This window comes from Daucus carota, chromosome 9 (genome assembly GCF_001625215.2).
Source record: "Daucus carota subsp. sativus chromosome 9, DH1 v3.0, whole genome shotgun sequence".
Classification (NCBI taxonomy): Eukaryota; Viridiplantae; Streptophyta; class Magnoliopsida; order Apiales; family Apiaceae; genus Daucus; species Daucus carota.
The window spans coordinates 33,057,896-33,129,770 of NC_030389.2; the positions used below are offsets into that span (position 1 = coordinate 33,057,896).

Here is a 71,875-nt window from a genome sequence, read left to right on the forward strand (position 1 = left end):
ACCATCCACTAAGTAGTTCAACCCTATTAGTTCGCTTCTTGAGAACCACATTCCAGCTCTTTAGGCCATGGCGTATTTTTAGAGCTTCACCTTCAACCACATTTTTGGTTGCATTCTTGAACTTGACAGGTATAGTCTGTGTATTTAGATTAATGTTACAGTCTCAAAATCAGAAATAAAGACATGAATACGATAAATGCATAGTTTGTCCACTGCAAAAACTTACCACACCAAAATCATAATCTTGAAGATGAGATTGCTTGATTTCAACTTCAAAAAACAGACCAGCATCCTCTAAAAGCCATAAACTGATTTCAGATGAAAATAATCATATGAAAAAAAATAAAGGGAAGAAAACAGTCGGCAATTGTCACATCTTAAAAAAAGTAAATCTTACTGCATGAAGGTTTAGGCATACAATCCTTTCCAAAAGCATGGACAACAAACATATCACCTCCGGTGTATGTGAAGAGCAAAATATCACCGATTGATACATCATAAAACCTATAAACTTTCTGTAGTCCTCTTATCGTGCCATTGACAATATCAAAAGAACCAGAGATTAAACTACCATCACTGAGAAGGAACCTTATTCCAGAACGAAGTTTACTACCAAACTTCTCAATAAGATCTTCAGACAGTTTCTGAATAAATATATAAATAATTCAATACAAACTCAGAGGCAACGAATCAAACAGATGAGAATGATTTAGTAGCAGTTATAAAATTCATACCAAAGGACTCCATTTGCTAGATATTTTCCCAAAAATTCGGATAAACATGCATTCAAAGGAGTTATTTCTTCCTGGATATAAATAATGTTAGCGGTGGGTATTCAATTTGACAATTGAAAACAGGGTAAGAAATCATACCAGTCATACTATGGAGAACACAGCCAACATCTAATAGAAACACTTGAAAAACGGCTCCCCCTAGGTACTTAAATAAAAAAAATTGACATTCTTTGGCGAGCAACTTTGCCAAAAGACCATGCATGTCGGAAAAACATCCATCCTCTTTTGAATATTTCACTGCAAAGTTAAACCCTTCCATAGTCTTCACATTTACCATCTCAGGCAAAGAATCCCCAAATAGATCAACAAAACCACGTGGAAGACGCTGAGAAAAGAAAAATATTTACTTAAAATTGTAACACACAAGGGAATAAGTTGGATTTCAAAAACATCAGAAGAGTACCAGTTTGTCCGGAAGAGTTCCACGGGGAAAGAAAATTAGGGCTTTCAAGAACATAAAGGGAACCTTCAAATCAGAGTCCATACCTGAAGGAAGATAAACCAGTTTATAAAAAAATGGATGTATTACAAATTGCTTGATTAAGATACACATAAAAGGAAAAAGATCAACCCTATCAGAGCTTTGCTCATTTGCATTACCTTGACATATAAAGAAAAAGGAAGACTCGTGCGCATCAATAATGATTCAACAAAAGCGTTATGAATCATTTATGGACAGCAGGCAAAAAAGTATATTTATGTCTCCATGTTGCTCTTTCCAAGAATTAGAGTAGATACTAAAAGTCAACAACAAATCTTAACAAGCACCCATCGATTTTTTCCTTTTTTCACCATCATTTCAATCTTTTATTTTGTACATACTTTTATTTAAAAACTAATTCGAACTACAAAATATTCAAAATCATATGAGAAATCTTTTTTTTATGTATTTACTTATAATTTCATCTAAAAAGGATGAATATGGCTAGAAATTTCACCTTCCAACTCCATTTCACTGTTACAATCAATGGTTTTTAATTACCCGTCACAAAAAAATTAATCTATTTCATTGACAACGTCCTAACAAAATTGAAAGTATTCAACTAAACTACACAGAGGCATTGATTGGAATAAAATTAATATATTTTCCTCAATGAACAAAAAACAAAAAAAAAAAATTTAGAACCGAAATAAAAACAAATCTCTGTTCAACATTTAAGCTCGCGGCAGCGGGCACCATCCTAGTTCAAATAATTACTACATATATTCATTTAATGATTTATATTCCAAGGCATTCTTGATCGTTGACTTGTTCACAAGTAGAAGAAAAAACCCGCAAATGTATTAACCCAACAGGACCACAAATCTATCTCGTTACTAATCAATCAAGTTGGCAAGTTGCAAACCTTCAACATCAGAAAAGATTACCAATACTGCACTTTGAATGCGAAAGAAATAATATTTAATAAGCTTCTATGTTTCTAATTTATCGAAAATTAAACATTGTAAACAGGTAAATATTCTCACCTTTATATGTAAGCGCCTGTCATATTCATACTACACCGAGTTTTCCATACACTGCAGAAGAGTCCATAAGTGATGTAGACTATTAAATCAAAACATTCCTTGCCTCTTCCCCCACCATATTAATATAATCCCTCCGTCCCAATCATTTGTATACAAATGGTTGGGACACGGAGACCAAGAAAAATGGTAAGAAATGAGTAAAGTTAGATGAAAAGTAGGTAAAGTGGTGGGACCCATTTATTTTTAATAATAGATTTGGGATAGTGGAGGAAAGTAGTGGGTGTAATAGTGTTTTTATTATTATAAAATGAAGATAGTGGAAGAAAGTAGTGGGTGTAATAGTATTTTATATTATAAAAATTTACTATTTATGGTATGTATACAATTGATGAGACGTCCCAAAAAGGAAACTGTATACAATTCATTGGGACGGAGGGAGTACTCAACACACCTAACTCTGTTCATCTTATTATTATAAACAGAGTCAAGCAAAGGCAGGGACGGAAGCAAAAATCAAAAGTCGGGATTAATCTATACAGGTGTTGAGTAAGGATTAATCGGATGATCGGAGATTAATCGGACTAAAAATCGGATATATTATAATATTATAATAATATTTATATATTAGTTTAATTTATTTATCATTTAAGAAAATTTTATAGTGATTGATTAGATTTTAAAAATCGAATCGGAGAGGCACGTTTTGCGGTGATTAATCGACCGAATCGGGAATTTTTAGAGTCATGGAGGAAGCTGTTTCTTGAAAAGGTTTCAAATTTGTTTTCAAAAATTAAAGTCGTCCTTATATTCAAAATACAGACCAAAGATTATCAACTAAGCATTCGAGAACCATTTCGGGATCTTTAACCCTCCTATTAAAAATATATTTAAATTAATATATAATATATCAAGAATGCGATTCCACAGCTATAAAAACTAGTTCAATAGTTCATTTCTATCGATCAAGGATACTCTTCTCAAACCACCTGACTGGAACTATGGGAAACCAATCCTCCTTCTGCAGTACACGGATTTCGGCTGCATCCAAAGCCTCGAAGGTGATCTTCCCCGGCGGCGAAGTGCGGCAGTTTCGCCATCCAGTTAAGGCTGCCGAGCTCATGCTCGAGTCCCCTAACTCTTTTCTAGCGAACACAAAGTCCCTGAATGTTGGTAGAAGATTCGCAGCTCTCTCAGCTGACGAAGATTTGGAGTTCGGGAATATTTACATTATCTTTCCGATGAAGAGGCTCAAGTCAGTGGTCACTTCGGATGATACGGATGTGCTCTTCATGGTTGCTAACCCTACAGCCAGAGCCAGTGCCAACAAAGTCAAGGTTTTGCCGGAATCTGCAGCCACTGCATTGCCAGAGAGCGAGGCTGGAGGATCGAAAACAGGCTTTGAAGAAGTCGAGGGGCTCGACACGAGTGAGTTCAAGTACAGGCTATCAGTATCGAGGTCCCGAAAGCCTGTGCTGGATACTATCACAGAAGAGCAGAGCCGGCATTCCAAATGTTTTCCGAGAGGGGTTAAGCAATCCTGCGTTAATATAGGTCCATCTTCCACTACATGACTACAACCATGGGGACTTCAGCACTTCACAATACAAAGCTCGAATTCTGGGGGACTGCGAGTCTTAAAGACAACTAAAGGCGACGCTCACAGCTTCCATACTTTTCCATGTATGTTGTATAAAGAGAATTTGGCAATGTTATAGAATATAGAATGTCCAGACTTTACAAACATGTATGATTTAAGCCATCCATACCCTGTATAACAAGGTGCAACATTCTTACAAGATAGTACTATTACATGTAAAAAATCAAAGTAACACTTATTTTAATATAGGAGTATGCAAATATTCCATAAAGGGGCGATATTATTGGAAGATGACAACACTGTAGCAGAAAATACATTAAACAAAACCACCAACTTGTAATTTATTAATGTGGAACACCCTTATAAGATACACCGCATCTTAAGATCCAGATTTCTACGCGAATAGCTACAGGCAAATATCTTAAGCTCCTGATTTCTAGACCAAATGAGCCCACACTACAACTTTCCTAGAAGATTCATTCACCTGAAGAGGTCTCCTCAACCCCAGTGATAATAGAACAGAAGTTCTATATCATCATAATACAGTAACAATTAAAGTAGATAAATACTCCCCATACTCGTATATACCTTTGAATTGACAAAGTTATAATTAGTTAGTTAAAGGTCAAAACCCAAAAGAGCATACATTATCAGCAGAAGTCCTGTGCTTTGGAATAATAAAGAACCAACACACACTGTTTGAGTCTCTAATTTACAGAACCACATACATAATCATAACCACAAACTACTTCAAAGGCATCCTTCAGATACAAAAGATTCACGATTACAATTAGGCATGACAGATAAACAAAGTTGTACGGATACACTTGATGTGCCATGTTCGTTGTGATTTCATGTAACTCATCCAAAACCTCCAAAAAAGAGTAATACGTGAATATTTGTTTGTCAGATCCAGAATTACTCAACCCAAACACTCATTTAACAGTCAGAATTACTTCAACTATGTCCACAAGTATCAAAATAATACTAACCTGTTGGGGAACTACAGGGTAAAAAGTAAACAAAGACATTGGATTTTTCAAGAAAGGTTCTAGGAAATATACAACAAGAATACTAAACAACCCTGATGAGATTACAGAAGCATATAATGGTCCCACAGTTGTCAATGGTCGAAATTCCCTATTGAAAGCATTAACATGTACAAGTTCCAACTTATCGAAGCAACAAGTGTTTGCAACACAGCTGTTCCAGTTCATAGATTGGTGGCACAAATAAATCTACAGGGTTCTCTAGAGTATTAACATTAGTCAGTATTTGACCTTTCACATGTCCATGTCATCAAATATTTCCCCATCTTCCTCAAAGTCACATACATCATCCAACAGAGAACCCTCAGCTACCAAGTTGCTGTCAAAATCGAAGGGCACACTGATTAATATGATATTAGATGGTGAATATTTCAATTAGTACAGAAAAGGTAAGAGATACCTTATACAGCTAAATCGAAAGCTAACAACACGCTTAAGCTTTCTATTATAGAAGAAGAATGTGAATGCCCATCTGAAAAAAATTACACATACCAGTTACAATGGTAGTAAATTAATGCTAATTAAGTGATAGTGATACAAGTGTCATACATGGCTCCACTTTCTAGGAATGGATCGGCTTCAGAATCTGGATTGAAGCTGTAGATTTCACATTCTTCTAGTTTCACCACCTGTATGAATACATGACAAATTGCCAATCAACAGATGCCATGTTGCTAAGTAATAGCTTTCGCTTTCCATTCAAGTAACCTCACCTCATCTAAAGCCTTGTGTAAGGTAGACAGCAAAGAACTGCCCTCATTTTCCTCTGCCCAGTCCTGTAACCACCAACGGAAAGAAGAAGCATAAACAAAACTCCAATTATATTTAGCAGTCTGGATAGTTAATCTGATAAATTTTGCCTTCTCTGCAGTGCATTATGTTCACAAAAACTAAGACTGTGTTCACTTGGATGAATGGAAAGAAGTGAGAATGGAATGAAATTTATATTCTTGTTCAGGGAAATTGGGGGAAATGTTTATAAGTTCTATTCCTTCTTTCATTCCATTCCAAGCTATTTGAACTATAATTCTAACCCACATGTTTGAAAGAAATTCTCCATCTCATCTCTTCATCATTTTTCCACAATCCTCATCATAGAAACTTCATACTCCTTCATGTTCATTCACTAATACATATTTTCTTCATAAAATTTGTTATAATTTTTCATTCCATCACACCAAGTGAACACAACCTATGTATTATAACAGTCTAAGAGATTATTACAGTCACAGACTACTAGTTCATAATGAGAAATAGTGTTGCACCAAACTTGTGTGAAATGAGTAAATATATATATACATATGAAGAAAACTGGGAAAATGAAAAAGCAATTATAATCATGCTCCTCCAGAATTGTAATCTCAGATATATGGGGACATGAACTGTACTAGAGAAGAGGGAGGGAGGTGTACATAGAATGAGAGGGGGAGAAAACAGTACCTTGGCAGCATCAAACATGTAGACTTCAAAAACCTGCTTAAAATTGTCCCAAGTTTCCTCTGTGAAGAACTGGTGAGCTTTTACAGCACTGACAAACCGCAAAATATGTACACAACGTTGTGAAAAGAGCAAATAAAGTTATGACCCATTCCTTTATTAGTAGCAGACCATCTGGTGGTATTAAATATAAGTAACAGACAACCAACTTTGGATAGCTGAGGGAAATGGAGAGACTTGAACTCTCAGCTCTTATAAGAGCGACAGTTCAATAGACTGTCTGTCAAACCATTTGACAACACTCCCGACATAATTAGGGGTGGACTATATAGCAGGTTGCCATGTCGCCCGGAAGCTGACAGTGGCATTACCCATAATCCCCCCATAACATTTGTAAAGTACAGTTACCTGAAGTCATAATCCGGATACATGTGATAGAGTGTAAGAACAAGATAAATCAACATCTTCCGGCTGGACAAAATATAAGAGAGAGTTACACAAAGAAAAATGAATGCTCTTCAGAGACCCAATAGTATGGTTATCACCTGGATCTACAGGTCAAATATTCAACTGGAGAGGAAGAGTCGCTATCAGCAGATTTTCCAAGATAATCTAGAATCTAGCACAGAAAAAAAATATTATACGATTCTGAGGGCAGAATGTGATGAAAATAGTTTTTTTATAACCAGCATTTTAGAGTGCTGGTCCCTGAAGGAAGAACTGTTTCGTTACGTGAAAAATACAATTTTAATAAAATGAAATATGGAAAAGTTTTTAAACAGAAAAAAATCATGCATAATGAGTTCTACCTCATTCTCCAAACTGAAAGATAACTTCTTATCTGATCCAGTATGTTTGCCTATGAAAAGAAAAGAACACCACTTATATCTCCTTCAATCTAGATTAATAGCATAAATACTTGACACAAAAAGCATGTCCCACTCACAAGAGTAGGCTTCAAGGCATCCTCTTATGGTTCGCTCTCCAAGGTTTACTCGACTTAAGAAGTCATTGATTCTAGAAGAAATAAACCATATTAATCCCCAAACACGTTCACGGAATTTGTGAGTAAACAAACGACCGCAATTTTTATAAAAGAATGTGCATAGTTTCAGGGGTCTATTATACAATTTTTGTCAGATAGCATAAAATGCTAAAATTACCGATCAAGAGCAGTGTATTCCAGGTACTTCATTATAGAAAACAACCAAAAAATACTTCAATATATTTGACACCCGACTCCACAAATTATAAGTTCCTGCAGAAAAAGAAAACATCTATCATAATTTGAATTCAAATATAACATGGCATAAGACTGGCACTACATCTACCATAGTAAACATGTAGCATACAGAAGATAGCCAACTCTTGGGCTTGTTATAAACTTCAAAATTATGAGACATGACTTATACAAATAAAATATGCAATGAGTTCTTGAAATTTCGAACATCACATGTCAAACAGGAATAGAAGATCTTATACCTAATAACATGATATTATTAGGTATTAATAGTTTACTTAAGTTGTTAATACCTAAATTACATTCAAGTACCAACGCTAATCATGTTAAAAAAAACACTTACAGTGACTATATATAATGGCTCTGTTTGGGAATTAGCGGTTAATGGTTACGTGTTAGCAGATTGAATTAGATGTTTTAACTAACTCATTAAAATAGATGTCTTGACTAGCGGATTGATTTAGCGTTTTTTTTGTAAAATTGTTTAGTAAATAGCTGTTTGATTAGCTTTTTATGACACATACCAAAACCTCCAACCAAAAAGCTACTCAAAGTAGCTTTTTTAAAATTAGCTTTTTGAGCCCAAACCTCTATTTCAATCCGCTAACTATCAAACACTAACATTAGCGGATTGAAATGGTCAAACCTCTAGAACAACCCAAACCTATAATTTTACCACAAACCCTCTAACTTCCAAACACAACCAATGAATCTACATAACACAGATAAATTTACTTCAACAGAAGGTCTGGTGCGGTAGAAAAACTTTCAACAAACAAACCAATTTTATGTTAACACTATATACACATCACACAGAAACCTCTTAATTGATAACTATGAAATTCTACAAACAGAATTCCATACTTCATAAAACATTAAAGAAAAACATCAGAACTTAGCATCTATTTTCTACCATAATTTTTACGCATTCTAATCCTCGATGTACAAATATACTCCCTCCGTCTCAATTTACATGTCCTTTTTGAAAAAAATATTTGTCTGAAAATACTTGTCCCTCTCTCTTTCAAAGCAATGTTTTAAATGGTTTTTCTATGGTGTGCCCATGGGCACACTATAAGCACTAACTCCTATGGATTTGGTGCATTTTTATTTGTCATCTAATCATAAATAAGGATGACCCCCTGCATTTACATCAAGGATAGTCAAGGAAATTAAATACCCAACTAACATTTTCTTAAGATGCGTAATTTTTTCAAAAGGAACATGTAAATTGGAACGGAGGGAGTAATACACAAGCACACACACACCAAATTTACCAAGTTATTGTAATTTCAAGTTTCAACTTCACGAAATCCTCTATAAACTAACTTCCATTACACGATTAATAGTCCTTTCATTTGATCAAGTTGCTACTACTACAAGAGTAATATCTAACATGGAGAAATATTAACTGCACGTCATTTAATCAAATACACAACAAATAGACATTAATTGCACATAACTAACAACAGTTACAAGATCTCAATCACAAGACAACTAACTACAAACACACACGCAATTAAATTAAAAAAAAAAAATCATCTCGCGTCTACATTACACACATACATACAACATATACATAGAACATATTACATATCCACACATAACAACACAACTGCCCATGAAAACCATGTTTACATGCATCCTTTCCCCATCTCATCTCAAATTACGTAACAAAATATACAATTCACCACCAATATTCCAAATCCAGAACAACACTCTCTGCTATCAAATTAAGACTTAAACCAGGCTGAGAAGTTCCCCCTTCTCCAGAGTAACAAACAGAACTCAGCCTCTCCCCATCATAAACTCCACAAATGCGAATATTGACTTTCAAACAAAACCCGACAATAGTTCTGTTTTACGCACCTAAAAAACACGAGAGCTCTAATCCTCAACACAGAAGCATCACACACGCGCACGCACCGACAGCATATTAACATAGTTCTTGTAAATTCAAGTTTCAAGATCACGAAATCCCGTACAAACTAACTTCCATTACTCGATTAATACTCCTTTCGTTTAATTAACTTTCTACAACTACAGACTACAGTACTAATCTCTAAAATGAATTAATATTAATATTAATTCCACATCATATAACCAATTTAACATCATTTAATCAATTCAACATCAAATCAGCATTAATTACGCATAATTAACAACAACACTCACAAGATCTCGCTCACAAGATAACTAAAAACAACACAACAGCTATATCACACAATAAAATCAACAAATAAAACACATATCATCTCAGATCTACACTACACGCACGCAACATATACATACAACTATACACACAGAACTGTTCAACAAAATTACCTGGAGAGGTTACAAGTGACAATTGTGTTGATGATGATGTATAGATACAGAATTTTGTGTGTAGAGTTTGTAATTGTGCTTAGCAGATGATGAGTCTTTTTAGTTTATCTGTAGTTTTATTTATTTATTTGTTTCTGATTTGAAATAAAGATAATGTGAGGACAGCTGTTGAGGTGTGCTTGTTCTTATCCGATTTCACGGAGTTTGAGACAAGACCACGTTTCTATAGGCGAGTGTTTTGGCAGTTTTGCTACTCTTATTCGAAAAAATTTGTAATAAATGTGAAAACAATACTTGAGATTATATAAGTAATTTTTTCATATATTTCCTGTTTATAAGTTTAATATTATTATGAATTAAATTTGAATTGCTGATTAATACAGAATTATTTTGAATTAAATAAAGGATTAAATATCACTTTGGTCACTGGAGTGAGTTTCATGTATCAATTGTTTCATCAGTTTGAACGAGGTCTCATCTGTCTCACTTTAGTAATGAGTATCCCATTAAACTGACTTTTTAACCTAACGGAAAAGATGACGGTGATGACTTGGCGCTGAGCTGTAGTGTAGGTGGCAATCCAGGTGTTCACATACAAATTTAATATAAAAATAAACTAATTAAAAACTAAAAACAACGTAAACAAAAATATTCATTTTCTCTTTAAGAGCAACTCTAATGCAATGCTATACTTGATTCTATTGCTATATTATAACATCAAATGTAAAAAAACTCAACTTCAAAGGGGTGCTATATTCGGATGCATTCATGCATAGATGCATTCTTGGTTCTATATTTGAAACCAAGGATGGATCCATCCATGTTGCCACATCATCAATAACTAGAAATTGGAAAGTCTTTGTTGAGATATTTAATAAAATTTATAGAAGTTAGGTAAAAGTTAATGAGTTGGTTAAATTTGAAACTAGTTATAGAACTTAGCATTGGAGTGCAAGTTTTATTTTAGCACAAAAAAACACTTTTTGGTGCTATATTAGAGCAAGTCCAATGCTAAACTCAAAATGGATGTAGCTATTGCTAAAATTTGAAATCAAAAAGTAGATTCTGATGCTAAAATTATTTTCATGCTCCAATGCATGGTTTTAAAATAGCACCAAGGAGAAGTAAAATTGACTAACTTCTTAACCACCTCACTTTATTTTATAAATATATTTGACACCTACCTATTTGTCTCCTGCCTTCCCCATCAGAGTGTATTAACTATCATTCTAGCATTCTTGGTCATTTCGAATCCAAAGTATTAAGATGAGTAGTTTAAAAAAAAGAATAATGAGAGGAGATTTTGATGAGAATTCTTCTGATGAAGAGGAGAATATCCTCTTGCAGATGGTAACTATGAGTTCTAATCAACAAAATCAACAAGAACATGGTCATGTTGGTTCTGTAGTTGGACGAGCTTTTATCTGTCGTGACAGGGCCGCCGCCGATGAACGTATCTACACAGATTACTTCTCAACATATCCTCTATTTGGCGAAAAATTATTTCGTAGAAGATTTCGCGTGCCAAAGCCCTTGTTTGAGAGGATCTTAGTACAACTTCAAGACCACGACAATTATTTCAAATTAAAGTATGATGCAGTTGGGGCTACTGGTTTATCAGACATCCAGAAGATGACGGCATCGTTGAGGATGCTTGCTTATGGAACACCGGCGGATAGTGTTGATGAGTATGTTAAAATTGGAAAGAGCACAACTATAGAATCGCTTAAGAAATTCTGCAGAGGAGTTGTAAGTATCTTTAAATCAGAGTACTTAAGATCTCCAAATGAAGCTGATATCACAAGACTTCTACATGTGGCTGAAGCTCGTGGATTTCCTGGAATGCTCGGTAGTTTGGACTGTATGCACTGTCAGTGGGATAAATGCCCAACTGCTTACCATGGAATGTACACTGGACATGTCCATAAACCCTCCATCATACTTGAAGTTGTTGCTTCATATGATTTGTGGACTTGGCATGCCTTCTTCGGAATGCCTGGGTCTTTTAACGATATCAATGTACTTGACCAGTCCAATTTATTTGATGAACTTCACTCCGATTGCGCTCCTCCTGCCAAGTTTATAATCAATGATCGTCACTATGACATGGGTTACTACCTTGTAGATGGTATATATCCCAAGTGGGCAACTATAGTCCAAACTATTAGAGAGCCGAGTGACCGAAAAAAGCTCATTTTGCAAAGATGCAGGAGGCATATCGTAAAGATGTTGAGAGAGCATTTGGCGTTTTACAAGCCCGCTTTGCTATTGTAAAAGGACCAGCTCGTTTCTGGGACCAGGAAGATTTATATTGCATTATGCAAACATGTGTCATTCTGCATAACATGATAATCGAACATCAACATGACGAAGAAGATGATGAAGCAACTGAATTACTTCATGAGAGACCACTAAATATTTGACGAGAGCGGACATCCACTTTTTCTCAATTCCTTGCTCGTAACAAAACGATACGATCTACTAATATGTATCATCAACTTCGCAATGATCTTGTTGAACATTTATGGGCCCGTCAAGGAGAAGAGCAATAATAGTTGCATGCTCAGAGTCTGGCTGTTGTTAAATTAGTGGAATGCACAATAAAGCATAGAAAGCTTTCTTGAGGCAACGTCTGCTATAAAATTTCTAGTTAGATTATGGTGATTGACGTTTATAAAAGCGTTTCTTTTCTTTAAATCTGATTTTATAATATTGAAGCATTCCACGTCTGGAATACTTGAACATCTTTATTTTGTTTATTTTACTCCACAATACTATATGTAGAATGAAGATGCGTTTGTAATTTCTAGTCGAGTTCATAATACAGAGATAAGCCTGTGCATACAAGACTATATTGCATTGCATAAAAACTCATTTAATTCAACAAACTGATAACTTAAACATTAGTACTCGCTAAAAAAATTTGTGGAACTCTGACTACTCCATTTTGCTAAGATTGATGCACGTCTATGTATGTAATAAGCCTTCGTTTCCGGATCTTGTATGGCCTCCATATTCATTCCCATAATTCTTTCCTCCATCTCTAAATCTTTTCTCTCAATCTTTTTCTCTTCGCATGATGTTTGTCTTTCCAGAGAGACAACCATCCTTTCTTCTAATTCCATCTTCCTAGCTTGGTTGTCAACCATATTCTTATTGAGAGTCTCCAACAGATCCATGTGCCTTGCATTATGAACTTCTTCAACTTTGCTTTTTGCCTTGTTTCGTTTTGCAAGCTTTTTTCCAGAAGGCCTTTTTCTTGGCGAAGATACACTTCCGCTACCACCACTCAAAGGAGTGGTTTCAGGTTCTGGAGATTCGCATGTGTTTGGAATCACTGGCTCTGCATGATTTTTTGATTTATTCTCAGTAGTATTAATATCCTGCCACTTAATAGAATTTTCCAAGATAGCCCAACAGCCATCCATTCCACTAAAGTATTTGCCAGTATCATCAAAGTAAGTTTGTTTTGCCATATCATACTACAAAATATATAAAAAAAAACTCAGAACTTGATCATAAAAAAAATACAATTCAGATATAAATGAGGAACTAGTTTCTTACTATGTTTTGATGTGTCACTCCGCTTTGATGTAAGGCTTCAATGGATCTTAAACACCCACGAAACTTGTTGCAGGACTTTTGTATGATTTGCCAACGGGACTTCATACTTGCTTCAGATATCTGGTTATCATTTGTTTTAATTTTATACGCTAACACCCAACTCCAAAATTGGCTCCTTCGTTGAGAATTACTAAGTATTGGATCTTCGGTAATGCTCAAGTAAGCTCTACAAATTGCTTCATCTTGTTCGGAAGTAAAAGACTTCCCTCTTGCTGTTGACGCTAACATTGTTCATGCAGGAAGGTGTAGTTTGGTGGCTTAGTTTATAGAGGCTGCTGAGCAATAAAATTAAAGAGTGTGGTTGGATATTAAATAATTTGGTTTAGGTATTGAAGACATGCAGTTGAGAATTCAATTTCTACACTGGTCTTGTTTGGTGGTTGGAACACTGTACGTGCAAAATAATAATAAAAAAACAATGAAACTTATGCAATACATATGCACAGTATTAATGCAATAGAATGAATGAATTACACAAGTACAAAAATTAAATCTAAATTGTTTTATATTCATTTCTCTCCAAATTCCCACTTGCATTGCACATGTGGCAATTATAGCTACATCTATACTTGGTTCTATATTTAGAACCAAGTATAGCATTTTTCTATTTTAGCATCACATATAGGATTGCATTGGAGTGTTAAGTTTTATAAATGATGCTATAGTATAGAAATAGCACCTTGTTTAACATTGCATTGGACTTGCTCTTATAGCAATAGCAATAGATATATAGCATCTAGCAATGGACTTGCTCTAAGGAAAACAACCCATTGTTTCTATTACTATCTTCCAAATTCATCGACCTGAAAACCCCCTCATCGACTCCCCTATTTTTTGTCCTCTGTCTTGAACTCCACGATCAAATTTCAGGCAGAATCTCTAGCGAGGGTGTACCAGATTGTGGACTTAAAGAAGAAGAACCACAATTAATGCAGTAACTATATGCTGGTTGTAAGTTAAAGATCATTTGTAGCTACTTTATGGGTGGACGTTCTGGCGTGATCTTAAACTGGCAATAAACTAGCTCGCAATTCATTTTTCTTTCCAGTCCAAAGCTTGAGAGAGGTGGTTACCGTACCATATGTTTGCTGCAAGTGATTCCGTAGCATACTAGTTCGAAAAGCTGAACTAAACATGAGTTGCATGAACCGCTTTTTCTCAGGAACATCACGCAATGAAATGCGACAAATGGGACATGTTGAATGCTGTTGAGCCATATGTCGATACAGTTTGCATGAAACTAGTGCTGGCATACTATGATTATGCCAATCTTCATGACATCTAAACTCGATATGTTGTATACTGCTTATATATATACTTTCATGATATGTTGGGTTCTTAAATATATAGTATATAACAAAACTCTGAGCACAAGTTAATATATTCTGTTTGATATTGCTAATGTTCTATAGGAAGCTCCCTGACACCTATAGAGTGACAATAACTCTACTAAGTTTCCAAATGTTTAAACATAATCTCTAATAAGAGAAAACTGTCATATTTTCTTAAAATTATATGTTTAAACAATTTTGCACAAAATCACTGCAGGTTGGTTTCAATTTCAAACTGTCATCTCTACCTACATAGAATACAACGAAAGTACACTTAGGTCTGTAATAAAAGAAGTTACATGTATTGAGTATATTACCTGTCTTGGAAGATTCCAAAAAGAGACGTTCTATCAGATGATAATATTTGCTAACTGACTCCAATGTTTGACTCAATTCGACATGACTGACATGGAAGAACATTCATTCAAGTTACAACAAATTAGCATTTGCTAGTTTACGCAACAAATCTGACCAAGTTAACATAGTTTCAAAATGTCCGTCCATCAGAAGAAGACATCTCTTTTCAGTCTGTGGCGGTCTCCAGTGGCAGCTACTAGCTCCCCAAAGGCCATTTCATCATCGTCGTCACCTAATCACTCTAGCAGTTGTTGCAAAGGGTTAAATAATTGTGAGATATTGAATGCTGTTGTTGTTTCACAATCTCATCAACTTTCGCTGAAGCATAATCAGGTATACTAATACATTGTTGTGCAAAATCTATGGCACAGTGAATTCAAAGGTGCAACAGATTGTGTATGTATGTATTTTGTGTTTAGTTTGTGTTTATATAGTCAATTAGTTGTTGGAGTCCAGCTCAGCAATCAAATGAACATTACATAACACTGTGGCCAAGTCAGCTTTTCCGTTAGTTCAACAAGTCAGTTTTAACGGAAGTATCATTACTCATTACTAAAGTGGTACAGATGATACCTATGAAACAATTGATACATGGAGCTCACTACAGTGACCAGGGTGATATTTAACCCATTAAATAAATATCACTTTTCTGTACGATAAAGTATCTTGTGACAAAAAAATATTACTTTTAACACTAAGAAAATACATTAAAATTTTAATTTTAATCGAACAATTGAAACTTAACTTAGTTTAGTTAATTGGTTGGTCAAATAAAATATTTTCATTTCAAAATATATTTAATGGAATAAAATTATTTTTAATAAAATATATTTAAATATTGTAAATATTGAAATTAATTTTGATATATTTAATTATTAAAATTTGTTTAATATACTTATTGAGAATACATATTTTTTTAAAAATATATATAACAGAATTACTATGTTATATCTCAAACACATTTGAATAATTTGGACACATTTCTCAAACTTACATGTATGTAAATATATTTTAACAAATTTATTTATTGGAAACTTAACTTTAAAAAATTACTATAATTATATATCAACTTAAATCTTAAATTTTACAAATGAGGTCTTAATCTTTTCAAAAAATAAGTATAGAATAATCAATTATACAAATATTATTGATGAATGGATGAAGTATATTATATGCCTATATATATATATGTTAGACCGTAATATTTTGATTAAACTCGGTGAAAACGGAGAAGGGTTAAAAGTCAAATCAATCGAAGCAGCACATGTTAATAATGAAGGGCGCAATCGCATATTCTTCTCTCCTTATATTCGTGAACAAAGACACACTTCGTGGTAGGCAGGGATGAGCAAAATGAAACTATAAAAAAATGTATGATATTATTTAGGCTTAAATTTATAGAAGACATCCAAGTTTACCTCTTTGAACACAGTAACCATCAAAGAAAAAAAAATTGATAAATCAACCCTCACAGTTATGCAAATGTACAACTTGACATAATAACAGGAAAGTGCATGACACACTCCCTCGTCGAGGGTGATAGACATACAGAGATACTCTAGTCTTTTTTTCCTTCTCGGTGTGTTCCTTGAAGCTGCTGTTCATAACGTTACTGCAACATCAATATTCATTTTAAAATCAAATAAGTGCACTCAAATATGGTCATAAACAACTTTTTTAAACAATATTAACTCATAATACTCCATACCATCTAATTTATAATATTTGTTATTTTATAGTGATAATTTTAATATAAATTATATATATTAGAAAAAAGTTATTCTAGAATAATATGTATTTTTTAATTAAAAGATTTAAAATAAAAACTAAACGTGTTTGGATTAAATTAAATATACTGAATATGTTAAATTATAAATTTATTAAATCCTTGTCATGATACAGATATTTTCTAAAATTATAAGTTTAATTTTAATAATATATATGATGTATAAATAATTTTATTATTATATTAGATATATTATAATTATGATATATTCTGAAGTTTTAATATAATATATATTTTTGAATTTATGTAATTTGAAATAATATATATATCTGAATTTTTTTTACAAGCTTTTAAGATAAAAGATGGGCGATGCCCTATAAAATTACTTAATTGTATTAGATTAAGGAAGATACTGGTGCTGAGAAACATCCTAATTAACAACTAAAGCATGACCAAAACATATACTAATTAAGGTATTCACAAACCGTAGCTTCCTTTCACTCCCCTTGCTTCCTCCTGATTCCTTATGTGTAATCAACGATTATATATATTCCTTCTCCTCCATTTATTGATCTAGAAGCTATACAAGAATTGTTTTCAACCCAATCCACTTTCTTATATCAGTATCATGCATGCTCGTTGTAATTATAACTTGCATGGCCAACTCATGTGCTATTAATAAATTTTCCCTAGGAGCTAGTGCATAACAATTGCAGGTTGGTTGCCTCCAGTAACTTCTTCCACTCCATGTATGTGCATTATTAATTATTTAAATAAACATGCATGGCTTATGCATGTTATTAATATGGATCTGTATTAAAGCAATCATCACCACATTCGATTACAAAATGGCTGCATTTCAAACATAACAGATAACAAATACAATGCATTCATTACATGATATTCATGATAACTCTACATAGACATATTCAAGTATGAAAGGCAAATATCAACCCAAAGTTCAACTTTTTTTTCTTGTTTATGCTTCTCAAGCCACATGAACTCACAGTGGTGTTTGAATGGAAGAGGAAGTGCTATAAGACATGGAGGAAAGTGAAGAGAAATGCGAGAAAATGAGTGTGTTTCTGTGTTTATTTCTACTGCACCATGTTTGTTTTCTTGACAGGTTTTGATGGTTAAGTTGTTCAATAATGTTTGAGCCTTCCAAGTTGTGTCTTTACCTCCACCAAACAGCATGTGTGCTCCACTCTCCCGAGACTCGGTTTTATTTTGCTCAATCATGGTTAAGCTATACATTTTCAGAACTTTGAGTGTTACTTTATCGATTTTTTTTCTTTGGTGGTCATGATGTTCAAAGAGGTAAACTTGGATGGCTTTTATAAATTTAAGCCTATTATTTAGGGCCAACTCCGGAATGCGGATATAGTCACCGACTTATAACTTGACTTGTAATATTTGTTCGTTTTAATAGGAAATTTCAAAAAAAATGATTTTTTTTAGAGCAATAAGAATCGGAATAATAGGAGGACCATTTCAGTTGTTTCTAGCCGCCACGAATTGATAACTGTAGGACTCTCTTTGCCCTCTGTCCCGTTTAAATTGATACTCCCTCCGTCCCTCTCATTTCTTTACACTTTCTTTTTTGGGTGTCTCATCCAATTCTTTACATTTCAAAACTTACCAAAAATAGTCAATGGGTCCCGCCACTACTCCATTTTTCTTCTCTTTTCACACTACTTTTACTCCACTATCTCCTTTTTATACTTTAAAAATCAATGGGTCCCACCACTTCAACCACTTTTTCTTCTCTTTTCCATTACTTTATACATATTTCTTAATCTCCGTGCCCAACCCAAATGATAAGAAATGGGAGGGACGGAGGGAGTATTTGACGCACGCATATTTGAACTGGGGCGAGAATGTTGGCATTATTTCTCAAAGAGATCATCCATTCCAAGATTAGGCACAAAGCGTCTGCTAATGATTACTTCCATTTTGCATTTTTCATGAAGTGACAAAGTAGAAAGTTAGAAAAACCAAGTGTTAATTTCAAAGTTACATATGTAAAACTCCGGTCCCACATCGAGCAGTGTGATTTTGGACCGTGAAGACTTTAGATTGGTTTATAAGTAAAGGTAGTATTACTACTAATTGCACCAAACAAATCATCATTTTTTGGGGGTCCGTGGTTAATTTGTGGATTACCTAAGTTGTTGTACATGGACTAGTGTATTTCGGATTTTGAGTTCGGGATTTGACTAGATTTTCGAAAAAGACTCGGGATTTGATCCGAGTTTACAATAAATCTCGAAATCCACAAGAAAATAATAGAAAAGTTTTAAGAATTATATTTCAATAAAAACTAATAGTCTAACATATTCTAATGATGTTTATACATGGATACAAAACCAGACATGTAATATGAAACTGAGGGTGCATTTTAGCTCACAAAGTGACCTTCTTTGAGATCCTCTCCTCTTATAAGAGAACAAGAGTATCTACTCGTCTAAACGAGTTCATCCTGCAAGATCACTCGTTCAACAGCCACGGAAACAATACCAACCTTGTAATAATTCTTAAACTGGGTTGAGAATTCTTTGAGTTTATTGCAGTATCGATGAAAAAGGTCATCCATGAGAATATCTGGCCCAAAGTGTTTGTTTATAATGCCTTCCATCACTGCTCTGAGATGAGAACTCTCAAACATAATATCTTCAGCAGAACTCATCTTTACTTCCAGAAATGATTCCTCTACCTTGAGAATATTCAAATGCTCGTCACGGGACACTAATTTAATCACCTCAGACGGTGTCGGTATATAGAGTGGTAGATTGAACGAGTCGAGAAGTTCTTCCTCTACCAGGCCCTGTAATTCAAGAACTTAATCAATAACATATAACTAAAAATCTTGTACATGGCAGATGTAGTATTACCTCCTTAACCATGTCAATGAAAGCATCGCCCAAGATATCTGTTGATTCCAAGATGCTTAATTCGGATAAATTGCTCTTGCAAGGGATGGATATGAATATTAACCCTCCAGGCGCTAACTCTGCAGATCTTGCACCAATGAAAGCTTCAAAATCGCTCATAAACTGAGCAGCAAAAGCCTGTTTTACTTCACAAGAACTTCTAACATAACTTATTCTGCCTTTGTTCCACGCTCTGGAGTCCTTTCTTAGTACTTCTTTAGGAACTTGAGAAATCCAATGACAAGAGAAAGAAGAGTGCATGAAATTCATGGACCCTTTTGGGAACAATTGACCATAAAAAGAGCCAGGAACTCCTGCTGCCATGTACAACCTATCGAGAGGAAGAGCATTGAATAGCGTGTTGAAGTCGTTGCAAAAGGTGTCATTAAAGAAAACTTGAAACTCGGGGCTGGTGAATCCTGGAAATTGAGTAGCAAATTTGAGTTTCACTTCTTGTATTATGGTGTTAACACATGAAAATGTGTTAGGGCCTACTGAGCATCCAAGGTCCGCAATCCTGACAACTTTGCAACTTTTCTGTATATCAAGATGGTCTCTTATGCACCCGATTAGCAGCGATTTTGTGACATCGAATGACTCTTCCTGTCATCAGTAAATCATGTAATTACGTATAATATTTGAATTACGTATAAGCAAGCCATCCATGTTTTAATACATCTACAAATATAAAAGTTTTATCATTTTGGTATGCTTTAAAGACTATACCCAGAACACATGTGTGATTATATCATACCATCGATGCATTATTAGTTTATTTGTTTGTGCAAGGAGATTATTTAATCAATGTGCAAGTTCATAAGTACAAATCAAGTACCTGTATCTTCGAATTTTGGGTGTAGCTGTTAGGGCCATCTCCACCGTTCATAGCTACATTGTACTCCATTTTCTGGCTGACAAACACTTTAGTGGACACTGGACAGTAAAACGAACCCGGTTGTTTTAATTAAACATCATGTCACTATGAATTACGTTTTATTCAAAAAAAATAAATTATTACGCATAATTAACAACACTCGCATGATCTCGCTCGCAAGATAACTTAAAACAAGACAACAACTATATCACACAATTTATTTTACTTTTTTGACAGAACTATATTACACAATCAACAGAAAAACCCACAATCATCCTAGATCTAACATACACAAGTACATGCAACATATACATACATGATACAGTCATACAGCTATACTCACAAAACGTGTTCAACAAAAACATAAAGCTACCTGTAAATTAGAGATGATGGGAGTGAAAGTTGTGTTCTTGATGATGTATAGATTCAGAAATTTGTGTGTATAGTTTATACTTCTGGCTTAGCGTTTGTTTTTATTTAGTACTATCAATGATAGTACTATCACTACTATAGCATATGTTTTTGATGAAATAAAGATGATGTGAGGATAGCTGTGGGCCTGTGGATGCGTTAGCAATATCAGATTAGGCCGACAATCTGTTTGTTTTATCAATACTCCCTCCGTCCCGGTCATTTCTATACAGTTTACTTTTTGGGACGTCCCATCATTTCTATACATTTCTAAAATAGCAACTTTTAATAATGTAAAACACTATTACACCAACTACTTTCTTCCACTATCTTCATTTTATAATAATATAAACACTATTACACCCACTACTTTCCCCAACTATCACACATCTATACTTAAATACAAATGGGTTCCACCATTTTACCTCACTTTTCATCTAACTTTACACATTTTTTACATTTTTTCTTGGTCTCCGTGTCCACACCAAATGTATACAACCTACTGGGACGGAGGGAGTAAATCTTAGCCTATATTCCCGTACTTCCTCATGGTTTGTCCGGGGTGCCGTTAAAAAATTACTGTGTTAATAAATTTTTGGTGAGGTTTGATGGTGAAATTTGTAACAAGTTTTTGCAAAAGCTGAAAACAGTTTTTTTCAGTTAGCTTTTAGATTACCAAACAATTTTTCACCTATTTTTCAGCAAAAAATTGTTGTTACTGTCTGCAACAACTAACCCCAAACAATACCTCAGTTGTTTCACCATTTTATTATCATTTTCTCGTGTATGTTTATGAATTTTTATTTTCGACTTCAGCCAAATTTTCACTTTCAACTGCACCCCAAAAAATCACCTATAAATTTTTGACTTCACAAATTATTACCGATCCTAATATAATTATATTTTTATAATATGTAATTTATATAAAGTTATATTCTGCATTTCATGATTAAATATTAAATTTATCATGTCCAAAAATTATTTTTAAGATTTAATATTGTTTAACTAGAAAAATATATGTACATTTTTATTAATAAAAAAATCTGATGAATAAATGTATTGGTTGTTTATAATTTTAACATTATAAGTTATTAATATTTTAGATTGTTAAAATAAAATATGTTCAATATGATTATAAATGATGTGTGATTCCATAAGCATAATGAGAGGTTGGCTAAAATTGTAGACACCGGTTGATTATGATTTTTTTCGAAAGGTTAGATTATATCTTTTAACTAAGTTTTTTAAGATTGGAGAGGGTCTAAATCTAGTATATAATTTTAAAACTATAACCAATTTCAAAAGCTAAAATATAAAATTTAAGGTTAAAAAAACAAAAACATCCTGACCTACGATAATAAATTTTAAAAAAATTAATGGGTATGCTCCAATACCAAAATCTGGAGATCAAAAGATCAGCAGCAAGCAATAAAAATCACATATTGCACCAAGAGCAATCAAGAACACGTGAGATGCTGCTTCTGGTAAATCAACTTCAACTAAAACAAGAACTTGAGTCAAGTTTATAATTAGCACAACACACATAAGTTTTATGAAAATCTGGTTAAATAGTGGTATTTGATACTTGTAATAGACTTTTTATGCCAGGTTACTGGCTGACAATGCTGATCATGGTTGAAAGAACGACGAGCCCTCTGGGATTTAATAGAGACCTGAGCTCTGATGAGAGCTTGCATACTATAAAGTGTGGCAGCAGCTCCTTCCTCACTAGGTAGCCTCTAACAAGAGCTTATAGTTTAACCTTTCAGAGTCCGGAGAGCTTTTCATGATTGACAGTTAAGCATAATTAGATAGAAACCAAAATCTAAATGCAGAGTGAACAAAGCAGATTCAAAAAATAATACGCCGTGACCTCCTTTGAGATGTTCTTACAAGGGAATAGGAGTATCTACTCGCCTAAACGAGTTCATCCTACATGATCACTCGCTCAATAGCTACGGAAACAATACCAACCTTGTCAAAATTCTTAAACCGGGCTGAAAATTCTGTGAACTTATTGCAATATCGGTGAAAAAGGTCATCCATGAGAATATCTGGCCCAAAGTGTTTGTTTATAATTCCTTCCATCGCTGCTCTCAGATGAGAACTTCCATACATAATATCTTCAGCAGAACTCATCTTTACTTTCAAAAATGATTCCTCCACCTTGAGAATATTCAAATGCTTATCACCGGACACTAATTTAATCACCTCAGACGGTGTCGGTATATAGAGTGGTAGATTGAACGAGTCTAGAAGTTCTTCCGCTACTAGGCCCTGTAATTCAAGAAGTTAATCAATGTCATGCAATTCAAAAATTTGTACATAGCAGATGCATTAATTACCTCCTTAACCATGTCGGTGAAAGCGTCTCCCAAGATATCTATTGGTTCCAAGATGCTTAGTACAGATTCATTGCTCCTGCAGGGGATGGATATGAATATTAACCCTCCAGGCGCTAACTCTGCAGATCTTGCACCAATGAAAGCTTTAAAATCGCTCATAAACTGAGCAGCGAAAGCCTGTTTGACTTCAATAGAACTTCTGACATAACTTATTCTGCCTTTGTTCCACGCCCTGGAGTCCTTTGTTAGTACTTCTTTAGGAACTTGAGAAATCCAATGACAAGAGAAAGAAGAGTGTATCAAATTCATGGACTCTTTTGGGAACAATTGACCGTAAAAAGAGCCAGGAACTCCTACTGCCATGTACAACCTATCGATAGGAAGAGCATTGAATAGCGTGTTAAAGTCATTGGAGAAGGTGTCATTAAAGAAAACCTGAAACTCGGGGAGGCTGATGAATCCTGGAAATTGAGTATGAAACTTGAGTTTCACGTCTTGTATTATGGTGTTTTAACACATGAAAATGTGTTAGGGCCTACTGAGCATCCAAGGTCCGCCATCCTGAAAACTTTGCAACTTTTCTGTATATCAAGATGGTCTCTTATGCACCCAATTAGCAACGATTTTGTGACATCGAATGAATTTTCCTGTCATCAGTAAATCATGTAAATACGTATAACATTTGAATTGGGTATAAGAGCAAGTCCAATACAATGTTATAAGTGGTGCCATTTCTATAATTTGAAATCAAATGCTAAAAATCTCAACTCCAATGGGGTTCTATATTTAGATGCATATATGCATACTTGGTTCTAAATTTGAAACCAAGGATGCATTTATGCATCAATGCCACATCATCAACTAACTATAATTGGTATGTATAGTGGTGAACTTTAAATAAAGTTTAGGAGAGAGGGACTAAAATTACTTAAATTTGGATGAAAATGCATCTAGCATTGGAGTTGAAGTTCTATTTTAGCAATAAAAAACACTTTTTAGTGCTAAATTATAACAATAGTTAAAGCTATTTTGCATCTTGCATTGGCAAGCCATCCATGTGTTAGCAAGTCCAATGGTGGTGTTAAAAAAGTGTTATTGCTATAATATAGCACCCAAGTAAAAAACTCAACTCCAATGGGTTGTTAAACTTGAATGTAAAATAGCAAAATGCTATACTTGGTTCTAAATATAGAACTAAGTATAGATGGTGCTATAATTGCCACATAAGCATGCAAGTGACAAAATGCATTTATAAAGTAATAGTGACAAATAAAGTTATGTACTTTAAGATTATGTAATTAGAATATAGCTTTATTTGGAAATGTTTGGTTCTATTTTGCATTTACCATTGGACCATAAGTTTTATTTTAGCATCAAAAATCACTTTTTGATTTCAAATTATAACAATAGCTACATCTATTTTAGCATCACCACTGGACTTGCTCAATGCAAGATGCAAAATAACTATAGCTATTGTTAGAGCAAGTTCAATGGTGATGTTATAATAGATGTAGCTATTTTCATAATTTGAAACCAAAAAGTGATTTTTGATGCTAAAATAGAACTTATGATCCAATGATAAATGTAAAATAGAACCAAACATATCCAAATAAACCTATATTCTCATTACATAATCTTAAAGTACATAACTATATTTGTCAATATTACCTTATTAATGTATTTTGTCACTTGCATGCTTATGTGGCAATTATAGCACCATCAATACTTGGTTCTATATTTAGAACCAAGTATAGCATTTTGCTATTTTACATTCAAGTTTAGCATCCCATTGGAGTTGAGTTTTGTGCTTGGGTGCTATATTATAGCAATAGCACCTACTTTAACACCTCCATTGGACTTGCTCTTATAATTTAGCATCAAAAAGTTTTTTTATTTAGATGCATTTTGCGTCCAAATAATTCCAAATTTAAGCAACTTTAGTTCCTCTCTCCTAAACTTTATTTAAAGTTCACCACTATGCATACCAATTATAGTTAGTTGATAATGTGGCATGGATGCATAAATGCATCCTCAGTTTCAAATTTAAAACCAAAGATGCATATGGTAAGTCGTAAATTTATAATGTATGCTTTCCGGATCCATGCAGCATATAAAAACACATGGGTGCTTGTATCAGACCTATCGATGCATTATAGTTTATCAGTTTGTGCAAGGAGATTATTTGATCGATGTGCAGGTTCATAAAAATCAAATACCTGTATCTTGGAATTTCGGGTGTAGCTGTCTGGTCCATCTCCACCATTCATAGCTACAGTGTACTCCATTTTCTGACTGATATACATTTTAGTTTAGTCAAAATAATATATCAAATACATTTTTCTTTTATCTCACAAATTATATATAAAAATTTTAAAATAAATAATCATTTTAAAACGGAGATAGTGACTTAAAACAACACAATTAAATGTACAAAGAAAACCAAATCACCGCCCATCTACACTACAAACACAACATATACATACAGCACACAATTTATTTACTTTTTAGCATAACTATATCACACAATTAAATCAACAAAAATACCCACAATAATCTCAATCTACCCTACACACCTACACGCAACACATACATACAGCTATTTTACAGAAAGTGTTAAACAAAATCATAAAACCACCTGCAAATGAGAGAGGATGGAAGTGATAGTTGTCTTGTTAATGATGAGTCTTGTTAGTTTACCTCTGTTTTGAAGATGATGTGAGGGCAGCTGTGAATGTAGAAGAACCACTACTAGATCTACTCAGAAAAACAGCAGAGAATTGTTTTTGTTTTTTTTGCCTCCGGGTTTTGTGATCTTTTGTCCTACTCTTATTCAAAAACTTGTACTGTAGTAATAAGTGTTCCTCCCCATCTCAACGTTGATTTCGGGCACGTATTTTAAAATTTATTGACCACATAGCTATATTATTTATTTTTGAATTTTTATTTTTGCAAATAAAAATTTAAATATAAAATTTTCATTAACAAAAGAAAAATTTTAAAAATAATTTTTGAAACTATACGGTCAAGGCACCTTAAGTTACGTGTCCAAAGTCAACTAGCTAATCTAATTTGGGATGGAGGGAGTACAATAAATATTTGTTGATACCCTTAAACATGTTAACCTCGAAGACGATCATTATACTCCTTCCATCCCAAATTAGATGAGTTCGTCGACTTCGGGCACGCACTTTAAAGTCTATTGACCGCATAGCTACATTACTTATTTTTGAAATTTTATGTTTCCAAATAAAAATTTAAATATGAAATTTTCATTTACAAAAAAAAAAAAAAAAATCGGAACTATACGGTCAATGCACCTTAACTTACGTGACCAAAATCAACTAGCTTGTCTAATTTGGGATGGAGGGAGTAATATTTACAGATCTACCTGTACATTAATAAAAGATCGGTTTTTCTATGGTGTGCCCATGGGCACACATTAAGCACCAAAATTTATGAAATTGGAGGGTTTCTATTGGCTTACCTTCTTTATTAATGGTGGACCCCCTGCAGTTACAACAACCACACCAATCAAAACCCTCCATTTTTATTAATGTTAGTACTTAGCATGTGCCCATGGGCACACACTAGCCAAACCGATAAAAGATTTACAACTTGATTATGATTTTTTCGATATTGTGAAAAGTTCTGCCCACACGGTGACCGTAAAATTTTGGTCAAACTTGGTGGAAGAGAAGGACTACTAATGTCAAATCTATTCAAATTTCCTCTTGCTCGTCCACCGCCAAAAAGAGAAAGAATTGCGGGAGAAAAAAGAGTTTCCAAATAGTTATCATAAAAAATTTCCAGAAAATGACGTGTCCAGGTGATTATTGGAATAAGTCCTTAGTTAACATATCACATGGAAAAATAAAAAAAATAGGATTAATTGTCTAATTTTAATGTATCAAGAAGGTCCCTAAACTATAAACAGTATCAGGTCACTAAAATAACCATAAATATGCAACAACCATCTCGAAATATGAGTTCACGCAGTAAAATATTATTTATAGAGTTTTATACATTATTTTTAAATGTTATCACAACCAACTAAAAAGTTATGATTTCCTGTATTTATAATAATAGATTTAGATTTTATCAAATTTATTTGTTATATATTTTTTATTATATAATTATTTTCTTTATTTTAATTAAAAATAAATAATAAATAAATTTAATAAAATCTAAATATATTATCATAAATACCATAAGTATTAATACTGGCCAGCTTGACTCAATGGAGAGTGATTTAACCTGGAAAACTGCCGTGTTATTTTGTGTGCGCGAGTGTGCAGGTGCATGTTTCTCCGTCGAAGCTAACAAGTTTAACAAACCTAAAAGTCACCTCATGCTTCATGGACCTTGCTTGTAAACTTACGCTAACTTAACAATAAATCATGAGGTTGCAACTTAATTCGAAGTTAAAAAATATTACTCTCACATTAGCAAACAGAACTAACTTAACAATAAATCATAAGATTGTAATATCCAAATTAAAAAATATTATACTCTCATTTAGTAAAAAGAGTTAAAATTTTCAAGATGGCATGTTTGTCGGTAATTGTCTCACGTTAATTTTGAGAAAGACAGATCTCCAATAAATAGTATCGAAATATCAAGTTATGGCAATTTGTGACAATCTCACATGGCTTGTAGAAGCGACGTGAGATAATCTCACATGAATTCTAGAATCACTTGTCATTTCGATATAGTCTAATAATTCCACTAAATTTTTGGGAAGAGTATAAAAAAATAAATTCACACGTACTCGGTCCAAAACAAACAATATTGTACTATTATCTTATTTTCATAATCAATTCTAAAATGTTTACGTAATTTCAAAAATTGGTTATCATGAATAGTTTGATTCATTATACAAATTTATAGTTTAGTTTCTGAAAATTATGTATAGATCTGAATTGAAAAGAGATGAACTAGAGAGGGAAGGAGCATGATCATTTGTAAGTAGTATAAAAGAAAAAGGTCGAGCTTTGATCTGATTGTATTACGAGATATCAAGAATTCGAATCTATCAAAGATAAAATGGATCCATAGTATGTTCTATTTAATTAAAAAACATATTGAACAGTTTGTGGACTTGTGGGTACGTTTTGTTTACTTCAAAAGGGTTTTATAAGCAAGCGAAATTGCGTGCTGACAACATCATCACTATAAGCTCTTGCTTCATTCAAAACACATATATCTACCAAGATAAACAGACAAGAATTGATGTACATTTTTTACATGTAAGTACATATAAAGAGGAACTTTTCTTGGCTTGAACATAATTGATTCTCCTTTCTGCAAGACTTTCTGTGTTAGTTTCTTCATCTCCTGCTTTAAGTCAAGTATCTTTGTTATATTCCACCTTTTCTGTGTTAGTACTTTAAGAATATTCACTCTAAGTTGATAAAAACTCTGCATTCAACATCTCAGTTCTTGTCTGAAACTTTTCTGCAAGGAGGTTGTCCGAACATGGGAGATCACTTTGTGTTGTTAGTTGATCGGATGCTTACTGAATCCACCTTGGAGGCTGCGGTTGAAAGCAGGCACTTGGTGGCTCAAGAAAACAATGATACAGTTGTGGATTGCGCTTCCCACCTGGATTCTGAAACTGATTTGTCTCAGAGGAAAGTGGCTGAATGTAGGATATGTCAGGATGAAGACTTTGAGTCCTTGTTGGAAGCGCCTTGCTCCTGTCGCGGCAGTTTAAAGGTTGGTTTCACATCTATGTACTGTGTTATGGCTTGCCAGTGCTCATTTCTGTGATTCTTTCTTTTGTTCTGCAGTATGCTCATCGCAGATGTGTGCAAAGGTGGTGCAGAGTGAAGGGTAATACAACTTGCGAGATATGCAACCAGGTTCTTGTTCTTTCCATTGCTGTTACATTTTCCAGTTTTCGTTAAGTGATTATGCCTGTAAGGAGATTTCTCTGTTTAATTCTGGATGTGTATTATACAGTTGTTTAAGCCGAATTATACAGCTCCACCACCTGTGTTTCGACTTGGGCATATTCCAGTGAACTTAAGGTAGCTGTGTTTTCTTTCTCCGTTTGAGCACTTGCTTGTGAAGAGTGGTCCTTTGTAACACTTGAATAACTGATGGTTTCAGGGCTATCGGCAGACTTAACCTAATTGAATCTCACTCGATAGCAGTGGTTTCAGCTGATCGCAATTTTCTTGATCCTCTGGATGATGAATCTGCAGGTTCTGCTTCAAGAAGCTTCACGCGATATCTTTCATTAGCTGCAATCGTATGTTTTCTCCCCTAAAAAAACCTCAAACTAACCAAACCATACGTGTAAGAAGTAAATATATACTTTATATTCTAACTTCTAAGTTTGTTTTTTACGTGTTGGCTGTGCAGTTTATGGTTCTACTGATGTTAAGGCATACGCTTCCCCTCATTATCAATGGAACAGATGATTTTTCATTCCCCTTATTCGTGGTGAGATAAACTAGCCTTTAAATGAATCGAAAACCAACACTGCTACACTTCAAAGGATTCAGTCTCTCAATTTTTGTGATTTCAGTTCTTTCTCCTGCGCACTTCAGGAATAATTCTTCCAGCCTATATTATACTCAGAACAGTTGGGGCCATACGGTACCGCTGACTACACCAAAAATGTTTAAGATGGTAAGCTCTCTATTCTTCACCTATGGGCTATGGTGGTTATTTGGTGGATTTTCCGCTGATTATCGGCAATTAAGAAATGTATCCCTTTCTTGTGGTGAAGGAGATGATTCTACAGCCTATAAGCCACTTTAGCTTGCTCTCAAAGTTTCTGGAAAATTTGCTCAAATGGGAAAGGCTCGTTAAATGTGGTGCTACGAGTCTACTACTTCAGAAATCATCTATGGTTGATCAAACATGACTTATAGCATGAATGAAACATTCTTATACTCATCAAGTAATAAGCATCACACTAGCTTAGAGCTTGCTCTTATAATTTATGGCAATGCAGCTCTTACCTTTTCTTGAAGGGCTGTTTGCATGTACATATGTAACTATCTTTCATATTAATATGCTATATAGAGACTTTAAATTTAAAAAAAAAAAAAAAAGACAGGGTATAAGCTACAAATTTATAAAAGAGCTGATGGTTGTTAGGTAATGGAGTAACACCAATTAGTATTCTTGACAAATTATACTTGCTAGTAATCAGTAATGGGTTCATTTTGATCCCCTATTTCTCATTACAAGGCTATGGAATACTTGAATCGACTAATGTTACCTTCACAGCATCCAATATCTGACTGAAGTAACTAGCTTGTACATGTATCACTTCAAAATAACTTCCGATAAACAGGTGGATGAAACCTTTAACAGATATCTTATACTATGCCTGATATCTGCAAACCAAGTGCCAAATGCCTAGCATATCAGGAAGTGCCAGATGCCTAGCATATCAGGAAGCAACAAATATCAAGCACAAGCACAGAGAATTGATCTACAACCGCAAATTTAAATTGCTATTCAAAAGTAGCTTGTGAACAATTTTACTCCAAATATAGCGTCCATCTCATATGCATAAAAATGCTAGAACAAAGGAGTACACAAAACTAGAAGAGAAGCATGTATAAAGAAGAATGAAATCCTATTCCAAACTTGACACCAGTATATAAACCTGTACACTCCATTTTGTATAGTAACTGTAAGGCTATGAATGGTACAGAAGGGACCTCAACTGGTCACACGTAAAATGCTGCCATAAGGTTGAATATAGGAACCTGGTTTCACTTGCTTTCCAACCTTAATTCATTGCCATATATAAAGTGTTTCCTTTTAAAAATCTCAACTCCAGCTTCTCCTTTGCCTGAAACGTTGGTGGAAGAAAAACAAATAAGAAAGCAATTGTGCCACCTAGCAAAACTCCAATCCCTTTCTCTAAAATTCTCTTTTCAAATAGCTTCACTCCCACCATGTTTTTCTCTCTTTTTTCCTTTTAATAAAATGTTGACAAATGTTTTCGTGTTCGACTCTTCTACTCTATTCTAAAAGAGATTATGACTTTTAACAGTTATATGCTCTTTAAAGAATGAAGGTATAAGTACTTTCGATTCTTCTGTTTTGAACGCCAGAAGCAGGCGAGTGCTCCAAATGCACAACTTGCTAAAGCAATAGCAAGTGCTGCCCCCAAAGGAACAAGTGCATTTGTTGAAGTTGCTAAATCATCGATAACTGCCTTGTCACTTCCAGCCTCACCAAGAAGCTCCTTGTCTTTGTACAGTTTCACGAGTGTATTCCCATAATAGCTAGCCAAGAATTTGAAAACCTCATTCTGGTCCCAATCGATTTGATTCTCGGCATCACTCTGGGGGCTCTGAAGATAGCAAGAAGGGCAAAGTTGTTTTGGAGGCCACATCATCTTTGGGAATTTAGGATCACCAGTTCCTTGAGAGGCTTCTTCTTTCATTAGTCTACTGTTAACATTGTTATGCGCAGTCCACAACCAGAGGGCATAATCACGGGTACTGTTGAAAGGATTAGAGACACTGCAATGGTTTTCAACAGTCAGACAAGTTGAACTTGAAATTTTACTAAAAATGCTGCATTCACTATATTACCTTGAGCACATTTCATAAAAATGTTGGCGACACTCTTCGCAGATAAAGAAATTGTGAATAAACTTGCATGTGGCTGAAAATGCCATCTGGCTTTCTCCATCTTCAATTCTTACAGAAAGTGAATGTAGTAAAACCCACAATCCGCAACTACAGAAAGAAAAGGCATCGAAAATCATTAAAAGATGAAAATTTCCTGGACAACTTCAAATACGGAAGCAATGCAGACATCGAGCCAGCAATATTAGTTAACAAGTAGGAATACACTAGAAGTATAGCTCGTTAAATGTTGGTCATGACCAACTCACCTAAAAGTGAATATTTTAGTGACCAGCACCGACATTGTTGTCAATTAAATCAAAATGATCATGAAAGGTACTTAATTTAGCAAAGAGAACAAGGTAATTTTGAAATGTTAAGCTTTGCATGAATATTATAGTTCCTCAAATATCAGCCAATATAAGTTTTGACTTTGCAAGTCAGATTTGAAGGACAAAAGGAACAAAACCCCTTATAACTCTGTATCCACAGTATAACAGTTAATAATAAAAACATATCCGAAAGTCATTCCAATTTCTGCGGGCATATGATGGTTTACTTCGCATCGGGTTCATCAAAAGGAAAAGAAGGAACCGCATAAAGAAGCAGCTTGCAAATATGAAACAACTATACGGGTTCTACATTAACGTTAATGCATAAGGAGGTATTCACAAAGGCTAATCCAAACAGTTAGAGTTCACCTATTCTTGAGATGCAATATGTTCAATACTTCCATAATATGCTTATATTGAGATTAGAAAAAACTTTATATACAAAAAGAGTGCAGATTCTTTTAGTTAATAGTTCAATTCTATACCAATGTGACTACCACTATCTTTTTTACTTAGATTTGATAATATTAAAACTTTCCATTGTGAAATCCAGTCTCTTACCCTATATCATTATTCATATACCGCGACTGAAGCCTACTCTCTTACAAGCCTTTTAAAACACAATTCTAATGCAACTATAGTTATTTTTTTTCTTCTTGTGCCATCTCAACTTTAGTTTTAGCTCCCACTTGGTAATATATAATTATATTCATGTTTTAGATTCATATGAAAAGTAGATGTACTTGTTATGAAAACAAAATATTAATACACATTTAAATAAGTAAAACATAATTACATAATGAGGAAAATATAGTCTGATAGAAGGCAGTACAATAGGCCATCTTTGGTAAAGGTAAAATATATAAATAGCTCTATGCAGTATGCCACCATCATCTCCAGCGATGGTTGACATAACCGTAACATATAGTGTCTCAGACTATGGGGGTATAGAACAAGTTAAATTAATTAAAAGATAAATATAGTACTAATCTTTTAGTTTATGTGGCTCCGCTAGGCCTCTACATATTTTTTCCCTTGATTTTCTCCACAGCATGTACCTGCCAAGTGCTAACAATGTATTTAATTTATTGTGTCGTGACATCTAGCATGTAACTCACAGATGCCACCTTGGATGTCGACTAGGTTATTATGGCTTCATCAACTAATAGTCTAAAAGCTTTCCTTGAAGAAGAAAAGTTAACTGCTTGACATTATTTCAATTCGCCGTTACATCCTATTAACAGTATACAAGTTCTTATAGACTAAATAGACAGTTTATACTACATGCAAACTTCTTTTGTTCTTTCAAGAACAGCAGACAATAATACTAAATACCAACTGTAAATATAAAAAGCAGTTACATAAGGTCTACACTTCTATAGCTACGTTTAAATAGGAAAAGCCGAAAGCAACAGCAAACAGGTCGAGGTGTGAGATATTTGTGGCTTGCAAAAGAACTTGAGACATTCCTTATCATTTCCAAATTGAGGTTGGTCTTTTTAAACAAGGCAAACTATTTTTGCCCATTTAAACAAAACATTCATCATTTATTCAGATTTCAGATGATAATTCAAATCGATATAGCTAAACATTATTAAGCATAAAAAATAAGCTTATATTTACCTAAAGCCTCTTGTTTCGTTATTGCTACCACGACAAAACATCTGCAATAGAAATCCACAGCGAAATTTATTTAATTTCATGATAATCATATTCAAACTAAGTGTGTTAATAATTTTCAGCAGATATTTGCAAATCAAGAGCAAAAATAAAATTGAAGGCTACTGTTTTAACCCTTGGAGTGTAGTAATGTACATAAACATGATGCCTAATTTGTAAACTCAGCTAAGCCTTGAGACCTAAACAGAGTTGTTGCGGCTAACTTAAATATTTAGCTGCTTAAATTTTCAGATAACGGTAATACTGTTTGTTTGTTGTAGTTCAACTGTGGTATCTTTATTCAAAGCGGTTAACCCATATGATTATTGTTAATCTCAAGATTGCAAAACCAGATTAGAAAAGTTACGATGACTGAAATTACACATTCAACAATTATTAGAGAAAAAAGAAACTCGATCATATTCAGAAATCCTGCACAAAGTTGGTTAGACACAAGTTGCACACTCATATATTCAGAACACAAGACTCACATAATATCCACGAGGAACTTCGCTGCCACAAATATGAGAATTACTTAAGGTAATTGGTCCACTTGTCATACATTCTTGTTTCTTGCCTGACAAGATATCTGATGGACACAAATCATCAAAGTTTACTAGTATATTCGCACTTCCTTTCCGGCACCTGATACAAAAAAATCAGAGGTAAACAGTGAAGGAAATTGCAATATGTAGTACACTGGTTCTGGACACAAAAGGGTTGCAGTGTTGCACTAACCTCCTAGAAGGGTGATGCGCCACGATAAGTTGAAGAAATTCTATAAAAGATGCTCGAGTCTTAGATTTTATCATCTGTTCAAATGCATATGCATAGTAAGTAATCACTTATCAAACAGCAGGTCATCAGATATCTAACACTAAGACGAGGATACAAAAACAGATGTGCACCTTGTGTTCTAAGATTAAGTTAAAGGCCATTGATGTTGCTTCCTCAATATCGTAAACAGCACGTGCAATCTTTATAAAGGCAGGCATTAAAAAAGTTAATACACATAACCAAATAACAAAGGGAAATCTAATGTTTAATAATATGAAGCAAGTCTATAAGGACCTGTCCAGGATCTGAGAGATTTGATAAAACATGCTCATTCTCATATTTCCCATCATCTAAGCTGTACGAGCTGTCATTGAGAGGGAAAAAAGCATACAACACTGTGTAAGTCACATAAACTAAGCTTATGTGTATTATGTATTATACCATTATATATCCACAAAAAAGACACAGTTCTACTATACAAAATATACATAAATCTGGGGATCCTTGCCAATAAAGAAATTGTATAAACTAATTTACTTCACTTCAGTACCATAAAGAACCAAATATTATACTACTACAAAGATGTAACCTGCACAACAATTATACCTTAAATAAACCCATAATGTTAAGACGTGTGATAGTGTTGGTTTAACCCTCGCACTACTAATCGCGTGTCGATAGTGATATCTGATTCAGACAGTTCAGGTTTTACAACCCCAACTTATATAGTTTGGCATTGCCCCTCTACACCCGCGATTGTAGATAGTTGAAGTATTAGATCAAGACATTAACTAAAAATTTCAAAATACTAATAAGTAATTTTTTTTTTAATTCCTCGTTGGTTTTCTATTCAGATCAAGTAGTAAAATTACAAATTGCTTTTTATATGCCTGCAACAGAAATGAGTAATAGTTTCCGTTTAGGACTTGTAATATACAGTAACACAAGTACTAAAATATCTCTTCCCTGCATAATCAAGAATCTCATATTTCAATCCAACTACCGAGATGGAAGAATAGTCCAAAAAAAATTTTGCCGAACTATATACAATATTTTCTTACCTGCCCATTTGCTTATTAATCCATTTCAGCAATCTATCAGCCGTCCTTCCATCATCAATGGAGATTATTTTACTATTCTCCTTCTTTGGTTCCCAACTGCCGGAGACAAATTGAGATGGTGGACCCCATAGAAGCAGTGGGTAATGATCAACAGAGAATTTATCACAAAGATTACTATTTATCTGTGCTGCCAAACATTTGGAAAAGGAGGACTGATCACTAAGCGAGATGATGAAGAGGAATAATAGACTTTGAAAATTAGAGATTCTAACAACCAAATAATTCACCAACAGAAATTAGATTCCCAGTGATATCGAGCATGTTTAGGACTTTAAGTGTGATGTATAAAAGGGAGAATTCCGACTTCCATTTCTTGTTATGTTTATGGGTTGGGAAAAAAGAATGATTTCGGAAACATAATTGAAATCAAAATGAGTGTGGAAATATACTTCAAACGGTTCAGACCCCTACAGAAGGAAATCACATCAAAAAAATCTTGTAATTGATACATCATTAGCCGTTCAAATTCGTCAAATTCACTATCATGATGAGTTGTTTACAAGTTTGTTTGAGGCATCCATCAGTCCATATGCATGACAAAATTAGTATATAGTCATATTGTCATTTCAGATACATAAATAAGGTAACTATGCTGATGAACAGTGATGTGGTGGTTGTCTCAATATAACCAGCAAGATCTAGAAATCAGAAAGATGAGAAGAGAATAAACCATACCGTCACGAATAAAATTACAAAACTAGTATCTAAAATAAAAAAAAATGTGCTTAGTGGTTTTTATTATTCATAAGTGAACTATAATGGCATGCTGGCAATCAGTCAGTCACTAAACAATAAAGCATCAATAAAGAATAGCAGCAATACCTTTTCTGCACAGTCAACCCTGACCATCAAAATTAGCCCCGGATGAACTGCATTCGCACCATTGAAAAGCTTGGCTACTTTTTCATATTGTGGCTGCAAAGTTAAATTAAACAATCAGCACGGAGAAACCTTACTGCAAGGAGTCAGTTTTAATATATGCACTAATACATACTTTATAGTTCCTGCAAGCCGGACACCTGCAAGACCAGTGATACCATGAGAAAATATTCATAGAAAACCTTCTTGAAGGTTCACAGACAAGAACTAAATGTAAATTCTACAAAAAATTGTAAATTTCTTAAATCACCTCTAACCATCTGCAAAAATTCTGTTGATTACACCCAACTATAGGTGCAGCATTTTTTTTATATTCGAAAGCCAGCATCGTTTATTAAAATTATATGCCCTCCGTTGTTCCAAATCAGAAACCACAAATACCTATACCTTTTAATCAACTTTCAGAATTATACTAGTTCGAGTTCTCAGACCAACATAAAGACAACAATAAGCAAAAAGATTTAGCAGGACAACAATTCCCCTGCCTTACATCATTCAACATTCAGAAACATATACAGGAAACAGTTAAAGTTGTTCACTTACCTTCCATCATTCGCAGACTGGACATATATATAGGCAAAAGGTCAAATAAGAACCCTCATTATTTATTAATTATACCCACTCACACATATATACAAAAGTTGAGCACTTTTATCAACTAAAAAAACAAGAACCAACTTCACCACTCTCTACATTACGTCCCACAACATATAATACCAAAATTCTCATCTTAATCACATTTTCTCTCGTAAATAGGCAGTCTTTCTATCAAAACAACACCTTCATCTCCACCACACAAGATTCCATTTTCGCACACATAGAAAAAGCTAAGAACTTTAATCAATTAATAAACCATAATCCAACTCCACCGCTCTCTACATTATGTCCCACAACATTTACTACCAAAATTCTCCCAATCACATTTTTCGTAAAATGCATTCTGTCTAACGAACACATTTACTACCAAAATTCTCCCAATCTCATTTTCCAGTAAAAATCCCATCTTTGCAAAACAGGAAGTCCTCTCCAATTCACTCCAAAATTAACCTAACCTGGATTAAATAAACTCAACCTCGTAAAATAAACAAATTTATCCGATCCTAAAGAAGCCGCTACTATCTATTTGCTATCAACATTCTCTCCCAATCATATTTTCTCGGGGAAAAAACAAAAGAAGCATTCTTTTAAACAAACAACCTCCAATTCACCGTAAAAATCACATTTTTTTCCAGAACAAGCACTCTTCTCTCCAATCCACTACATTTCAACCTAATCCAACCGACCTAAACCTATCCTCACCAATTCATATAAATTCAACCTAATTTAACCTAACTACACCTAAGCTCAATAAATAAATAATTTCTACTTTCAAAACAATTAAAATTTATTTCTCCGAATTCATCCAGATTCAACCAAAACAACATAACATACCAGTGAGCAAAGAATTCAACAATCGCGAACGTCGCAGGCGTGTCTTTCAGAACCGCATCGAAGCTAGTCGAATTCAAATCAATCGCAAAGTTAGTGTGATCTTGAGCGTTAGTGTTAACAGCTCGAAGAAGTGATCGAGATCCAGTTGTGATCGAACACGAAGCTTCAAAGCAGCTTATAAGTAACAGAATCGCAAGAATAAGTGACTTATACATCGAAAAAGATCGATGTACAGATACAGAGAGTTTGTGTGTATATATGGGAGAGCTGTGTGTATAGGTCGGGATTTGGGGGTTTTGTACTAAAGGGGAAGGGACTAGAAAACGGTTCCGACTTTCCTGCTTCTTACACATGAAATCTTGTGTTTAAATGCGACTTAAATGGCTGTGTAATGTTCAGGTGGATTATATTATTTCTTTTAAGAAATTAATGAAAAATAATTTTTTCCCGTATCGATTATTTTTTCCCATGCTAGATACATGAGACTAATATATTTCTCCGGAAAAATAATTAAAAAAATTTTACTTTCACCAATTTTTGCTCACCTAATCTTCACGAATCAGGAACTGCCAGATATGACTAATAAATATATGATTTATAATCTATTACTATGAATCACTAATATAAGATGCTTTTGACCTGAGGCTCGGTGAAATATTTTTTGTAATTCAGATTTTGTTGTTTATGCACAATGTGTCTAATGTCTTGTTTACTTCAACTTTTTTTTTTTTTTTTGAAAAGATGTACCATTTTTTTGTTTTCTTATACATTACTCAAAGTATTTGTCAAACCTATGATGGTCAATTTCCATCCTTTTAAGTAAGCGTGATAAAACGGTAATAACATTAGTTTATATTATCTTTGAAATCATTTTCTTCCTGGGTCTCCACCATTGTGATCTTTTATCTTTAACTTTTCGGGCTTTTTTTTTTTTGTTTTGAAGCAAAAGCAGATTTCATTAAATAGATTTTCGGACTTGTTCAAAAATTGTGAAACCGTAAAATGTTGTTAACAAAATTGGATTTTTAATAATTGTTTATGTGGGTGTTTGGCTAAACTTCTTATAAGTGCTTCCGGGCTTCTTTTAGCACTTTAAGAAGCTTCTACTTTTTACGTGGTGTTTGGCAAAAATAAGCTGAAGTGCTTATTTTGGGTTTTTAAGCCAGAAGCTGGAAGCTAGACATGCTAGCTTTTTTTGAGCTTTTCCCGTGATTTGCATTTATTATGAAGTTTTAAAAATTTTAATATATAATAAACTTTATTTATTAATAAAATTTTTAATATTTTAATAATTTGATTTTTTTTTTAAATTTATACATTTAAATTACCAGACACTCAATTGACTTATTGGAAAAAGTTATCCAAACACTTTTAATAACTTATAAGTCAAGTTCACTTATCAATTATAATCCACTTCTTTATTTTAAGCAATAAGTCACACTTTTAAGTTAAGCCAAACGCCCCCTATATATTAGTATAAAAGTACTCTTTTTGGTTAGCTTTGGTAGTATAATTTGTCACCTTCTATCATAAAAATTCAAAAACCAATTTCTTTTTGAGTAAAAATTATTATTTTGAAAAGCTGCTTAAATGGTACAGTGACGAAAACTGTATTATCAATAAGCTGCTTTAAATTTACAAAACAGACAATATCAAAGGATCTTAAACGCCGGTTTAAAAAAAAGTTTTTAAACACCGTTTAGTTAATTTTATTTTCATAAATAAAGATTTACTTTTAGGAAAAGTATTCAAAAAAATGTTCTGAAATATGTCTTATTTTTTACTCCCTCCGTTTCAATCTACATGTCCACTTTCAAAAAAAAAAATTGTTTCAAATTAATTATCCACTTCAACTTTCAATACAAAATCATATTTTCAAAGTTATTTCTCCATCATCACATATCTCTTATTTATATTACCTAGATCAATCTCATACCACATATTATGATCATTTAATACAATTAATTTATAAACAACCATTTTTTCTTAAACTGTGTGATTTTTTGAAAGTGAACATCTAATTTGAAACGAGAGTATCAAATAACAAATATAAATCACTTGTTTAACATTTATATCAAAAAATTATTAAAAATTTGTATTTTTTTATATCATTACTTTTCTTTCTTTGCACATCAAAAAGGATAAGGGTTAAAAAGAATTGTTTAAAATCAGATACAGTTCACTAAAATAGTTAATATACCATCAACATGCATGGAAATCTCAGTTGAAACACACTGCTTGAAACTTTGTATTCATAACCAGAATAATTGACCTGCAAAGGCACGGTAAGAACTTCGACTCCGTCTCATTGCAGATATCCTAATATACAAACACCTAACCACAATCTCAAAATGGTGCTTCGCGCCAGATTTAGATGGGCTATAAAAGAATCACACATCGATTTATTACCAACATATTTCTATCTACTTCTAATTTTTCCTACACTTCATTCCTACCATTGCTCGTTCTCGATGCCACATCATCTTTGTTCATATCTTTACAACTTTTATTCCCGCACCTACCTCTAATTCCAAAAGAAAAGCTCCCGAATATTTTCTCCCCTTGGGGGCGATTTGCATATATTATCCAAAGCACAAGACTGAGCAAGACGCCTGTGGAGATCATGGCCAGACCTGCATTTATGGTTTGGAGATGGTTCTCTAATGGTGAGCAATAATCTGTGGTGATATATCGGAATGTGGCTCGCACAAAATCACAGTTTTGTAGATTCAGCATTAACGGTGCGTAGTGTTCAAGGCCATAGCTTATGTTGACTGTTCCAACTAATTGGGCATACATATCAGGAGTCAGCCTCCCGACGCTGCTGCAGAGTCCAGATTCTGACACCGCACAAGTGTAATTCTGCCAAACCTGTATATCCACAAACCGAAAAAGGGTAAACAGAAGAAACAGGCTATGAAAAACCTGCAATACTATGCTACTATTTCTCTCTTTGACGGAATATATGTTCAGTTACCAAAATATAATACTACTTGGTAAATAGGAAAAATAATATACAATTAGACAACAATACAATATTAAGACGAGAGTTCAGTCTTTAACTTTATTAGACATCTCTTACAATGTATCAAATTTATCATGTTATATTGTGTATAATTTTCTAAAGGAAGCTTTTTGACTAAGATATTCCACGGATCACATACCAGAGAAGCATTTGCCATAGAAACCTCTTGAGGTGCACATTGACGATCTTGAAGCTGATTGGAATCGTAAGGATAACACAGATGTGGCACCGGAGGCCCAGATTGGTTGAAATAATAGGGGTTGTTGTCCTGGCGAGGTGGATCCGGGTTAGCAAAGGTGTCTATAAATCCATTTACAATATCAGCAAGGTCATTAACAACTTGCTTGCTTTTGATCAGTGTCTTGTTTGTAGTTCTCTGGTCAACACAAGGAAGGATGTTGCTAAGAGCAGTTTCGGCATGAGGATGATCGACCCAATCTCCCATGGCCATGCAGGTATCAGAAATTGAACTGGACCACATACGTTTATCGTTTTGTCAGTATGCAGAATTTAATAAGCCTAACAAAACTGTTTACTGATGCTAAATTGAACAAGGGACATCAGCCATATACACAGTTGTGTTGCAGAATATGAAAGGTAGTAACATAACTTTTTATTTGGAAAATACAAGCACAGTCGAACACACGTTTTTCTCACAAACAAAAGATTATAAAACTTTTTTTAAAAAACTTGTGTAATCTATCAAAAAGAAACAAAACAGCATCATAAACACCGAACTGGAGAAGACAAACAAATGCTCAGACACAAAGTATAAAACAGATGCCCAAAGCCAGAAATATTGACCAAATTTGACATCAGTTGTACACATAACCACGAAAAATTGGTTCAACTTGGAACAGTACATATAAATTAATCAGGAAAGGAAGCTATTGGCAAAAAACAATATGTTATTGTATAAAATTCTCAGCAACTCACTTGTCAAGTATCACAAAAATTCCACAAAGGATGAATGTAACTGTGACAAGTAACCATCCACTGACAACGAATCTGCAACAATATCATAGCTTAGCAAGATTATTAAAAAGCAGACAACAATAACATCGATATCTTAGTGAGGGAAGACTGAAACCAAAATGACCATAAGCAGAAATTACATGTGAATTGCATGTCGGTGACCAAGAAGCGATAGCACTGCAAATTAGACAGCAAACCAAATTAGTAAGCCAGCATGAACATGGCAACAGTGAGAGATCTAAATAAAGTTCATTTTTGAGAAAAGTAAAACTAGTTCGTGGAAAATATGATACATACGGAGACCAAGAATTGATACAAGAAGCATCACTGCAGCAACAGTTATCAACACTGATCGCCTGCAACATACACAATCAGATTGAGAGTTTAGTGTGTAACCAAATTTAAAGAAAGCTAGTACAAAGCTGAAAAAGGTCGTACACAACATCAAAGACTCTTTTTATTTTGTGTGAATTTTCATCTGTTTTCTCCCAGAGTGTTTCTGCTGCTGTATCTAGATCGGTGTTCAACTTGTCAATGTCATCTTTTACGTCTGAAGGGAGGACTATCTGAGCTACATTTACTGTCTTTGCAAGTGACAGAAACCCTGTAACATTTCTTAGTATCTGCACGGTGTAATCTGACTGGCTCACAACATAATTCAAAGTATGTAGTGCTTCCCCACAAAATTCATCCTGTCCAACCAAAAGGAGGATGCATCCGATTCTGAGAGACAAAGCAATCAGCCATATTAGTAAAATGGAAATCTTTACAGTAAGGGGTATTCAACAAATTGGATATTAGCCAATAACACACAGTCTACTAATGTACAAAGAGAAATCTGAAAGATGAACAAGTCAATTTCAAATAATCGATTGAAAAAGTCTTTTATCTCAGAAGACCCCGAAAAATTTAGTAATGCAAGTTATATTTCACCAGCCTTGAAATAAATGTATTTGGGTGTGGTCAAAATCTTTTCTATAGTCAGAAAGTAAATGGAATTCTTTTAAGTTTGGAATGTGTAAGAAACATATAATCGCACATTCAGAATTATGTGTGTCAAGACCAGGGTAAAAGTAGAATGTAGATATAATCATGTTGTATTTAGTCATTTTAACTAGAATGGAAGTTCAAAAAAGTTGCAGGCAACTGACAACCACTTAAACTGGTTATCATAGATTTAAATATTTTTTATCTCATCACTGCCAGACTATACATATTTCAACTTTCACCATGCTAGCAATTTCAATAGCTGTAAAATTGAAAAAACTTAACAAGATAAGCTTCTAGAAGGTCACAGATTAAAAGTTCAGATTATTACATTGCGGCAACTGTGAAGACAATGATCATTATTAAACATATTCTTCGTGACCATAGTGAATCTGTGCTAGTTATTTTTACAAACAGCCCAGAGCAATGATGTACCACAAGTGCAACACCAAAGAAGGCAAACCATATAGCAGCAAGAATGAAGCCAGCAGCACCTGTATACCCAACAGACTGCATAGATATTAGTCAAAATACTGTAACCATGTAAAAAAAAAAATAAAAAAATTAGCCAATATACAGAAACATACCACTCATTAGCTAGACAATTCAAATTCAAAGAAAACAGCAGCAACAGAATATTTTTCTATATATAATGCACCAGGGAATTACATTTATCATATATCATTCACCTCACTCAAGTCTTGGACAAGGGATGTCTTGATAGAATGTAGAATATGCTGGAACTAAAGCAAATAAATCTCTCTTATCTTCCACTGAATATATGTAGTTACAAAACGACACTTCGAAATGGCTAGCCCAATGTCCAGAGCAAACTAATCACAGTTTTGACATCATACTTACAACTTACAAGGATAAAAAAGTACAGGCACAAATTAAATGATTGATGAAAGAATCATTCTAATGTTTTAAATCATAATTTAATTTCCTTAAGACAAGCAGATAACAGACTAGATGTTATATAGGCCAAATCACATAGTAGTAGTCCAAGGTAAGATTGCTTTATACAATCGAGCCATGACATCGCACTTTTGATGGAAAAAAAAGGTGTTGTTACAAGTATCCAATTTGGATCCGGCCTGATCATAGACCAACGATAGATAAAACTTTGACATTTCACTTGGAGTATATGGCATATGTAAGAATAAAGTAAAAATGGATAATTATCAGTCACAACAGAACTACAATACTCAAAATTATATAGAACTTACAGCCCAGTAATGCTTATTAGCAATGTCCCAACCACCTCGATACCGTCTAAACTTAGAAAGTATGTCTGGCCTATTGGTCCTCTTCTCAGCCAAAACAATAGTGCTCTTGACAGTCTCAGTCCCCGGTCCCGGGGCCTCTGCACCAGCACTCAAGATTCCATTTCTCCACCTCCCTAAACCAGCATCTCCTACACCAATTCCAAAAACAACCCCCAAATCAAGAATAAACAACAAAAGAGACCATCTCAAATTTCCCAAAAAATCTAATTGTGACTACCATTATGCAACATACATAAACCTTACAACTATAAAAGCTTAATTCAGAACTATTTCTTCAGCAAATTTACACACAAATCAAGATATTAAAATGGCATTCTCCACACATCAAGAAAGATCATCAAAAACCAAGAATAACAACAAATAAACTAAATCAAGAAAACATTCATTGCTCAAATCATCATAAAAGAAAATTCTTGAATCAAGAAAACCAAATGTGTGTGATATAACAAAAACCCATAAACTAAAACCCTTGAAAGATTAAAAAATGTGACAAACCCGTGACAATCTTGACAGATTCTTGATCATTCCGTGCAGAAAGGGCTGAAATGGAGCTAACTGAAGCTGAAAAAAGGACCCAAATCAGAGCCAAATGATTGATAAAGAAGAGACTAATCTTCTTCATCTTCCCACAAAATCTCACTACATCATTGTGTACTGATAACAAGAGTTTCTGTCTTTACTTTACTGAAAGAGAGAAAGATCTGATAGCCTGTCTATGCATATATAGGAGAGTGTCACATGGGTTGAGAGAAAGAGCGGGTAGAAATTAATGAAGCTAAAGCTGGCTTTAACAGTTATATATACAGACAAGTATCTGTATGTATAACAACACTTTTAAGTTTTAAGTACGTCTTTGTGGGTTTAGGTTTTGGTCAAAAGAAAGAAGACCAGGAGGCCGCGTCTTAAAATAACACTTCCGCGGTCCTAGCACGTTATTTACTTTTTTTTCATACTCCCTCCGTCCCATTTAGATGTATACATTTGTATCGGGCACGGAGACTAAGAAAAGTGTATAAAGTAATGTAAAGTAATAAGAAAGAGAAAGAAAAGTAGGTAAAGTGGTGGGACCCATTAATATTTAAGTGATAGATTTAGAAAAGTAGATGAAGTTAGTGGGTGAGTGGGATTTTTATATTATAAAAATTTACTATTTTAGGAAAGTTTTGAAATGTATAGAATTGAATGGGACATCCCGAAAAGGAAAGTGTATAGAAATCAGAGGGACAGAGGGAGTATATTTTCGGATTTATAAAATATGTTTCGCAATTATTTTAATTATTAATTTTTTAATAAAAATTTAAACATCAAAATTCTTTTTTTTAAAAAAATATTATAAAATGATATTTTATGAAAACCTCAAATTACGTGTGAACAAATAACAAAAAGAACCTCCTGAGACGAAACGAGTAGTTTTGTATGATGAATCTTATTTTTGCTCCATTTTATTAATGATGGTGTTGTTGCCTGTAAAAAAACTCCATTAATCAAAATCTTTCTTCGTTAAATTACAATCTTTCATCTAAATACAAATTAGTTTTTAATATGCACTGAGCACATACTAAAAAGGTCATGTGGTTTATAATAACTTGTTATGATAGGTAAATAACCTAAATTATCTAGTTAGGCAATTTTGTGTTATGAGTGACTTATTATTTAATAAAAATAAATTTAATATGTTAGTTAGTTTAGTGATAAAATTAATTTTTATTTTAGATGTTTTAAAGTCAATTATATATTTTGGATCATTTTTGTAATTTCTTGAAAAAATAGGTTATAATTAAGTGCCGGATCACGATATTACTAATCGCCTGATGTGAGTAAATTTTTCGCCCTGGTGTTTGTAAAATCTAAAATGTGTTTGGGGGTTTGTTGAGATGTAGGGGTAGTTTTGGGATTGGGAAGATTTGAGAATAGGACAAAATGTAGGTATCTTAGTGGAAAATATTGTTATTAGTGATGTGATTTATCTAAACTGCATTGGTCAGTTTTGGTGGGTACAGTTGTACTACTCCCTCCGTCCCAATCAATAGTATACATTAAGGGACGGGGGCGCGGCACGGACTTTAATGCTTCAATATAATATAGTTATGTAAATTATTTTTAAGATTTTCTTTTTTTGTATAAAAGTATAACATATATATTTTTATACAAAAAAAGAAAATCTGAAAAAAAAGTTGTAAAACTATGTTTTATAAGAGCCTTAAAAAACGTGTCGAGCAGTGAAAAAGAAACGTATACAATTGACTGGGACAGAGGGAGTACTGTTTGTTTGGTTTTTCATTAGTTAAATCATGCCATCAAGTATTTAATTCGTGTTTAGTAATTAAGTTTTGGGTTGCACTGTGTTTTTACTTTTTAGTATTGCCCTTGAAATTTGTCATTGCTTAAAAAATTGTATTGAACTTTCATATAGAGTAGGTTTCCATCAAAACTTAAATCATGTTTAGCCGAGCTATGGAATAACTCGAGTAACAAGGACTCTCTTTTTTCTATCAAGTGATTAATTAACAAGGACTTGTTATTATATATTTGATTTTCCTTCTTTTTTAAATTTATTGATGTTTATAGGGAATAAGCATTCGTCTTCATAAAATTGAAATTTATCCTAACACAAATAATGGGAATGGCTTTAAAGATCTCACTAGACAATCTCAGTTATTTCATACTTATATTATATAATAAAAAAAGGAAAGAATGTTTAGTTTTCGCTAATCGGATTAAAATTACTTAATATATACTTAAACATGGAAGTAATATCTTATTTTCGTTAATCGAATTGAAATATCTTAAACCAAATCCATCATCCATCTATATAGTGCTACAATATGTGCACTCCGCCGCTTCTAGATATAAAATCCATACGTCATAATTTTGAGACCAGGGACGAGAATCATGATGGTAGAAATTGAGAATCAGAATTAATCAGTTGACTAATTGATTTAATATTAAAAGAATTACGATAAATCAGAGAATTTTACACAAAACAGAATATTAAGCAACTAATAAATAAATTATTTTTAAAAAACTCATCAGCAATTTATCAAAATATTTGATAGTCAAGAATTCTTAGAACACTAAATAGGATAAATATCTCCCCAGTCACAAATTGGATGAGTACAAGATGTTAGTTAAGGCATGCTAAAAGATGATTATAATTTGGGAGGAGTTTGTTTGGAGGTTAGTAATATTGTGTGATGCAATGGAATCTCTCATGTACTAACGAGTAAACGAGTATAATGGGTTGTTCACTTGCTACAATTACTTTCAACTTATGGCATGGGATCTTGTATTCGATTGAGACACACTGGACCTACATTTTCAATAATTTGCATGCCTAGGTTTTTATATATTATATTTTTGGTTTTATTGATTTTATTGTGATGCAATGTTTAGTTAAAAGGTCGTGTTCTGACTGTATAATATTGCAATATTTTAAGAGAACTCGGGTGGCGATTAGATAATTAGAGGGGTTTAATTAGTCAAATAATGGCTGAAAATGTAGTTCACTATAAAGTAAATAAATATTTAAACAAACTAATCGAACGTACACTAACGCTAAAAAGTACTCCCTCCGTCCCAAAAAGCTTTTCTCGTTTGATATGTCGGGACTGTTCATAACATGAGACAAATGACTAATTTACGTCTAATCTATAATACTAAATATAGTCATGAGTGATCTTGTTGGGTTCGTATTTACGAGTACTTTAATACAGTGAAATTTTTATATTTAATACTAATATAAAATTAAAGATATTAATGATCAAAAGTGTGTGTTGGCAAACGTGAAAAAGAGAAACAGGAAAAGTATTTAGGGACGGAGGGAGTATTGGAAAGAGGACGCTTTTAACCTAAAATTAGGAAGACGAGATTAAAAAGACTAAAAGAGATCAGAATCTTTCCACTTTAATGGCGTGCACTGATTTAGTTAAGAACGTCCATGCCTGTGTTGTTAAAATGAGATATTGACTTTAAACGTTCTTAACAAACTCAAGTAATGTTGTGTTTGGTTGGGGTGAACGATTCCGAAAAGAATGTAATGAAAAATGAACTATCTTATGGACAATTTTTAAGAAATTTCATTTTTTTCTCCATTCTATTCCTTACATCATGTAGTAGATATCACATCTTCAATTTGAGATGAAATGCTCCATTCTCTTCTATCCTCAATTTTTTCACAAATCTCATCGTAGCAATTTTGCACTCTCTCAAATTTTTTCCAAAACTTTTTTCTTATCTCTATTAGTTTCAAATATTTTTACTCATTTCATTTCATTCCATTCTCCCCAACCAAATACAACATAATGCTTCGAATATGGAGTGACCTTGACTGAGATCACAGAGAACGAGAGAATGCGGTTGAAGTGTGTCTTATAAATGACTTATAAATGCAGAAACCAGCAAAAAAAAAAAAAAAAAATGCCGAACAGATCTACTTATACAAGTTTCTTTTAATTCCCAGGAGAATTTCAATCTGTCAGAGTACCGGCTTCTACGTATCGACCAAATGAGTTTATAAGTTATCGTTGAGATTCTAGTCTAGTTTGCTGTTTGGTTATTCGTTGTATTATCGGTGAGCTGCTCATATTTAAAATTATTCGAGAGGAGAAAAACTGGAGTAGAAAAGAAGATTCCAATTACAAAAAAAAGAAAAGGGAGGAAGATATCTCCATGAATTGATTGATATCAATTTTAGTTTTAGGTACTAACTAAACTTCACCGAACCATGTTTTGGTTAGTTCTGGCTCGGCATATTTGTTATTTTTTCCTGTAAAATAACAAACTATCAAATACTATCATTATCAGTTTATGAGTAGGTCAAACATAACATTTCTTTGGTGATGTCGATTCTTCTTACAAAAATTATAAGTATTTACTTGTAATCATCAAGAAAATGAATTGGAATGGAATTAGCAGAAGTTACCACCAAGAAAGTACTGGGCGGCCCAGGTTGTGACTCCAGGCCCTTGGTATCCTGTGTAGAATGTTGGGCCATGGCAGTACGAAGTTTGTAGGCTAGAGTTTGTATTTGTACCGAGCAAAATATTCTGAAAAGCTAATAAGATGTTGGTGTGATGGTGAGCTCTTGTATCTCTGTGGGAGATCAGAAGTTTGACTCTCCACGTGACTGTATGTTGTTTTAGAAATTTACTCCCTCCGTCCCGCATCGTACGAGTCACTTTGACCAGCACATTTTTAAGAAATGAATTCATAATTTAATTTTAGTTACATAAAAAGAAGTATTGGAAATTAAATGAAACTAGAATATATATGATTTAAGTTTCAATATCTGAAAAACTTAGATTTTGATCCCAACTATTTCAAAAAAATTATTCAGTTACTAGCGAAAATCTAAAAACGATCCGCTACTAGCTAGATCGTACTCTGCTGCACATTTCGGGTCTGTTTGGGAGTGCTGTTAAAAATTGCTGTGTTGTCAGTAAAAGTGCTGGTAAAATAAGTGCTGTTGTAGAAATCAGATAACTGTTTGGTAATTTTTTGATATTTACTTGTTTTGAGTTATAATATAAAAAAAATTATATTTTTGGTGAGATTTTATAATGAAATCTATAACAACATTCTGCAAAAGCTGAAAAGCAGCTTTTTCCAAAAGCATGAGAGGACCTGCTTTTTCTAACAGCAGCTTTTAGCTGAAAAGCTGCTTTTCGATTTACCAAACAGTTTTTCACCTGCTTTTTCAGAAAAAGCTGCTGTTGCTATCTGCAACAGCAACCCCAGACAGTACCTTCATTTGATTAACAGGAGATTTAAGATGCACGCAAGGGTTTCACATGTAACAAAAGATTAAAAGTTCAAGCCTCTTTAGTCTTTAGAGTGCTAGTATAATTGCTTTATTATTAGGCAATTTTTTATATAGTTATTGCCTTCCTATAACATGGAGGAACAGTTATGAAAGCATGTGTGCACCGACATCGATCTTAATACACGAAACGTTGCTGTATTTGCGAGGCCCGTGATCCAATTTTTATTTTTTTTGTTAGGCGCATCCATCTCTTGTACTCCATAATTATGATGAAATTTGCATATATGATTTTATGAACCTACTGCACAAAATTACATAGATCTAGAGAGATATTGCAAGAGTACAAGGAACACAACCATAAACTTGCCCACAAGCCAACAAGAAAACTAGTTGGTCGCCGGCGTACACACGCCGATCGGGAGGGAATATGTAATTTATAGTTTTATAATTTTAATTTTTAGATGATGCACGTAATAATCAGGATTATAACAAAATTTTGTTATAAGACACTTCAAGTTGGATGATATTTTTTTCATTGAACATCTAAAATACAAGTTTTACCCTTACTATGAAAAAAAATTGCTGAATGTGACAACTTTTTTAATCCTGATTACACATATATTTTGAGTACTAAAACGAACAAAAGTATTTCCAGCTCTTGGATCTTGTAAAAATTCGTAGATGATTTAATTCATGACCAACACAGAATTTTAAATTGAAATGTGCTTGACATGAGTATAAAAATATCCGCAGATTTAATTCAAGACTAACCACAAACCTAAACTAAGATGTGCTTTACAAATATTTTACAGGTATCTTGATCATATATGAGCTCGATACATATTTGGGCTCTAAAAATTCAATATATGGAGATCCACTTTGCCTTTTAGAAAAACCAGCCCTCCGGTTCAAATATTGGAGACACTGATGCGCGAGTATTTAAATTTCTGTCCGATAAAACAAATACAATAAGTCTACATATCCACAATCTACAACATGTGACTCGAAATTCCAGCTGCACCCGCATTGACAATGTCGAAAAAATGAGACACCACAACAGCAGCCGACGTGGGAACACTAAGCGCAACCAAAGCCATCATCCCTATTGCGAAACTCGGTCTCGTATTCATCAACTGAGCCTGCAAAAACCCCATCGCTTCACAAATATACGTATCGTAGCTCGCGTAATGTTTCTTTTCCCAGTCCATCCATTCGGCCGGGGGCTCGTAATTTCGCTCTATGATCTTCATTTCGTGTATCCGCTTTCGCAAAATAATTAAATTTTCGTCCACCATTAGGTGATTATTGAACGCTTGTTTTTCGTACGCTCCCGACGAGGATCGTCGAATGCATGAGATTTGTGTAGGGTTTCTTGATTTTGTTGTGCGATTTAGAGAAGGAAGGGAGGATTGAGAGAATGAGGGCGTTGAAGTTGAGGATGATAATGCCATTTTTTTGTTTAAGTTTTGTGAGTTAGAGGAGAGTTGTGTTGTGTAATAGAATGAGAGGAGAGTTGTGTTGTGTAATAAAATGAGAATGATTTGGTTTATGATTGTTGTTAAGGTGGGTTAAATAGGCAATGAAGAGGTGAGGGTGGGGGGCCATGCCATGTGTGACAGACTAGTTTTGGGGTTTGGGGAAACCGTGTTAACGGCTATCTTTGCGCGTCGAATGTGATGGAGACATTTAATAATTCAATCAATATATTGAGATTTAATACAGAAGAAAATAATATTTTAGTTTTTTTTTCTCTCTTCTTTCTAGCCGCCTCTCCTCTTTTCTCATTCCAACGGGATTTTTTTGGTCAAAAACCCAACCCTTTCATTTAATTGCTTGTTCTTTAGTTGTTCCTACTTGTTTTATTGATTTTTATAATAAAACTCCCTATTTGGACAAAATTATATTAGATCTATATTACTGAAATTTTCGATTTTCGTCTTTATTCGCTTCCAGAAAGCATTTTGGATTTATGAGTGAGCCGATTATCTCCTAATATAAGTTCGTGGTGCAGATCTAATCATTTTATTTTGCAGATCCAAACATGGTAAAATAGGATAAGGTAAAATAGAATTATTTCCCATAAATAAATGAGAAATGGTTTAATATCATAATTTGAAATTGAAAATTTCTAAATATCTGATTCCAAAAGAAAGAAAATTTCTAAATATCCCATCAAAAATATGACCTACATTAAAATATTATATCATATAATGTTGAGATTTAAAAAAAAAAATAACAGTGCAGAATGCTACACGCGATATAGCGTTTAGAAGTATATTTTCTTATAAAATTTTAAAATATTAGATAAAGTAATGTTACTTTAGAATTTTAAATCGTCTAGTGTTAGAAATTTTAGAATATCTAATATTTTAGAAATTTTAGAATATGTGATATTTTATGAATTTTAGAATAATATCTTCTAACATATACATCATATGTGATATTTGATACATGAATTATTGAAATTATGAAAAGAGGATTAAGAGTGTCTCCAATGAAGCTGATTATAATCTTTAGTTAAATTAGATATGCAAGACATCACGTAAAATTTGCTGAAAATGTAACACATTATACTTCGATGATATTAGCTAGATTGATTAGCTATATCATAATAATAAGAATATGTTATTAATATTTGGATTATTATAAGTAGAATATATATCAATTCAATATGGTCATAAATGATGTGTAATCTTTCTGCGATTGGGAGATATTCGATTAATATAGTCATCTAGAGGAGGTTGGATAAAATTATAGATATGGCATGAGATTTAGGCTGTGTTCACTTCATGGAATGGAATGAGGGTAGAATGGAATGAAAAATTATATAGAAATTTTAAGGCAAAAGATTAAAGTATGAGATAATGGTGACAAAATATGAATGTAGTTAATTTTTTTTTTGTAAGAAAGATTGTGAAGAAACATGATGTTGAAATGGAATGAGCATTCCTTCCAAAACATGTGAGTTAGAGTTATAGTTAAAATAGTAAAGGTTGGAATGATCGGAGGAATGAAAATTATATACATTTTCTTTGATTAACACCATTTTATAGTACAAAATTCATTCCATTCTCCCTACATTCCATTCACTCCAAGTGAACACAACCTTAGAGTGTGATATTTTCAAATTGACACTTTTTAATTTTTACATAAATTTATTTTTTAGCCAACGATTTTTCATGATTGTAGTTACTCTAACACTCTAATGAATATAATGAGGCCGTTTGGCTAAGCTTAAAAAAAAGTGATTTTTTGCTTAAAGTAAAGAAGTGGAGGAGAAGTGAGAAGTAAAAAAGTTAATAAAGTGTTTGGAAAAGAAGCAGAAGCTGTGAGAGAGAAGCTAGTATTCTCAGCTTCTTGAAAGTGCTTCTGCTTCTTTACATAAACGGGTCAAGAAAAGCAGAAGTCAGAAGCCAAAAGCAGAAGCTACTTCCGCTTCCCAAACAGGCCAAATGATTCATAAAATTCCCTTTTCATAGATTTTTTTTACGTAGGAACTCGCAGCCGCTGCCCTTCAAGTGCGCACTCGGTCAACCTACGAGTTCACGTGATAGCCTGCAAAATGGAGCTTATTTTGAATATCATTAATGTCTAAAAGTGAATTTAATTTGATAATTTTGATAATTAATAAATATATTCATACCCCTTACAACTTCAGTTATAGATGACTACATATTTATTTACACATCTCACTCCTTTTTATTATCTTCCTCTCAAAATTTATCATTGAACGAATTAATAATTTTAAAAAAAATAACTTTTGCTGAATTTATTCTTTAGTAAGTTTAAATATTTAAAATTACTAAGAATATAATATCAAATTAACAAAATTATTAAAACGAACATTATTTTTGGGACAAGCCGGAAATGAATACGATAAAAACAGGATGAGGATGTTGTAAATTTTGGTGAAGACTTAATTCTCTGGAAAAGTAATTTAAAGATTATCAATCTGTTTAGTTATATAAAAATAATTTTGATATAGAATAATAAACATTTTTGGTGCGAAAAATTAAAAATCTTAACTAATTTTGTCTATTTATTGATATTGAAAAAGTCAATTTTTTTATGTGATTGTAGAAAATTGTTAAATTCATTGAAATTATTGTATGCCGAGGTCGTAGTGTGGACCTCTATGATTGATTATGCGATTCTCCCCCGCAGAATAAGAAACGAATATGCATCACGTTAGTTGAGTAATTGTAGATCACCGAAAAATTGTCAAACCAGGTGATTAGTGCTACAATACGAATCTTGATGCTAAAGCTTCAGACGTGGCAATAAAAACTGTCTTGACTTTTGTAATTTTATGAAGGGGCGGTGCATTATTATTCAAGATTCACTGGACTTGCAATATTCTGTAAAAAGATTAATATCTTATTAAGATAGGTGTACCTTTTTTATTAAAAAAAGAAGTAGAGTAAGCAAAATTAAAGAAGCAACCCTAGGGGTGCGGCATCGGCAATTCCGGCAATATATTTTATATTTTGCATGATTATTTTATGAAAAAGTGGCAACTATTATATATTACTCTCTTTTTTGGATGGAATATTATATGTTACTCTTGATGGACTAGAATGCTGTATCCTAATAATAATTTTAATTAGGAGGAGTAGCTTATATGTTTATATACAACTAGTTGAGAAACCGCGCGTTGCGGCGGCCTGTAAAAATTATATTAATGATTCAATATTAATATTTGTAGAATGCAATAATTTTGTGACTATCTATAAAAAGTATATTAATTATTAAAAATTAATATTTGAAGGTAAAATAAATTTTATTTTATAAAATCTTGATGTAATACCAATACTAATATATAAAATTGCAAAATTGGACGATAATTCATGCTGAAAAAATGAAAATAAATTTCTACACATAATTAACATTTAAAGCACGACGAATCTTAATTCTATTTGTGTTTTTTTTTTGAAAAGTAATCATATTCTTACATTGTCACCTTCCTCCAGTTTTTTTTAATAGATTGTGCACAAAAACATCTAACTTAAATCCGTGAGATAGCGGTCTATAACTACTCTTACTTGTAACAACCTTTATTTTTTAATACCGTATGAATAGTCTTCACTTAAAAGTTGCTTGAACGGAGCAAACAGATAATGCATGAATAATTTTTTCATGTGTACAAAATAAATCATATAAAAATTAACAACAACAAACATGTCCGATGAACAAAACAAATATTATAAAACAATAACCAACAAACATACATCACCAATAGTTAATTTATTGATATCATCCATCAATATCATGTCAAGACTATATTCTTCTCCCGTGTTTGGATTGTCGACTCCCACATAACGGTCTATAACTAACTTTGCTTGCAACAACCTTTATTTTTTTTTAATACCATATAAACAACCTTCACTTATCGTTGCAGAAGAACAACACCATCGATTTAGAAATCGAGCAAGAGGACTATCACCAGAGAAGGTAGGGTTGTGGTATTGACAGAGAGGAGGTTGTGTTTAGATGATCCAAAACCCTACAACCTATGGGGTATTTATAGGTGTGGAGAAACTTGTGTGCTACTTTTTCCCATAATTAAATAATATGAAACATAATCAGATTAAAACTTTCAGGCTGCTATATTCCATAAATAATCTGAAACAAAATCATATTCTGAAATTTACTTCTAATATATCCGAAACTAAAAAAGGTAGTTCTAATAATATATCCGAAACTAAAAAAGGTAGTTCTAATTTTTGATATTTTTCATCCAAAAATTCCAGAAAATCAGAAAAATAAAACGGAGCGATGTGAGAGGCGCCACCTACATCCCCCTCGCTTCTCCTTTATATAGAAACAAAATCAGATTAAAACTTTCAAGCTACTATATTCCATAAGTAACTGAAACAAAATCAGATTCTGAAATATAAAAACAAAATCAGATTAAAACTTTCAAGCTACTATATTCTATAAATAACTGAAACAAAATCAGATTCTGAAATTTGCTTCTAATATATCCGAAACTAAAAAGGATAGTTCTAATTTTTGATATTTTTCATCCAAAAATTCCAGAAAATTAGAAAAATAGAACGGAGCGATGTGAGAGGCGCCACCTACACGCCCCTCGCTTCTCCTTTATATAAGTATATTGATTAGTAATAATTAATATCAACGAGATTTAGTTATTATTTATGAAAATTTTATTTTCGATCAATACACAATAAATATGATTGATGAAAGTTTTCGGAAAAGAATTATCGATTAGAATGTTAATGTTAACGTAGGAATTTGGTAACCAACAAAATTCAAGATTGTAGCCGGAATTAAGATTTGTGATGGTGGCCGCTCCCTGAAACTCGTATCGAAGAGTGGTCGTGATGTATGTAGATGTGACTGAGATTGTAGGTTCAGGATTCAAGATCGCGAAGAAAACTAGGTTTCCTTTCAATTAGTAGTCTTTTACCTCAAGAATTGTCTATGCCTACAATGTGTCTACGTACCTATTTTTACAGGGGATCAAGCCAAAAGTAATTCTATTCACCCATGAAATCTATTTGGATTAGGTTTTCCTTTCTGTCGCCTTCCTGGAAGGGCCCTAATATGATGAGGCCTATTCCTGGGCCTTACACACTCTCGAGCACCCAAGACTCGCCCTAAATGTCAGGGCGCTTCTCTACTCCCCGACAAGGACCACTCCCCAGACTACATAAATACAGCCTTCCAGGGTATATCTTCGAAAAGGTTCCACAAGCTCCCCGATGAGGACAATTTACCAGACTACAGAGAAAGGCCTCCTGTAATCCTTATCATCTACCTCTCAAGACGGACAACTCCTCAGAATACAAGGCAGAGTTTACAACAATCAACAATGTCCCATACATTCTTAAGGGTGTCTCCCTGAACATAATATGTCCCCTCCTGTTCTTCTTATCTTCGTGTAGAGCATCTTCATGTATAATCAGTCGAATATGTCTTAATTCTACCAACAGGGGCGCACCCCCTGATTGGAGGTTTCCAACCTCTAGACGTGGTCAACTACATGGCAGAGTCTTTTACAATCAACAATGTCCCATACATTCTTAAAAGTGTCTCCTTGAACATAATATGTTCCTTCTTGTTCTTCTTATCTTCGTGAAAAGCATCTTCATGTATAATTAATCGAATATGTCTTAATTCTACCAACAGGGCGTGCGTCCTGATTGGAGGCTTCTAGCCTCTAAACGTGGTCAGCTACATGGGCACCCCCACATATTTGCAGAGTAGTATTGAGTGTGTCCCCTTCATGAGCCTGGACCACAAAATTTGTCTTTATATTTTTAAACATAATAGTTACAGATTTTCACATTTGTTAAAATATGTGCCACAACTATGTTTAGTCGTACTTTTGAAATTTAAAACTCGAGCTTTTCTAAATTAAAGGTGATTTTATGTTTTTTTACCCGTTTATATAAAAAAGAAAAATCGTTCTTGAAGAGCTCCAAAGATATAAATAAAAAAAAATAAAAAAGTTACTTTTTTATACAAATTCCGTTTCATCCTTTTTCTACTAATATCCGGGCAAGGTTTTTCGGTTACTAAATATTTTTAATAAAATTATCTAGACACTTCAATGACATATAAATTATAAACCATATTACCCAAACGCTTGAACAATTTACAAATGCACTTGTATTCCATTTCTATATTTTGAATAATAATAAAAAAAATATGCAAACGGTCCGAAGTAATTACATAGCATCCACCTACCCAAATTTAAGTATTAATTTGGATTTTTACATGTATTTCGAAAGTTATAAAAATAATTCTGCTAATTATTTCTTATTTTTTACTTGGTTTAGATTTATGGGTAACTCATCATGTTTAAAAAAAAAATGTTTATCAAAAATAAAGTTAAGAAATTTAATTTACTGAAAATGTATTTCAAACTAACTTATGACTTTAAGTCAGCCCATGGCATATTCAAACTTTAAATCGACTTCTTACTTATTACACAAACAGTTTTTTTCAAAGTTTTAAGTGGAAAACGACTTAAAATCCGGATTTTTGAAGCTGCTAACAACAGAGATGAAATTATAATAAAAAATTTCATTATATTTTTAGATAATTTATTTATCATTTGTATAATTGAAATATATATTTAAATCAAGAAGTCAATATTTTAGCTTTGACTTTTGGACCGACTATTCTTTCCAGAGTAGGGCTGTAATTCGAGTCGGGCGGCTCGCGAGCTCGCCCGGCTCGAACTCGTTTAAGTGGGCTCGGCTCGGCTCGACTCGTTAAACGAGCCGAGTTCGGGTAAAGGTTTCGGCTCATTTAATTAAACGAGCTGGCTCGACTCGACTCGTGAAATTAAACGAGCCGAGTTCGGGTAGAGGTTTGGGCTCGATTAAGTGTAAAATTATACGAGCTGGCTCGCTCAGCTCGTTAAAACCGGCTCGTTTAGCTAAACGAGCCGGCTCGACTCGACTCGTGAAATTAACCGAGTCGAGTTCGGGCAAAGATTTAGGCTCGATTAGTTAATCGAGCCGGCTCGGCTCGGCTCGATTAAAGTTGGCTCGAATTAGGCTCGGCTCGAAACTCGCCCGGTTCGGCTCGAATTACAGCCCTATTCCAGAGTGTGTTCACTCTGAATGCTTCAATTACTCGTGACTTCACCGAGTAAAACTAAATTCTGATGAAATCCGCGAATTTACTTAGCATAGTGTCCCTTCTATTAATTTTTTTTGATATTTTTTATCATTTAAAATTTTATAAAATTATATAAATATCTTGAAAATTTTAGAAAGATTTTTCTTTCCACAAGACTTGCGTGGTAAAAATTATCAATGCTAGATCAGCCCCTAGCCATAACAATGTATAATTAAAAAATGTGTTTTGGCGTGATTACTGTGAATACAGTTATACAACGTTCATCATTATTAAAGAGTACATATAATTTAATCAAAATCAACCAAATATATAAAATTTATCATTATTGTGTGGACACATTGTATACAAAAAACCGTTTTAAAAAATTCCGTTCGATTAGACATATGAAAGGAAGGAATGCAGCATAAAAAGACAACCAACATTTTAATTAAAGTTGGTGAAATACTGTATAAACATGCATATGCAGCATAAGAACCTAATAAGCCATGTTTATGAACAAACACAGAAAAATAGCAACCGTAGAAGCTGCAAGACAAAATAAAATTAATGCCAACATTCCCAAAGCCAAGCTAGATCTAGTCTCCATTAACATAAGCTGCAACATCCCAATTCCTTCTGTTATATCAGAACTATAGCTCTGCTGATAATACAGCTTCTCCCACTCCATTCATTTTTCGGGGACGTTTGGTTCATGGTTCGACTCAACCTTCTTCAAGTCGTGAATTCGCATTCGAAGAACGATCATGTTCTCGTCCACCACCCTCCCGTCTCGATTCTTGTCATATATGCATCTCTTTTCACGGCCAGAAACAACTTACCAGGCTTTGATCTCTGCACAAAGCCTATTTTTCGACGAGACAGATTGCACGAAAATGTACGTGAAGGAAGCGACAGGCGATGAAGACACACATACACCAATTCTGACCAATTACGACGGATATCTTACGACGGAAAAAGCGGAGCGCAAAACTTACGACGGAACACAAACATTCGTCGTATTTTTCTCCTCAATACTTATGACGTACCAACCTTTCGTCGTATGTTTCGCTAAATTCAGGCGCGCCCTAATAAAAAATAATAAATTTCTTCTCGCGAAAACAACCGTCGTAATTTAACCATCGTAAGTTAACATATCTACCTAAATAAAGCCAAAAAATAAAAGAAAATAAAGTATTTTCTTTTCCGTCGCTAATACGCAGTCGTAAGTTCATATAATTATATCTGTTTTAAAAAAGGAAAATAAATGAAAATTATAAGTTTTAATTGTTCGTCGTAATTTAACCGTCGTAAGTTAACATATCTACCCAATTAAATAAAAAAATAAATGAAAATAAAGTGATTTTTTTTCCGTTGTAAATAAGCCGTCGTAAGTTCATATAATTATATAATTATATTTGTTTTAAAAAAGGATAATAAATATTAATTATAAGTTTGATTTTTCGTCGTAAGTGAACATATCTACCTAATTAAAGAAACAAAATAAATTAAAATAAAGTGATTTTCTTTTCCGTCGTAAATAAGTCGTCGTAAGTTCATATAATTTCATAATTATATCTGTTTTAAAAAAGGAAAATAAATAAGAATTATAAGTTTTAATTTTTCGTCATAATTTAACCGTCATAAGTTAACATATCTACCTAATTAAAGAAAAAAATGTTAGGAATCAATAATTTTTGATGATAACATAAACATTTTGTAACATGTCTTACTTAGAACCTTTATCAAATTTCAGTTGTAATTGTTATGTTTCTTGTCTTTGGGAATTATCAACGGATGGGTAGAATAGGATGGCTAATTGTAAATATCCAATGCCATGTAATTTTATCTAAGTGAAGGATATTCAACTGATGAGATGTAACTATTCAACTGATGAAGACTGGATGATGTTTCAACTGATGAAAATCAAGCATTCAACTGAAGACAAAGTGTTCAACTGATGATGCTGAGGAATTCAACTGATGAGACTGGAACAGCATTCAACTGATGAAGTTTGTAATTCATTCAACTGATGAGCCGGGCATTCAACTGATGAAGTCAAGAGCAGTTGAAAGTAACCAGAACTTTCAACTGATGAAGCAAAGAGCAGTTGAAAGTGACTAGAGCTTAAGTCTGACAAATCACATGGATCGAATTACACTAAAATAGACATGGAAGCCTAATTAGGAAAATAAAGAAGAAGCAGAAACATACTTATCTCATGCAGTGCAATCTGGATCAAATCAAGATGATGGTCAAAGATGAAGACATCTCAGAAAGCATGCATAAGACAAAGTTGTGCAGCATTGTTTTTAGATTAGAGTGCATTTTGTATTCTAGCTAGAAGCTTTGTAAAACTTGGAGTATATAACCAAGTTAGTAGCATCAGTTGAACTTGTTCAAATTACTTGAGAGAAAAATCTGAGAGTTAGAACTTGTTGAGTGATGAACCAGCAGCTGTGCGAATTGTAAACAATCCACAGATTCTTCTATATAAAATCTCACGGGTGGATCATTCAATCCACCCGTATTTTTAATACTTGGTGTTTTTCTGTTTACTGTGTTTTAGTGTATCATCCTTGAATCTTTTAAATTTGTAAAAGATTGTATTCAACCCCCCCCTTCTACAATCTTTCTCATAGTTGGTGTAAAATAACAATTGGTATCAGAGCGAGGTTCCCAACAAACAGGGAAAAAGATCAACACTGCTAGAGAAAGATGGGAAAGAAGGATGCTGGAGTGAAGATTCCTGTTCTTGACAAAGACAACTATTTTCACTGGAAAGTGAGAATGCATCTGCATCTGTTGTCCATTGATGAAAGCTATGTGAACTGCATTGAAAAAGGACCTCATGTCCCCATGAAGGTCTGCACAAGCATGGGAGCTGATGGTGAAGACATGGTAGGTAAGATGATTCCAAAACCTGTCCATGAATATTCTCAAGAAGATACTGAGGAGGTGCACAAGGACAAGAAAACCATGAACCTTCTGTTCAATGGTTTGGATCAAGAAATGATTGATAGTGTTATTAGCTGCACAAGTGCCAAAGAAGTTTGGGACACCATCAGGACCATCTGTGAAGGGAATGAGCAAGTAAGAGAGAACAAAATGCAGCTTCTGATTCAACAATATGAGTCATTCCATTTCAAGGCTGGTGAAAGTTTGAGTGATACATTTAACAGATTTCAAAAACTGTTAAATGGTCTAAAGCTCTTTGGAAGAGTATATCAAGTTAAGGATTCAAACCTGAAATTCTTAAGAGCTCTTCCCAAAGAATGGAAACCCATGACAGTCTCTCTCAGAAACACACAAGAGTTTAAAGACTATACTCTAGAGAGACTGTATGGAACCTTAAAGACTTATGAGCTTGAAATGGAACAAGATGAAGAGATTGAGAAAAGCCAAAAGAAAGGGCATTCATCTGTGGCTCTAGTTGCATCTCTGGAGGACACTGTCAAGGACAAGGGAAAGTCTCAAGTTGAAGAAACTGAGAAGTTGGTCAAAGAGGAGAGCTCAGAGTCAAGCAAAGGAAGAAGAAAGGAGAAAGAAGTAGCTGACTCTGGTGAAGAAAGTGATGGAATTGATGAGCATCTAGCCTTCTTGTCAAGAAGATTCTCCAAACTGAAATTCAAAAAGAATTTTAATTCTGCAAAATCTTTTAAAGGCAATCCCAAGTCTGATAGAAGCATGGTAGACAGATCAAAATTCAAGTGCTTCAACTGTGGGAATGCAGGTCACTTTGCAAATGAGTGCAGAAAGCCTAAAGTTGAGAAGAAGTCAAGTGAAAACATTGACTACAAAAAGAAATATTATGAACTTCTCAAACAAAAGGAAAGAGCATTCATCACAAAGGATGATTGGGCAGCTGGAGATGATTCTGATGAAGAGGAGGAGTTTGTCAATCTAGCTCTAATGGCCAACTCCACAGATCAAGAAGAAAACACTGGAAGCAGTAGTCAGGTATTCACTACAAACCTAGTTGAGTTAACTAAAGATGAATGCAATGCTACCATTAATGAAATGTCTACTGAACTGTATCATTTGCATGTTTCTTTAAAATCTCTTACTAAGGAAAACAGTAGAATTAAGGAAGCTAACACCTTTCTTAGTGATAGAAACAGTGCCTTAGAAGCTCAATTTATTGAATTTGAGAAGCTGAAGATTGAGTGTCAGACAGCCAAGGATGATCTCTTGGTTGTTCTGAAGAGAGAAGAGGTCATAAGAAAGCAGCTTGATAAGGAACAAGAGATCATTGCCAAATGGAAATCTGGTAGAGATGTTTCCACCAATATCATTAACATGCAAGGCAGAGAAACCTTTGTGGAGAATGAATGGAAGAGGAATAAGAAAGTGCTTAAGATATCTGAGAACAGTTCAGGTGATGAGAATACTGATGATGATCATCAGTTGAAGAACAAAGTCTCAACTGATGAGAGTCATCAGTTGAACAAAAACTCATCAGTTGACAAGAATGTTCTCAAGAAGCTTAACAAGAAATATGGTCCTGTTAAAAAGAATTTTGTTAAAGGTGAGAATAGTTCTTCTGAGACCAGTGATAGTGTTAATAACACTCTTCATTCTAGTAACAAGAACAAGAAGAAGTTGGATACTAGTGAGCATAAATCTGAGGAGACTAAAAAGAAGAAAGGAAATAGAAATGGCAAAATAGGAGTTAACAAGCACACCAATTACACTCCCCATGCTAGTGCTCTTAGGAAAACCTGCAGTAAGTGTGGTAGTGTAAATCATTTATCTGCTAATTGTAAAACTGTGATTGCTCCTAATTTGTCTTTGCCTATTCCTATGACATCTGTTCCTCACATGAATTTATCTGCTATGAATATGATGCCTGGTTTATTGCCTCACAATCCTTATTCTCAGCCTAACATGCCATATATGTTCAATCCTTATTTCAATGCCTTTAACATGCCTCAATTTCATTCAAACTTGCATGGAATGAACAATGTATGCATGCCTCAAAGGCCTGTGTTTGAAAACAAAGTTGATATTCCAGTTTCTCAACCAAAACCAAAGATTGAACCTATTCAATCCAAGGAAAAGGTTGAGAAGGTGGAAAAGGTTGCTAAGACTAACAAATCTGGACCCAAAGCAATTTGGGTACCAAAATCAACTTGATCTGTTTGTGAAATGTGTGCAGGGAAACCACAAGAAGAATTTGTGGTACTTGGATAGTGGATGCTCCAGGCACATGACTGGTGATTCCTCCCTGCTCACAAAGTTTGTGGAGAAAGCTGGCCCTAGCATTACCTTTGGAGATGACAGCAAAGGATATACTATGGGATATGGCTTGATTGCTAAAGAGAATGTCATCATTGATGAAGTTGCATTGGTGTCTGGTCTTAAGCACAACTTGCTTAGCATCAGTCAGCTCTGTGACAAAGGTTACAAAGTCAATTTCACTCCTGCAGCCTGTGTTGTCACCAAAGGAGATGACAACAATGTGGTTCTGATTGGACAAAGAAAAGGAAATGTGTATGTAGCTGACTTCAATTCTGTCAAGTCTGAATCTATCACTTGCCTTCTCAGCAAAGCAAGCTCAGATGACAGTTGGCTATGGCATAAGAGATTGTCTCATCTAAATTTCAAAACCTTGAATGAGTTAGTAAAGAAGGACTTGGTAAGAGGTCTACCAAAGCTGGAATTCTCAAAAGATGGACTTTGTGGAGCCTGTCAGCTAGGAAAGCAAAAGAGAAGCTCTTTCAAAAGCAAGACTCTTTCATCAATTGTGAAGCCCCTTCAGCTCTTGCATATGGATTTGTTTGGACCAGTCAACATCATGTCTATTTCAAAGAAGAAATATTGCCTAGTGATTGTTGATGATTTTTCAAAATTCACTTGGACTTTCTTCTTGCATTCTAAGGATGAAGCTGGGAAAATCATCATCAATCATATCAAGGCATTAAACAACAATCCAGATGTCAAAGTTGGAAGGATAAGAAGTGACAATGGGACAGAATTCAAGAATTCTGTGATGAAAGAATTTTGTGAAGGAGAAGGAATTATTCATGAGTTCTCTGCACCAAGAACTCCACAACAAAATGGTGTTGTTGAAAGGAAGAATAGAACTCTTATTGAGGCTGCAAGAACCATGATTAATGAAGCTCAACTTCCAACCTATTTTTGGGCTGAAGCTGTGAACACTGCTTGCTTCACTCAAAACATTTCACTAATTACCAAACCTCATAATCTAACTCCCTTTCAACTCTTCAAAGGAAAGAAGCCAACAACTAGCTTTCTTCATGTATTTGGATGCAAGTGTTATGTTCTAAGAAATCAAGGTGAAAATCTTGGAAAATTTGAGGCCAAGGCAGATGAAGCTATTTTTGTTGGATACTCTGATGGAAAATCATTTAGAGTATATAATCTGAGAACCAACATTGTTATGGAATCAATCCATGTGGTTTTTGATGATAAGAAGATTCAAGGATTCTCAGATGAAGGATTTCATGATAATCTCAGATTTGAAAATGAAGGTGAAGGTGATCTGTATGACAGTGATGATGATGATGACATTATTCAAAATGTTGGAATTAATCCTGGAATTAATATTCCAACTGATGACTCTCTAGTGCAAGGAACAACTGCAACTGGAAATTCAACTGAAGCATCAGTTGAAACTACATTGGAGGGATCAGTTGAAACACCTCAAGGATCATCAGTTGAAAGAATGTCTCAAAGTTTCAATCAGTCTAGAAATAATGAGATGTCAAATTTAGGGGGAGCTTTCCAACATGGAAACCTGAACTTCAACAATGAAGCCACATCATCAAGACAATCACTTCCACCACAAAGAAAGTGGACAAGGGATCATCCTTTTGAGCTAATTATTGGAGATGCAAATGCATCTGTACAAACAAGAAGAGCAACTCAAGATGAGTGTTTGTACAGTGCATTCCTTTCACAGGATGAACCTAAAGTCATAGAAGATGCTCTCAAAGATGCTGATTGGGTTCTTGCTATGCAAGAAGAATTAAATCAATTTGAGAGAAACAATGTTTGGAAGCTGGTGCCTAAGCCTAAAAATAAAACAATTGTAGGAGTAAGGTGGGTATTCAGAAACAAGGTGGATGAGAATGGAGTTGTCACCAGGAACAAGGCCAGACTTGTTGCTAAAGGATACTCTCAATCTGAAGGAATTGATTTTGATGAGACCTTTGCACCAGTTGCAAGACTGGAAGCAATAAGAATGTTCCTAGCTTATGCTGCTCATGCCAACTTTAAAGTTTATCAAATGGATGTCAAGAGTGCTTTTCTAAATGGTGAACTGGAAGAGGAGGTATATGTCAGTCAGCCTCCTGGTTTTGAAGATCCAGAATTTCCAGAGTATGTTTACTTTTTATTAAAAGCACTCTATGGACTAAAGCAAGCACCAAGGGCATGGTATGACACTCTGTCTCAATTCTTATTAGATAATCATTTTTCCAGAGGAACTGTGGATAAAACACTATTTTACAGAAATGTAAATGGTGCCTTTATTCTGGTTCAAATTTATGTAGATGATATAATTTTTGGTTCTACAGATGAGAAACTTTGCAAGAAGTTTGCTAATCTTATGAAGAGTCAGTATGAAATGAGCATGATGGGAGAGCTCACCTACTTTCTTGGTTTACAAGTTAAACAAGTAAAGGAAGGTATATTCATAAATCAAACTAAGTACATCTATGATCTACTTAAAAAGTTTGATTTATTGGATTGCAAAGAAGCTAAGACTCCCATGCCAACAGCCACCAAATTAGAGTTAAGTCCTAATGAGAAATCTGTGGACATCTCTAATTATAGAGGCATGGTTGGTTCTCTTTTATATCTGACAGCTAGTAGACCAGATATTATGTTTTCTACATGCCTCTGTGCTAGATTTCAATCTGATCCTAAAGAATCACATCTTATTGCTATAAAAAGAATATTCAGATATCTTAAGGGAACACCAAATCTTGGCATTTGGTACCCTAAAGACTCTGGATTTGATCTAATTGGATATTCAGATGCTGATTTTGCAGGATGCAAAATTGATAGAAAAAGTACAACAGGCACATGTCAATTTCTTGGTGACAGACTGATTTCTTGGTTTAGCAAAAAGCAAAATTCTGTATCAACCTCTACAGCTGAGGCTGAGTACATTGCAGCTGGAAGCTGTTGTGCACAATTATTGTGGATGAGAAATCAATTACTTGATTATGGATTAAACCTCTCAAAAATCCCAATATTTTGTGACAACACCAGTGCTATTGCTATAACTGAAAATCCAGTACAACACTCAAGAACCAAGCACATTGACATCAAATACCACTTCATAAGGGAACATGTGATGGCTGGTACTGTTGAAATGCATTTTGTTCCAAGTGAAGAACAAATTGCAGATATCTTCACAAAGCCTCTTGATGAATCCACATTCACAAGGTTGGTGAGTAAATTAGGTATGTTAAATTTCTCCTAATTTAGAGTGAATTTTTCTGTAATTTGGCAGCCAGAATTTGATTAATTTTGATTTATCAAAATTGAATTAATTATAATTCTGGATAAAATCTATAATATTTCAACTGATGAACTAGTGAAATTGTTTCAACTGATGTTTGACACAATATCCTCCTGCGCTGTTTTTCATTCAACTGATGACACCAGTTGAAGACGCCTTCAACTGATCTTCATCAGTTGAATAGGAAGTTTAAAGAGGCGCTTATTTCATCCGTTGAAAGTATTATCAGATCTGAGCCGTTGAAATTTCTTTTGTCTCTCACCTACTTTATACACACGATCGTGTGTGTAATTTTTGTAGAGTTCAATAAGAGTAATTTCTTCTCAACGGTAATTTCTCAGCCAATCACAGCAATTTTCTGAGAAAGTATTTAAGTGTTTTAATCTATTTTCATTTCTTTTCATCTTACTCTTTCGAATTCTCAAAGCTCTCTTCTCTCTCTGTGCAAAAACAAGTTCTAATTCTTCTTCAAGCTTTCTCTGTAACTGCAATGGCACCAATGAAGAAGTACACTGCACCAAGTGGGTTTATCTATGAGAAGAACAACTTTGCGTCATTTGTGGATACCAAGGCTGTGGAGGAGAAAGAGTATCACAGGATGATGGAGTTCATCAAGTCAAGCCAGCTCTCTTATGCTATGACTGAAGCTCCCATCATCTACCATGAAATAGTTGAGGAAATGTGGACCTCTGCAGAGTTTAATAGTGAGCATGAAACTCTAACTTTCTCTGTCAATAATAAATCTTACTCTGTTAATGCTGATGTTATGAAAGCATGCTTTAAGATTCCTGAAAATACTGTTTTATCTTTGCCTAGTGATAATCAGTTGGTTAATTTACTTTATGCCATGAATTATGTTTTGCCAACTGATGCCTTAGGTAAAATAGAAAGAAGGGGTCTTAGGAGAGAATGGAGTTATTTATGTGATGCTTTTATTAAGGCATTTTCTGGTAAGATTAGTAATTTCAATGCTCTTACTTCCCAGATCTTACAAATGCTTTACATGTACCTGACTAATGAATATTTCAACTTTGGTGGTTTGATGATCCAAGAAATTGGGGAGAAACTAGGTGATAAAACTGATAGACCTAGGAATATATATTATGTCAGATTTCTTATGATGCTAGCTAATCATCTCAATGATAAGCTAGTTATTACTAACAAGGAAGCCAAGCTTCCCAGTTTTGTGCAGGAAAAGAGAGTCTTTAAAGACCTCTTTAGGATGAATTTATACCCCTCCTTGGAGGTGGTGTACCTGCCAACAATGGAGGCTGGAAAGCACAAAGAGGTACATGGCTTTCCTACTACTCTCTCTCAACCCTCAACTTCTTTGCTTTCTGCTATCAGGGCTGTTGAAGAGGCCCATCAACAGCCTACACAAGTAGCAAAACCCTCTAAAACCAAGTCTTCTAAACCAACCTCAGATGCCTCCCAAAAGGCATCTGTTGTAAAAACTAAGAAACACAAGCCTGAGGGGAGTGTGATTGGAGGAAGTAAGGGGGAGGGAAAGGGTGATCATCAAAGAAACCCTAAGGATAAGGATGGAGAGGTGAGTGCTAACCAGCCTAGCCACTCTGCAGTCTCCCAAAAGACTGTAGATGTTAATATGGATTTAAGCACATCCCTAGCAGCATCCTCCCAAAAGGATGTTGTTATTGAAAACAGTCCTCAGCCAAGGACACAGTCAAAAAGGGGGAGGGACACCACTTCTTCACCTGTTAAAGCCTATGGGAGAAAGAAGAAAAGAAGTGATGAATCAAAGCACTCTGCACACACACAGGAATGTATTCCTGTCATTTCTCAAATTCAGATTGATGTGACTCCAATAAATGTGGAGTCACAGCCCCCTTCTTCAGTAAATCCAATTACCCATATTCATGATCTTACTATTTCTACAACTCAAACACAATCCCCAACCTCTTCTGTGGATGTGGAATTGATTCACACCACACTTGTAAATTCTCCATCTTTAGATTTCATGGAGAAGTCCCCCTCTGAGATTGATCATCATCACTTTGATGATTTGTTGGATCTTTCTCTTCCAATTCCTTCTTTTGTGAAAGTGTGCTCTGTGGATATACCATTAAAATCAATCACCACAGACTCAACTATCACAGCCTCTAAACCTATTTCTTCATTTTCTTCAACTGATCTTTCTCATCAGTTGACAAGTGTTTGTCCTTCAACTGATCTGCTTAACAGCTCTCATCAGTTGAATGCCTCCTTTACTCATGTTTCAACTGATGTCTCTCATCAGTTGACAACTGCTACTACTTCAATTACTTTACCTTCTTCTACAGCAGTTGATCACATGGTAGCACAAACACTTTTAGGATTGAGTGGAGTGAGCTATGGAGTGGAGAGGCAGCCTAGTGAGCTGGCAAAAGGAGAGGGTGTGGAGAGTCTGGCATTTTCTTCTAGCCAGGAAAAAGGAGAGGATATGAGTGACCCTTTAGTAAGGGTAAGTGAGGGAGAGGTGAGTTGTGTGGTGAGCCAAGGGGAGCCCTTGATGCAAGAAAAGAGAGATAATGAGAGAAATGCAGGTGTCAATGAAGGGTTTAGTGAACAAGAGATTCAAGCTGAATATAGATCCATATTGGATAGTGTTTCACTAGACCCTGAGACTTTTACTCATGGAATGTCTTCCATTCAAGATTTTGCAAGATTGGATAATCAAGCAGCTGAGAGGCACCTTAATCTGATTCACACTACATCTTCCATGCTTAGAGCAAAGGAGGCATTTACAGCTCTGCCTGCCAATGCTGGAGATGATTTTCAGTATGATGATAGTGATGAAGACCTCAATGATGCTCTTGAGGAATCTCTTGGTGAACAACCTACAACTTCTCTGCCTTCATGGCTCTCCATGCAGTCTGCCAATGCAATTGTTGTTAGCATGGAGCTGGAAAGGCAAGCCTCCACTCTTCTTCAATCACAACCTGGAAGCTCATCCTCCTCTCAAGCCATCTCTGCCACCATTGCCAGTCAAGCTCTGGAAAACCTCAAGCTTCACAAATATCAATCTCTCCACTTTCAGAAAGAGATAGAGCATCTCAATTGTCTCATTGCCTCTGTTAAGACTGATCTGACCAAACAAATTGATGAAAAGCTTCCAGCTCAGGTCAAATCAGCTATTTCTGGTTCTGAGCAAAAACAACTGCAATTGGAAAAGCAAGTAGAAGCTCTGGAAGGCAATGTCTATATCTTAAACTCTAGAATGGATGAGATGTTGCAGCATCAAAGAATTCAGACTGGACTCCTTCAACATCTTCTTCTTGCCTCTGGTGCTTCTCTTCCCAGTCCATCCCTTACACTTGCTGCTAACAAAAAGGGGGAGAAAGAATTACCAACTCCTGCAGAATTGATCAGTCAAATTCCTCCTCCTTTCCACACTGAAAGGGAAAAGCAAAAGATTGAAAGGATGAAAGAATTGGACTCCATTGCAAAGAGAGTGGCTCAATTGGGCAAGAAATCATCTACATCTTCTACAGCCACCACAGCTCAAATCTCTTTTCCAACCACAACCACAATTCTCAGGGTAATCACACCTGAGATTGTTATTCCCTCCAAGACAGAAAAGGGTGAGCCATCATTTTTGAATGAGTTCAAGCCAATTCTGTTTCCAAACAATTGTGGTTACTCCAGGCCTGGAAAAGACTCAAGCTCAATCTACTTTCCACTAGCCAGGCCTGACAAAAATGAATACAAGCTTTTGGGCCAAGAAATCAAAAGTTATAAAGACTGTGCAGATGTGGCCTTAAAGGCTCATTTTGCCATCATCCATAGAGAAGGCCAGAAGCTGTTTATTGGAACTGGCCATCCTCACTACTCATTTGCAAAAGCTGAAGAGGTGGCCAGAGAATGTGAAAAAGAGGAGTTTGAATCCCAACTCACTTTAAATCAAATAGAGGTTGATGAAAGGTATGCTATTGAGCTGGAAGAGGAGTTGGCAGCTGAGCTTTTAAATGAGGAAAGATTGCCTCTTGAATCTTCTCCAAAGAAAAAGAGAGTCAAATCTAAGACTAAGATGCCTGAGGCAGCCAAGAGAAGAGAAGAAGTGCCAGAAAAGCCTATCTCAAAGCCTTCTTCTCCAATCAAGGACACCACAGTGGTACATCCAGATGTCAACTTCCATGATGAGCCAATAATGCCAAAGGAGGAGCCAGTTGACTTGGAAGATATCCCAATTCCAGCTTTTCTTGTTCAAGAACCTTCCAAGCCAAAGAAGAAAGTCAAATCTGTGGCTAAAAGGATGGCTAACCCTCCTAAACCTCCAAAAGAACCTGAGAACCCTGATGACTATCTCATCATTGCTAACATTGAAGAAATTTCTGAGTTGGATCTGGAGCTGGATGATCTTCAAGAAGTAAGAGGAATAGAAGCAACTTCAAAGTTACCTGAAAGATTGGTATTCTCTTACAAAAACAAGGGTGATGTCAT

At 34.2% G+C, this 71,875-nt stretch overlaps 6 protein-coding genes and 2 pseudogenes across 10 annotated transcripts; 3 read left to right on the forward strand and 5 right to left on the reverse strand.

Moving 5' to 3' along the window:
* The first annotated feature begins 3,259 nt into the window (after window positions 1–3,259).
* Window positions 3,260–3,832, forward strand: LOC108200169 (uncharacterized). The gene has a single exon (XM_017368218.2). It carries the CDS (start codon window positions 3,260–3,262, stop codon window positions 3,830–3,832), a length of 573 nt encoding a protein of 190 aa, XP_017223707.1.
* Window positions 3,833–4,869: 1,037 nt separating this feature from the next.
* LOC108200168 (uncharacterized) lies at window positions 4,870–10,133 on the reverse strand. Its single transcript, XM_017368217.2, has 11 exons — window positions 9,910–10,133; window positions 7,508–7,602; window positions 7,291–7,361; window positions 7,154–7,203; window positions 6,890–6,963; window positions 6,753–6,815; window positions 6,348–6,435; window positions 5,621–5,683; window positions 5,457–5,536; window positions 5,308–5,379; window positions 4,870–5,226 (listed from the first exon to the last, which is right to left on the reverse strand). Exons 2-11 carry the CDS (start codon window positions 7,537–7,539, stop codon window positions 5,142–5,144), a joined length of 678 nt encoding a protein of 225 aa, XP_017223706.1. The 5' UTR covers window positions 7,540–7,602; window positions 9,910–10,133; the 3' UTR covers window positions 4,870–5,141.
* Window positions 10,134–11,199: 1,066 nt separating this feature from the next.
* LOC108201469 (uncharacterized) lies at window positions 11,200–12,332 on the forward strand (annotated as a pseudogene).
* A 6,901-nt stretch (window positions 12,333–19,233) lies between these two features.
* On the reverse strand, window positions 19,234–21,301 carry LOC108201470 (loganic acid O-methyltransferase-like). The gene is made up of 4 exons (XM_017369749.2): window positions 21,128–21,301; window positions 20,716–20,813; window positions 19,842–20,483; window positions 19,234–19,774 (listed from the first exon to the last, which is right to left on the reverse strand). Exons 2-4 carry the CDS (start codon window positions 20,782–20,784, stop codon window positions 19,415–19,417), a joined length of 1,071 nt encoding a protein of 356 aa, XP_017225238.1. The 5' UTR covers window positions 20,785–20,813; window positions 21,128–21,301; the 3' UTR covers window positions 19,234–19,414.
* A 1,714-nt stretch (window positions 21,302–23,015) lies between these two features.
* Window positions 23,016–26,354, reverse strand: LOC108201941 (loganic acid O-methyltransferase-like; annotated as a pseudogene).
* Window positions 26,355–28,571: 2,217 nt separating this feature from the next.
* On the forward strand, window positions 28,572–30,492 carry LOC108202877 (uncharacterized). 2 transcript variants are annotated; one of them, XM_017371468.2, is made up of 8 exons: window positions 28,573–28,827; window positions 28,947–29,225; window positions 29,300–29,371; window positions 29,472–29,539; window positions 29,622–29,763; window positions 29,877–29,957; window positions 30,043–30,146; window positions 30,247–30,492. In XM_017371468.2, exons 2-7 carry the CDS (start codon window positions 28,986–28,988, stop codon window positions 30,121–30,123), a joined length of 684 nt encoding a protein of 227 aa, XP_017226957.1. In that variant the 5' UTR covers window positions 28,573–28,827; window positions 28,947–28,985; the 3' UTR covers window positions 30,124–30,146; window positions 30,247–30,492. The 2 variants fall into 2 exon arrangements, with proteins under 2 accessions (XP_017226961.1, XP_017226957.1); XM_017371472.2 differs by having other exon boundaries at window positions 28,572–29,225; window positions 30,250–30,492.
* Window positions 30,493–30,578: 86 nt separating this feature from the next.
* LOC108202876 (sulfhydryl oxidase 2) lies at window positions 30,579–38,690 on the reverse strand. Of its 4 annotated transcripts, XR_001803247.1 has the most exons (13): window positions 38,313–38,689; window positions 36,997–37,021; window positions 36,825–36,917; window positions 35,943–36,124; window positions 35,176–35,245; window positions 35,013–35,081; window positions 34,843–34,916; window positions 34,596–34,749; window positions 34,069–34,109; window positions 32,078–32,224; window positions 31,565–32,005; window positions 31,241–31,326; window positions 30,579–30,910 (listed from the first exon to the last, which is right to left on the reverse strand). XR_001803247.1 is itself a non-coding variant. In XM_017371467.1 (12 exons), exons 1-12 carry the CDS (start codon window positions 38,663–38,665, stop codon window positions 31,305–31,307), a joined length of 1,671 nt encoding a protein of 556 aa, XP_017226956.1. In that variant the 5' UTR covers window positions 38,666–38,689; the 3' UTR covers window positions 30,956–31,304. The 4 variants fall into 4 exon arrangements, 2 of the variants coding, with proteins under 2 accessions (XP_017226956.1, XP_017226955.1); XR_010287579.1 differs by having other exon boundaries at window positions 31,241–32,005; window positions 38,313–38,690; XM_017371467.1 differs by lacking the exon at window positions 30,579–30,910 and having other exon boundaries at window positions 30,956–31,326.
* A 1,842-nt stretch (window positions 38,691–40,532) lies between these two features.
* Window positions 40,533–45,395, reverse strand: LOC108200202 (uncharacterized). Its single transcript, XM_017368269.2, has 9 exons — window positions 45,084–45,395; window positions 44,529–44,716; window positions 43,631–43,809; window positions 42,751–43,035; window positions 42,610–42,668; window positions 42,453–42,489; window positions 42,274–42,345; window positions 41,477–41,807; window positions 40,533–41,183 (listed from the first exon to the last, which is right to left on the reverse strand). The coding sequence occupies exons 1-9, from the start codon at window positions 45,208–45,210 to the stop codon at window positions 40,752–40,754; spliced, it is 1,710 nt and encodes a 569-aa protein (XP_017223758.1). The 5' UTR covers window positions 45,211–45,395; the 3' UTR covers window positions 40,533–40,751.
* Between the last annotated feature and the right edge of the window lie 26,480 nt (window positions 45,396–71,875).

Bases quoted from the DNA above. Each gene is read 5' to 3' on its own strand.
- LOC108200169 (XM_017368218.2), top strand. From the start codon at position 3,260: ATGGGAAACCAATCCTCCTTCTGCAGTACACGGATTTCGGCTGCATCC.
- LOC108200168 (XM_017368217.2), bottom strand. From the start codon at position 7,539: ATGAAGTACCTGGAATACACTGCTCTTGATCG. The intron at 6,964-7,153 runs GTAGAACTCATT...TTTCTGTGCTAG, and splicing joins CTTTCAGTTTGGAGAATGAG to ATTCTAGATTATCTTGGAAA. The intron at 5,684-6,347 runs GTACTGTTTTCT...TGGTGGTTACAG, and splicing joins ACATGTTTGATGCTGCCAAG to GACTGGGCAGAGGAAAATGA.
- LOC108201470 (XM_017369749.2), bottom strand. From the start codon at position 20,784: ATGGAGTACAATGTAGCTATGAACGGTGGAGATGGCCCTAACAGCTAC. The intron at 20,484-20,715 runs GTACTTGATTTG...TACTGATGACAG, and splicing joins CCCAAAATTCGAAGATACAG to GAAGAGTCATTCGATGTCAC. The intron at 19,775-19,841 runs GTAATACTACAT...CTTGAATTACAG, and splicing joins TCATTGACATGGTTAAGGAG to GGCCTGGTAGAGGAAGAACT.
- LOC108202877 (XM_017371472.2), top strand. From the start codon at position 28,986: ATGGGAGATCACTTTGTGTTGTTAGTTGATCGGATGCTTACTGAATCC. The intron at 29,226-29,299 runs GTTGGTTTCACA...TTTGTTCTGCAG, and splicing joins CCTGTCGCGGCAGTTTAAAG to TATGCTCATCGCAGATGTGT. The intron at 29,958-30,042 runs GTGAGATAAACT...TTGTGATTTCAG, and splicing joins TTTCATTCCCCTTATTCGTG to TTCTTTCTCCTGCGCACTTC.
- LOC108202876 (XM_017371466.1), bottom strand. From the start codon at position 38,665: ATGTGTAAGAAGCAGGAAAGTCGGAACCGTTTTCTAGTCCCTTCCCCT. The intron at 34,917-35,012 runs GTGCACATCTGT...GCATTTGAACAG, and splicing joins ACTTAATCTTAGAACACAAG to ATGATAAAATCTAAGACTCG. The intron at 32,006-32,077 runs GTAATATAGTGA...AAACCATTGCAG, and splicing joins TTTTATGAAATGTGCTCAAG to TGTCTCTAATCCTTTCAACA.
- LOC108200202 (XM_017368269.2), bottom strand. From the start codon at position 45,210: ATGAAGAAGATTAGTCTCTTCTTTATCAATCATTTGGCTCTGATTTGG. The intron at 43,810-44,528 runs GTAAGTTCTATA...ATATCTATGCAG, and splicing joins CTAATAAGCATTACTGGGCT to TCTGTTGGGTATACAGGTGC. The intron at 41,184-41,476 runs GTATGTGATCCG...GTGGATATACAG, and splicing joins CTATGGCAAATGCTTCTCTG to GTTTGGCAGAATTACACTTG.